A 72,089-nucleotide genomic window follows, 5' to 3' on the forward strand; every position below is an offset into this window, starting at 1 on the left:
TCATCCGCCCTCAAATAGGATCTGTTGGGTTCATCCGCCCTCAAATAGGATATGTCGGGTTCATCCGCCCTCAAATAGGATATGTTGGGTTCATCCGCCCTCAAATAGGATATGTTGGTTCCAGTCTTTATATTTCCAGAGTTGAAGTTGGGAGCCCGCCCAGATAACAGAGGCATACATTCAATCTTTTTATTTCAAGTGTTGAAATTGGGAGCCCGCCCATAATAACAGAGGAATACATTCAGTCTTTACTTTTAAGTGTTGAAGTTGGGAGCCCGCCCAGATAACAGAGGCATACATTCAGTCTTTTTATTTCAAGTGTTGAAATTAGGCGCCCACCTGTATAACAAGGGAATACATTCCACGTCTTTACCCAAAGGAGATGCATTTCCTCCTAAGTTTGTTTTAGTTTCATTCATAGGAGATGCATTTCCTCCTAAGTTTGTTTTAGTTGCACTCATAGGAGATGCATTTCCTCCTAAGTTTGTTTTGGTTTCATTCATAGGAGATGCATTTCCTCCTAAGTTTGTTTTAGTTGCACTCATAGGAGAAGCATTTCCTCCTAAGTTTGTTGTAGTTTCACCAATAGGAGATGCATTTCCTCCTAAGTTTGTTTTAGTTTCATCCATAGGAGATGCATTTCCTCCTAAGTTTGTTGTAGTTTCACCAATAGGAGACGCACTTCCTAAGGAGACGCACATCCTAAGATAAGTTTCACCAATAGGAGACGCACTTCCTAAGTCCATTGTACCAATAGGAGATGCACTTCCTAAGTTTAGTTTCACCAATAGGAGACGCACTTCCTAAGTTCAGTTTTACCCTAGGAGACGCACTTCCTGAGGAGACGCACTTCCTAAGACAAGTTTTACCAGTAGGAGACGCACTTCCTAAGACAAGTTTCACCAGTAGGAGACGCACTTCCTAAAAAGTTTTACAATAGGAGACGCACTTCCTGAGGAGACGCACTTCCTAAGCAAGTTTTACCAGTAGGAGACGCACTTCCTAAGACAAGTTTCACCAGTCGGAGACGCACTTCCTAAGTTGATTTCACCGATAGGAGACGCACATCCTAAGTTAAGTTCACCAATAGGAGACGCACTTCCTAAGAATAGTTTCACCCAGTAGGAGACGCACTTCCTAAGAACAGTTATCCCCAATAGGAGACACACTTCCTAAGTTTATTGTACCCATAGGAGACGCACTTCCTAAGTTTATTGTACCCACAGGAGACGCACTTCCTCAAAGTTAAGTTTTACCCATAGGAGATGCATTTCCTCCTAAGTTGTTTTTGAAGAAAAAAAAACAAGAAAAGACCTAGTCTGATGAACCTTCTCCTAGGATCAAAATCTTAGTCCGACGAATTTTTCTTCTAAGATAGAGACCTAGTCTGAAGAATCTTCTCCTAGGATCAAAATATTAGTCTGATGAATCTTTCTCCTAAGATACCAAAAAGAAAAGCCCTAGTCTGATGAATCTTCTCCTAGGATCCAAATCTTAGTCTGACGAATTTTTCTCCTAAGATAGAGACCTAGTCTGACGAAGCTTCTCCTAGGATCAAAATCTTAGTCTGATGAATCTTTCTCCTAAGATACCAAAAAGAAAAGACCTAGTCTGATGAACCTTCTCCTAGGATCAAAATCTTAGTCTGACGAATTTTTCTCCTAAGATAGAGACCTAGTCTGACGAACCTTCTCCTAGGATCAAAATCTTAGTCTGATGAATCTTTCTCCTAAGATACCAAAAAAAAAATCAAAATCTTAGTCTGATGAATCTTTCTCCTAAGATACCAAAAAACAAAAATGACCTAGTCTGATGAACTTTCTCCTAGGATCAAAATCTTAGTCTGACGAATTTTTCTCCTAAGATAGAGACCTAGTCTGACGAACCTTCTCCTAGGATCAAAATCTTAGTCTGATGAATCTTTCTCCTAAGATACCAAAAAGAAAAGACCTAGTCTGATGAATCTTCTCCTAGGATCCAAATCTTAGTCTGACGAATTTTTCTCCTAAGATAGAGACCTAGTCTGACGAACCTTCTCCTAGGATCAAAATCTTAGTCTGATGAATCTTTCTCCTAAGATACCAAAAAGAAAAGACCTAGTCTGATGAACCTTCTCCTAGGATCCAAATCTTAGTCTGACGAATTTTTCTCCTAAGATAGAGACCTAGTCTGACGAACCTTCTCCTAGGATCAAAATCTTAGTCTGATGAATCTTTCTCCTAAGATACCAAAAAAAAATCAAAATCTTAGTCTGATGAATCTTTCTCCTAAGATACCAAAAAACAAAAATGACCTAGTCTGATGAACTTTCTCCTAGGATCCAAATCTTAGTCTGACGAATTTTTCTCCTAAGATAGAGACCTAGTCTGACGAACCTTCTCCTAGGATCAAAATCTTAGTCTGATGAATCTTTCTCCTAAGATACCAAAAAGAAAAGACCTAGTCTGATGAACCTTCTCCTAGGATCCAAATCTTAGTCTGACGAATTTTTCTCCTAAGATAGAGACCTAGTCTGACGAACCTTCTCCTAGGATCAAAATCTTAGTCTGATGAATCTTTCTCCTAAGATACCAAAAAAAAAATCAAAATCTTAGTCTGATGAATCTTTCTCCTAAGATACCAAAAAACAAAAATGACCTAGTCTGATGAACCTTCTCCTAGGATCAAAATCTTAGTCTGACGAATTTTTCTCCTAAGATAGAGACCTAGTCTGACGAACCTTCTCCTAGGATCAAAATCTTAGTCTGATGAATCTTTCTCCTAAGATACCAAAAAGAAAAGACCTAGTCTGATGAACCTTCTCCTAGGATCCAAATCTTAGTCTGACGAATTTTTCTCCTAAGATAGAGACCTAGTCTGACGAACCTTCTCCTAGGATCAAAATCTTAGTCTGATGAATCTTTCTCCTAAGATACCAAAAAAAAAAAATCAAAATCTTAGTCTGATGAATCTTTCTCCTAAGATACCAAAAAACAAAAATGACCTAGTCTGATGAACCTTCTCCTAGGATCAAAATCTTAGTCTGACGAATTTTTCTCCTAAGATAGAGACCTAGTCTGACGAACCTTCTCCTAGGATCAAAATCTTAGTCCGATGAATCTTTCTCCTAAGATGCTAAAAAAAACATTTTGAAAAAGAGTCATTTTCCTAAAACCAGGCGCCCACCGGTATAACGAAAGGAATACATTTTAGTCTTTTTCATTTCAAGTGTTGAACCCAGGCGCCCACCTGTATAATGAGTGGAATACTTTTCAGTCTTTAAATTTCAAACCAGGCGCCCACCTGTATAACGAGAGGAATACATTTTGGTTTTACTTTCAAGTGTTGAAATTGGGAGCCCGCCCATAATAACAGAGGCATACATTCAGTTTTTACTTTCAAGTGTTGAAGTTGGGAGCCCGCCCAGATAACAGAGGCATACATTTCAGTCTTTACTTTTCAAGTGTTGAAGTTGGGAGCCCGCCCATAAAACAGAGGAATACATTTCAGTCCTTACATTTCAAGCATTGAAGTTAGGCGCCCACATGTATAACAAGGGAATACATCCTAATCTAGTGTTTAGTTCACTCTCAGCACTGCATCAGTAGTATCAGTGGGCTACGATTTTGCTAACGACTCACAAACCTCCCTAGTGCAAACTGGGTTAGGAAATTTTGTTTGTTTTGTTTGTTTTGATTGTCAGGGACCCGCCTGTAGAACGGAGTTTGTGGTATGTCAAAGATTGAAGAAGTTAGGAGTCCGCCTGTCAAAGATCAAGCAGTGACCCACTAGAAAGCAGAAGGATTACAACAGAAATCCCCAGCATTCAATCCAAGTTAGAAGCTCGCCTCAAGAACGCGAATCAATAGTCTGGGATGATCAACAGAAGCTGGTCACAAAAAAAACAAGAAAAAAGAAGAAGAACAAGAAAAGAGAAAAACAAAAAAGAGAAAAATACGGAAGTGGAGAACAGATGTGGTCTGCTCAAGAACTAATACCTACAACTAGCAAGTATCAAGGTTCAAATCCAAAGTCTGTATGAAGCACCATTCAAGACTCAAGACCAAGTTTCAGAAGACTTAAGAGATATGAATCCTTGTAACTAGTAGCTGATAGGCTTAGTTAGTCTTTTTCAGTTTTCATTTTTGTTGTAATGACAGGACCGCGGACCGGAACCTCAACGGAACGGCACCTCGATCGGCTCTTCACCTCGGTACACTTCACTATCTCTCTCATCCCGAACTACACGTGACCTGATTCCTGTATAACCAAGGATATGTAGGCAGTTCAGATACCAGGGCTCGGTCACATTCCCTCCCTTTCCTTAAGTGTAGTCCGTCCAAGTAATGGTCGGGTCAAAAACACGCCTAGTCGTTCTTTGTCGGAAAACTCTTCGTGTTTCCAGTCAAAGAGGGGCAGCTGTAAGCACGTGATTTTTGACCCTCCCCGAGAATTTTCACATTTTTAGCATGAATATGTGAAATTGGGTCTAGTATAGCTATTTTAACTATTTTTACTTTATTTCGTTGCAAAAAGAAAATTTCAAAAAAATATATATAAATTTTAGTTTATGTAGCTCTCATAAACTTGAAAAATACAAAAATTGTACTTTATTTTGGTACTTTATATAAATTCAAAAATTACAAAAAAATAGTTTTATTAATATTCTATAGTCATTTTAACTTTGAAAAATACAAAAAAAACATTACTTCATATTTTATCTTAATATTTAAAAAACGAAAATTACAAAAATAGTTTTATTAATATTTTGTAGCTATTTTAACTCTTGAAAAAATATTTAAAAAATATATAGTTTTGTTTGAATACTAGTCTTATTTTTGGTAGTTATTTTGCTTACATAGGACTAGTTAAGCAACGTTTTCCTATTTCTCGGGTCCGGGCAAAAGAATAATATTCGGGTTCAAATTACCCGGTTTTAGGCCTAATTTTCGGACCTAGCCCATAATAAACCGTGTCCAGGACACATGGGGAACCCCACCACGCGCCACGCGTGGGGCTCATTTTTATGGGCATTGTGTATCAAATACACGGACAAAAGGCCAAAGGAACAGGAGGACTTGGGAGGATTTTTGGAAAAGAGACTGTTCATCTTCTTCTTTGAGAAGAAGAAGCAGAAGCCCTAAACCATCGTGAAAACCACCTTCACCACCGGCAACCACCTTCTCCGCCTCACCACCATCATCACTACCCAGTCCGACGAGTAGCAGCAGCGTCGTCACCTCCACTGTCCAAACACCACCCCGTCACCTTCCCCCAGCTCCCTCTCCGCCTCACGACCACCACCAAACGTCACCTTCCCGGTCGAAACCCCTACTCCATCGTCGACCACGTCCAAACACCAAGCAAAACCCAGCAGCCATCGTCGACCACTACCCACAACGACCCCCGTTGTCATTGCACTCCAAAACCACTGCCCAAACAGCCCGTCGCACCCCCCCGTCGCCATAACCACCACCCCTCGACGAAAAAAACAGTCGCTACCAGCCCCTTCACGTCCATCGTCCACTCCCTCACGTCCGGTGACCACAGCCAGTCTCCCTCGCTGTTCCCTCGTCGCCCAGTCCTGGTCGATCAAACAGTCCCCCCTCGTCGTCATTTCCCATCGTCAACGGCCACTGCCCAAACGACCCTCCATAGCCTCTTTCCTCACATCCAAACGACCCCTTTGTTGCATTTTCTCGCACCAACCTGCTGCGTCGAGAAAAATCCAGCAGCAGGCAACATCTCGTGCGTTGGCAGTTTGAGCCGAGCTTTCTATTTCCATCGAGGTCGTCTTTAGTTCATCAAGGTTCGGTACGTCGAGGCGTTTGTCCGAGGTTCCGTCATTGTTCAGTGAGATCCGGTTTGAGTTCCGTCGGGGGCGCTATTTGTCGTTCTAGGTTTGTCGAGGTTCGAAGGTTAGTGTTCTTCGTCCTTTGTTTCATTTCGTTCGATTCGCATATTATGGTTTAAGATGAATGTCAACAATGCAATTTTCGTTGTTTTTTTTTGTTAAAAATGTTCATCTTATGATTAGTTACTGCATATGCTTAAAGTAAATGTGAGAACATATTGTGAACTTAAGTTTTTTTGTACGAGAATGTCTACTTCTATGCATATATTTGTGTTTATTAAGGGAACAATTTGACATCCGGTGATTTGTTGCGAACATATGTGCTCGCATATATTATGTACTCTCATTGTAATGGGTATGTGAACGTCTGAATGAAAAAAAATCATGACTACTAGCGTTTAAACCTTATTTCTCATTTGTTAGTAATGGAAGTTGGGTTTAATAACAATAACAATACGTTAGCAAAGTTAGGAATAATAGGAACCCTATTAAAATTCTTAGAATTCGGGACAGGCCGCTTAGCGAATTTCACGGCCTTTCCCAAAATAACAATACGTTAGTTGCTTTAAGCGCGTATTTAATAAGGTTACCTTCTTAACTCGGGTGCACATTTATGTGACCCAAATCCAAGTCTCAACGGAGTCGAAATGTGTTTCTAATCACGGGTACATTAATTGTGACGTGGTCTGAGACGCATTTCCATAACGTTGTAAATTCTTAAAAAAAAAATAATAATAATAAAAATGAGGCGAGCCTCACCAAATAAAAGGGACAAATTGCGGGGCCCTCACAAAATATATGTATTAAATACTTAGATTCCGGGACGGGCCATTTAGCAAATTTCACGGCCCTACCCCAAAATAATAATGCGCTAGTTGCTTTAGGCACGACTTTAATAATGATATCTCCCTAAATTCGGGTGCACATTTATGTGACCCAAATCCAAATCTCAACGAAATCGAAATGTGTCTCTAATCACGGGTACATTGACTGTGACGTGGTATAAGATGCATTTCCATGACGTTGCAAATTCCCTTTTTAATAATGAATGAGACGAGCCTCGCCAAATAAAAATGCAAATTGGGGGGCCCTCAATAATTAGTCATAATAAATACTTAGAATTTGGGATGGACCGTTTAGTGAATTTCACTGCCTTCCCTAAAGATAATAACGCGTTAGCCTCTTTAGACGCGATTTAATTAAATTACCTTCTTAAACTCGGGTGTGCATTTCATGCGACCCAAATCCAAATCCTAAAACATCAAATAAAATATGTTTCGGATTGTGGGTGCATTTCATGTGACACAGTCCAAAGATATGTTTTTAAGCGATGTTCACATTCCTAAAAAATAATGATAATAAAGCGGTAAAAGATAAAATTTGCACATGGTTCATACTTGTATAAAATCAGATAATCAAGCCGAATATAACAATTGAGCGACCGTGCTAGAACCACGGAACTCGGGAATGCCTAACACCTTCTCCCGGGTTAACAGAATTCCTTATCCGGATTTCTGGTACGCAGACTGTAATATGGAGTCATTCTTTTCCTCGATTCGGGATTAAAATTGGTGACTTGGGACACCCTAAATCTCCCAAGTGGCGACTCTGAAATAATTAAACCAATCCCGTTTCGATTGTCCTTTAATTGGAAAAAACTCCCCTCGCGCCCCTGCGGGTGCGGAAAAAGGAGGTGTGACAAGGACGCACAAGAAAATTGTGGACTCGGAATATTTTTGATTCTTTATTGTTTTCTACATTTCTTTATTCTTCTAACAGTTTTGTTTTTCTGATTTTCTGTTTTAACACAGTAACGCCCACAGGTTAAGCTATCATAGACTAATTCTATTATTAATGAACAAAAATAAAAAATTGACGGATGGAAACACCATGCTTTTATAATATCTATTGACACCATTCAAGCATTCTCAATCCATAAAGAGTAAAGAAAACCCTAAATTAGATTTGACAACTGATACTATTTCAATCTGTAAAGGAAATAAATAAATTAGTAGCGCGCGACAACATAAGTTGTGGTTTAAACGCAAATATTATGATTCAAAAACAACTTAACTTCATGGCCAACTGATACTACTTCAATTCGATTTGAAATAAAGTTGCTTTTTTTTATTAATGCAATAACCTTCACTTAGTAGTCCTGAGCAGAGAATAGTTATTAGCATTGTGGGCTTCCTAAATTTTAGATTTGACAAAAGGACTCTTAGATGTAGTCCACTTTTGACTGGTAGAGCTGAAAGCATCATCATAATTCAAATGATCGTTTTACCATTTCATAATGAGAAGTAAGCTGGTGTAGCAGAAGAAGTTTTAAGCTCGAACAGGGCGTCAAAACGAATACTCAATAAGCTCTTGTTGCACTGGATCAACAACGTACCCTATTGTTTTGCTGTTTGCGGATGATGACCTTGAAACCAGAGCTTCCCGACATTCCATCTAATTCTTCCCTGACGGCCTCGGCTGACTTGACAAGTTCTTCATTGCACGATATTATCTCAACTGATTTCAGAGACGAGGCATCCTCAAAACGAGAAGGGAACTCCTTAAGATAGAGGCATTTTTTCAATACCAAGTGTTCAAGGAATGGAAAGGCATAATCTGAAGCATCCCATTTCGAAAAAGAAGGATTTTCTAATTTCAAGAATTTGAGTTGAGGGAACTGCTCATCATTCACTTCCCATACTTTGGAACTAATGGTAACTCCTAGTAGCTTGAGTGTTGCGGAAGCCAAATGTATATAGTGTGAATAGGTCCAAAAACGGTTGATTGTGTGTTTATTGGATATGTAACAAATAACAAGGCATATCGTTTTATGGTTCATAAATCAGAAAATCCTGATATTCACATTAATACGATAATAGAATCAGATAATGCTGAATTCTTTGAAACTATTTATCCGTATAAAAAGGAAAGTGAAATGACCTGCCAAAAGTCAAAACGACCTCGAGAGGGAATAACAGATGGTATGCCTAATGAAGAAAATCCAAGAAGAAGTAAACGTCAAAGGATATCTACTTCATTCGGTCCAGATTTTCTAACTTTTCTGTTAGAAAATGAGCCTCGTACCTTCAAGGAAGCAATGTTTTCCTCAGAAGAACAATATTGGAAAGAAGCTGTCAATAGTGAAATAGAATCCATATTGAGCAACCATACCTGGGAATTGGTTGATCTTCCTCCAGGTAACAAAACGTTGGGCTCTAAATGGATTTTCAAGAAGAAAATGAAGGACGATGGTACTATTGACAAATACAAGGCAAGACTTGTTGTCAAAGGATTTAGACAACGAGAAAGTCTTGACTATTTTGACACATACTCGCCGGTAACAAGAATTACATCCATTCAGATGCTAATAGCGTTAGCCGCCTTGTATGGTCTTCAAATCCATCAAATGGATGTAAAAACAACATTTTTAAATGGTGATCTTGAGGAAGAAATTTACATGAACCAACCTGAAGGGTTTGTGGTTCCGGGAAAAGAAAAGAAGGTGTATAGACTTGTCAAGTCCCTTTAAGAACTAAAACAAGCACCCAAGCAATGTCATGCAAAATTTGACCAAACAATGTTGTCAAATGGTTTTAAGATTAATGAATGTGATAAATGTGTTTACATTAAGAACGTTCCAAATCATATAGTTATTGTTTGCTTATATGTTGATGATATGCTAATAATGAGCAAAGACAGTGCCGACATTCAAGCTACTAAACGTATGCTTGCTAGTAAGTTTGATATGAAAGACTTAGGAGTTGCTGATGTAATTCTAGGAATTAAAATCCAGAGGACTCCTCAAGGTCTAGTTTTGTCTCAGTCACATTACGTGAAAATGGTACTGGAAAAATTCAAACACTTGGAATTTAGAAGTGCAAGAACTCCAATTGACTTAAACCATCATCTTATAAAGAATAAAGGTGAAAGTACGTCTCAATTGGAGTATGCTCGTGTGTTGGGAAACTTAATGTACATCATGAACTGTACACGACCTGATATAGCTTGTGCAATAAGTAAACTTAGTCGATTCACAAATAATCCCAACAAACATCACTGGGTGGCAATGAAACGAGTTATGGGATACTTGGAGTATACCCAAGACTATGCTTTGCACTACAATAAAAATCTTGCGGTTATCGAAGGATATAGTGATGCAAATTGGATAACCGGCTCAACAGAAACAAAGTCCACAAGTGGATATGTTTTTACTATTGGTGGAGGAGCAGTATCTTGGAAATCTTCCAAACAGACGTGTATCGCTCATTCTACAATGGAATCAGAGTTTATAGCTTTGGATAAAGCCGGTGAAGAAGCTGAATGGCTTCGAAATTTCTTAGAAGACATTCCGTTCTAGCCAAAGCCTTTGGCTCCTATTTGCATACATTGTAATAGTGAGGCTGCCATAGGACGGGCAGGGAGCGTTATGTACAACGGAAAGTCTCGTCATATACTACGAAGACATAACACCGTTAGACAACTACTTTCTAGTGGAATCATCACCATTGATTATGTAAGATCAAAGGATAATGTGGCGGATCCGCTTACAAAAGGCTTATCTAGAGATGGAGTTGAGAAATCATCTAAGGGAATGGGACTATGGCCGAGGACAAGTCAACATGGCGGTAACTCTACCTAGAATTTTGGATGTTCCGAGATCTAGGTTCAAGGAGCTCAAACAAAGTTGTGATTGACCGGTTCAACATTATCAAAATAAAATCTTTAGTCCATTCTCGTGATGAAGACAATGTTCAGTAACAAGGATAGAACTTAACACGTTCTTTAATGATTACCAAAGTTTGATGAGTTATCTATCAAATAGTGTCAATCTAAAGGATTGCACGTTTAGGAATCACCTACGTAAGTGTGAAGTGTAAGCCGCTTCAAGGAGAATTCTATAAGGCCAATTCTCTACACAATTATGAGACCAGGCGGTGTTCATGCCTAAAATGAACACAACAATGAGAACCAAAAGACGGTTAAGGGTTGGTTGTGTGACATATGGTTGTCTAGGTATACACTAAAGTTCGACGGTTCAAAGATATCAAATTTACCGATTGACCGAGTATATCCGACATATGTTCACTATAGAAAGTTCAAAGGGAAACCTACTTATCAAGATGCAATTAATCCTTACTTGCAAAATCACATAACTTTCATCTATGATCTTTCTTGATACAGCCGTTCCCATTCATGTGGGGGATTGTTGGACTTTAAGCCATTGGGATTTAAAGTAGAAGAAGTGTGAATTGGAAATAGAGGGAAATAAAATGGAGGGAAGATGAAAATTTGAAGAAGTGAACTTTTGTCTTGCACTTTGTCCCTCATTGGTGAGGGACAATCACATTTGTGTGCTTATATATAGATTCACTTCTTAAAGCTCTTAAAAGGAGTTTAAGAGAATGAACCCTCGCGCCGTCGTCGTCGCTCGCTCGGCTTCGGCTTTGGATTTGGATTTGGAAAATGATCGATCGATGAGATTATTTTTTGGACAAAATTTATTTAATTATTTAATAATTAATTAAATGCCAAGTCACTGCTGAAAATACGCCAGAATCTTGCTGATGCTTCAGAGAGCCTCTCTGACCGCGGTTCTACCGCGGTCGCGGTAGAACCGCGGCAAGCCGCAGATTTTCTGAAAAGGCACCTTTCCAGACACCTCTTCTGATATTTGCCTATAAATTCTGAGGCAAGGCTGCATCTTCTATACACGAAAAACACTCCAGAACTTCTTTCTTTCTAAATACACTGCATCCTAATTCGCAGTCTCTCTCTCTCTCAAATTCGTAAGTGTGATTTTGCTCCGTTCTTTAAGTTCGTTGGTATCCTGCAGTTTGTATTGCCACTGTTGCAGGAAGGTTTATTCCGCTTTATCCTGGGAGGATTTTATCCATTACCTTGGCAACATGCGAGGGGGTTAAAATTCCTTAAGGACGCACAAGAAAATTGTGGACTCGGAATATTTCTGATTCTTTATTGTTTTCTACATTTCTTTTTTCTTCTAACAGTTTTGTTTTTCTGATTTTCTGTTTTAACACAGTAACGCCCACAAGCTTAAGGAATTTTAAATTTCTAATGTTTCTGTATTGATTATTAAACTGTTTTCTATATACTTTGTTGGAGACTAAAGCCTTGTTGCTTTCTACTCCTATAATTGTTTCTGTCCGGTTTAAAGTACATAAAAACTATGCCAGAATAATAACTGTACGGGTTTGAAGTATATAAAAACTTCACCATTGTTACGTGTTGTATGGTTGGTTTGGTATTCAGTTTGATGATATCAAAACTTCACTGATTTAACAAGTTCTGTATTGTTTTCAACTTTACAAAAATATGACGAATGAAAACCAAACTACTGGAAGTATTGCGGGAATGGTTGCTATTGTTACGAGTGTTGCTGCCTCGTCAAGCCGTTCTACTCCTGCTCATGCTATGGCACCGGCAAAAAAAACTCGAAAAGTTTACCGGTATTAACTTCAAACTCTGGCAAATGAAGATGCTCTTCTATTTTACTACGTTGAGTTTGCAACGTTTCATCAAGGAGGATCCTCCGGTCATGGCTGAAAATACTCCGGATGATGAACGACTTGTTGTAACTGAAGCATGGAAACATTGTGATTTCTTGTGCAAAAACTACATATTGAGTTGTTTGGAAGATGGCTTGTACAATGTCTATAGTGTCATGGAAACTTCAAAAGCGTTATGGAATGCGCTTGAGAAGAAGTACAAGACTGAAGATGTCGGACTTAAGAAGTTCGTGGCTGCAAGGTTTTTGGATTTCAAGATGATTGACACTAGGTCAGTCATAACTCAAGTATTACAAGTCATTGTGCATGACCTCCTTGCTGAAGGTATGACCCGAATCAATAATTTTATTAATAAGATTTATCTTATTATTAATTATGAATTTGTTATTGAAGGTATGGTCATAAATGAGGCCTTTCAAGTCGCTGCTTTCATTGAAAAGTTACCTCCGTTGTGGAAGGATTTTAAGAACTATCTTAAACACAAGCGGAAGGAGATGACACTAGAAGACTTGATTGTTCGTTTGAGGATAGAAGAAGGCAACGAAAATTGAATTCAAATGTATTCAAATTGAAGGAGTTGGCAAAATTGCGTTGAAGATGACGTCGGGAAAAATAGTGACTCTAAATCAAGTCCTCCATGTTCCAGAAATTTGCAAGAATCTTGTGTCTACCTCACTTCTTGTCAAGAATGGATTCAAATGTATTTTTGTTTCTAATAGTGTTGTACTTAGTAAGAACGATGTATATGTAGGAAAAGGTTACCTAAATGAGGGCCTTTTTAAGCTAAATGTAATAGCAGTTCCTATCAATAAAGTGAATGTTTCTTCTTACTTACTTGAGTCAAACACTTTATGGCATTCGCGTTTAGGTCACGTAAACTTCAAAACATTGCGGAAGATGATAAATCTAGAAGTATTGCCAAAATTTGATTGCATTAATTCCAAATGTCAAATATGTGTGGAATCAAAGTATGCTAAGCATTCTTATAAGCCCGTTGAAAGGAATTCAAGTCTTTTAGACTTAATTCACACAGATATTTGCGACATGAAGTCAACACCATCTCGCGGTGGGAAACAGTATTTTATTACTTTTATTGACGATAGCACGAGATACTGCTTTGTTTATTTACTTAATAGTAAAGATGAGGCAATTGATGCTTTCAAGCAATACAAGAGTGAAGTTGAAATGCAACTAAACAAAAAGATCAAAATGATAAGAAGTGATAGGGGTGGCGAATATGAATCTCCTTTTGAAAAAAATTTGTTTGGAAAATGGCATTATTCACCAAACAACTGCCCCTTACTCTCCACAATCTAATGGAATTACGGATAGGAAGAATCGAACATTGAAGGAGATGATGAATGCATTGCTAATAAGTTCTGGCTTACCATAGAACTTGTGGGGGAAGCTATACTTACAGCTAACCGGATAATCAATCGTGTACCTCATAGTAAAACACAGTCCATTCCTTATGAAAAGTGGAAAGGAAGGAAGCCTAGCTTGAAATACTTCAAAGTGTGGGGGTGTTTAGCTAAGGTACAAGTTCCTAAACCTAAAAGGGTTAAGATAGGTCCAAAAACGGTTGATTGTGTGTTTATTGGATATGTAACCAATAGCAAGGCATATCGTTTTCTGGTTCATAAATCAGAAAATCCTGAGATTCACATTAATACGATAATAGAATCAGATAATGCTGAATTCTTTGAAACTATTTATCCGTATAAAAAGAAAAGTGAAGTGACCTGCCGAAAGTCAAAATGACCTCGGGAGGAAATAAGAGATGGTATGCCTAATGAAGAAAATCCAAGAAGAAGTAAACGTCAAAGGATATCTACTTCATTCGGTCCAGATTTTCTAGCTTTTCTGTTAGAAAATGAGCCTCGTACCTTCAAGGAAGCAATGTCTTCCTCAGAAGCACAATATCGGAAAGAAGATGTCAATAGTGAAATAGAATCCATATTGAGCAACCATACCTAGGAATTGGTTGATCTTCCTCCAGGTAACAAAACGTTGGGCTCTAAATGGATTTTCAAGAAGAAAATGAAGGACAATGGTAATATTGACAAATACAAGGCAAGACTTGTTGTCAAAGGATTTAGACAACGAGAAGGTCTTGACTATTTTGACACATACTCGCCGGTAACAAGAATTGCATCCATTCGGATGCTAATAGCGTTAGCCGTCTTGTATGGTCTTCAAATCCATCAAATGGATGTAAAACCAGCATTCTTAAATGGTGATCTTGAGGAAGAAATTTACATGAACCAACCTGAAGGGTTTGTGGTTCCGGGAAAAGAAAAGAAGGTGTGTAGACTTGTCAAGTCCCTTTATGGACTAAAACAAGCACCCAAGCAATGACATGCGAAATTTGACCAAACAATGTTGTCAAATGGTTTTAAGATTAATGAATGTGATAAATGTATTTACATTAAGAACGTTCCAAATCATATAGTCATTGTTTGCTTATATGTTGATGATATGCTAATAATGAGCAAAGACAGTGCCGACATTCAAGCTACTAAACGTATGCTTGCTAGTAAGTTTGATATGAAAGACTTAGGAGTTGCCGATGTAATTCTAGGAATTAAAATCCAGAGGACTCCTCAAGGTCTAGCTTTGTCTCAGTCACATTACGTGAAAATGGTACTGGAAAAATTCAAACACTTGGAATTTAGAAGTGCAAGAACTCCAATTGACTTAAACCATCATCTTATAAAGAATAAAGGTGAAAGTACGTCTCAATTGGAGTATGCTCGTGTGTTGGGAAGCTTAATGTACATCATGAACTGTACACGACATGATATAGCTTGTACAATAAGTAAACTTAGTTGATTCACAAGTAATCCCAACAAACATCACTGGGTGGCAATGAAACGAGTTATGAGATACTTGGAGTATACCCAAGACTACGTTTTGCAGTACAATAAATATCATGCGGTTATCGAAGGATATAGTGATGCAAATTGGATAACCGGCTCAACAGAAACAAAGTCCACAAGTGGATATGTTTTTACTGTTGGTGGAGGAGCAGTATCTTGAAAATCTTCCAAACAGACGTGTATCGCTCGTTCTACAATGGAATCAGAGTTTGTAGCTTTGGATAAAGCCGGTGAAGAAGCTGAATGGCTTTGAAATTTCTTAGAAGACATTCCGTTCTGGCCAAAGCCTTTGGCTCCTATTTGCATACATTGTGATAGTGAGGCTGCCATAGGATGGGCAGGGAGCGTTATGTACAACGGAAAGTCTCGTCATATACTACGAAGACATAACACCGTTAGACAACTACTTTCTAGTGGAATCATCACCATTGATTATGTAAGATCAAAGGATAATGTGGCGGATCCGCTTACAAAAGGCTTATCTAGAGAGGGAATTGAGAAATCATCTAAGGGAATGGAACTATGGCCGAGGACAAGTCAACATGGCGGTAACTCTACCTAGAATTTTGGATGTTCTGAGATCTAGGTTCAAGGAGCTCAAACAAAGTTGTGATTGACCGGTTCAACATTGTCAAAATAAAATCTTTGGTCCATTCTCGTGATGAAGACAATGTTCAGTAACAAGGATAGAACTTTACACGTTCTTTAATGATTACCAAAGTTTGATGAGTTATCTATCAAATAGTGTCAATCTAAAGGATTGCACGTTTAGGAATCACCTACGTAAGTGTGAAGTGTAAGCCGCTTCAAGGAGAATTCTATAAGGCCAATTCTCTACACAATTATGAGACCAGGCGGTGTTCATGCCTAAAACGAACACAACAATGAGAACCAAAAGACGGTTAAGGGTTGGTTGTGTGACATATGGTTGTCTAGGTATACACTAAAGTTCGACGGTTCAAAGATATCAAATTTACCGATTGACCGAGTATATCCGACATATGTTCACTATAGAAAGTTCAAAGGGAAACCTACTTATCCAGATGCAATTAATCCTTACTTGCAAAATCACATAGCTTTCATCTATGATCTTTCTTGATACAGTCATTCCCATTCATGTGGGGGATTGTTGGACTTTAAGCCATTGGGATTTAAAGTAGAAGAAGTATGAATTGGAAATGGAGGGAAATAAAATGAAGGGAAAATGAAAATTTGAAGAAGTGAACTTTTGCCTTGCACTTTGTCCCTCATTGGTGAGGGACAATCACATTTGTGTGCCTATATATAGATTCACTTCTTAAAGCTCTTAAGGAGTTGAATAGAATGAACCCTCGCGCCGTCGTCGTCGCTCGCTCGGCTTCGGTTTGGGCTTTGGCTTGGGATTTGGATTTGGATTTGGAAAATGATCGATCGATGAGATTATTTTTTGGACAAAATTTATTTAATTATTTAACAATTAATTAAATGCCAAGTCACTGATGAAAATACGCCAGAATCTTCCTGAAGTTTTAGAGAGCCTCTCTGACCGCGATTCTGCCGTGGTCGCGGTGGAACCATGACAGGTTTATTCAGAGAGCCTCTCTAACCGCGCGGTCACGGTAGAACCGCGGCAGGCCGTAGATTTTCTGAAAAGGCACCTTTCCAGATACCTCTTCTGATATTTGCCTATCAATTCTGAGGCAAGGCTGCATCTTCTACACACGAAAAACACTCTAGAACTTCTTTCTTTCTGAATACACAATATCCTAATTCGCAGTCTCTCTCTCTCAAATTCGTAAGTGTGATTTTGCTCCCGTAAGTGTGATTTTGCTCCGTTCTTTGAGTTCGTTGGTATCCTGCAGTTTGTATTGCCACTGTTGCAGGAAGATTTATTTCGCTTTATCCTGGGAGGATTTAATCCATTACCTTGGAAATGTGTGAGGGGGTTAAAATTCCTTAAGGACGCACAAGAAAATTGTTGACTCGGAATATTTCTGATTCTTTATTGTTTTCTACATTTCTTTATTCTTCTAACAGTTTTGTTTTTCTGATTTTCTGTTTTAACACAGTAACGCCCACAGGTTAAGCTATCATAGACTAATTCTATTATTAACGAACAAAAATAAAAAATTGACGGATGGAAACACCATGCTTTTATAATATCTATTGACACCATTCAAGCATTCTCAATCCATAAAGAGTAAAGAAAACCCTAAATTAGATTTGACAACTGATACTATTTCAATCTGTAAAGGAAATAAATAAATTAGTAGCGCACGACAGCATAAGCTGTGGTTTAAACGCAAATATGATGATTCAAAAACAACTTAACTTCATGGCCAACTGATACTACTTCAATTCGATTTGAAAGAAAGTTACTTATTTTTTATTAATGCAATAACATTCACTTAGTAGTCATGAGCAGAGAATAGTTATTAGCAATGTGGGCTTGTTAAATTTTAGATTTGACAAAAGGACTCTTAGATGTAGTCCACCTTTGACTGGTAGAGCTGAAAGCATCATCATAATTTGAATGTTCGTTCTACCAATTAATAATGAGAAGTAAGTTAGTGTAGCAGAAGAAGTTTTAAGCTCGAACAGGGCGTCAAAATGAATACTCAATAAGCTCATGTTGCACTGGATCAACAACGTACCCTATTGTTTTGCTGCTTGCGTATGATGACCTTGAAACCAGAGCTTCCCGGCATTCCATCTAATTCTTCCCTGACGGCCTCGACTGACTTGACAAGTTCTTCATTGCACGATATTATCTCAATTGATTCCAGAGACGAGGCATCCTCAAAACGAGAAGGGAACTCCTTAAGATAGCGGCATTTTTTCAATACCAAGTGTTCAAGGAATGGAAAGGCATAATCTGAGGCATCCCATTTTGAAAAAGAAGGATTTTCTAATTTCAAGAATTTGAGTTGAGGGAACTGCTCATCATTCACTTCCCATACATTGGAACTAATGGTAACTCCTAGTAGCTTGAGTGTTGCGGAAGCTAAATGTATATAGTGTGAATAAGTCACAACTACTATACCAAAAATTTTGACAGCCACCAAATAATAAATAAGATAATAAAGCAATAATAAATGGAACACCAGAATTTATGAGGTTCGGCCAACTTTGCCTACTCCTCGGACACAACCAATATTTTATTCCACTCCAAAAATACAAGTGAAATAATACTAAAGAGAGAAGATACAAATTCCTTACACAGATGAGAAGGCAAATGAGAGGTGTGTTTAAATCCTAAACATTAGGCCTCCTTTTATTGGAAAAAATTCCCACCAAGTTTACTTCCCAACTGATGTGGGATATTGTCATATTCAACAAATCTCCACCTTGGCAAAATTACACATCTTCAATTCTCTCTCAATAACAAATTTTGGTTGTGTCTTCATCTTCAATCTCTAGTGTTCAACAATGTCGATCAAATCCAAACAATGTTGAAACTTGACCGCAGTCACCACTTTTGTCAGCATATCAGTAGGATTCTCCGTAGTATGAATTTTCTTCACTGTGACTCCACCTTCTTCTATAATTTCTCATATGAAATGATACCGAACATCAATGTACTTCGTCCTTGCATGATAAACTTGGTTCTTCCCCAACTGAATAGCACTTTGACTATCACAAAAGATTGTGATACTTTTTTGTTCAACACCAAGCTCCTTTAGCAATTCCTGAAGCCAAATTGCTTCCTTCACAGCCTCTATAATAGCCATATATTCTACCTCTATTGTAGATAAAGCAACTGTTGACTGTAAAGTAGACTTCCAACTAACTGGTGCCTTTGCAAAAGTAAACACATAACCAGTAGTTGATCTTCGTTTGTCCAGATCACCCGCAAAATCCGAGTCACAATATCCAACTACAGACTGATTGTCTTCCTTCTCAAAACCTAACCCAACATCTACAGTATTGTGAATATACCGTAGAATCCAATTCACAGCTTGTCAATGCTCCTTTCCTGTATTATGCATATATCTGCTAATAACTCCAACAGCTTGTGAAATGTCAGGTCTCGTACAGACCATTGCATACATCAAGCTACCAACAACATTTGCATATGGTACCCTTGACATATACTCATGTTCAGCTTCATCATTTGGCGACATAGTAGTACTTAGCTTAAAATGGGGAGCAAGTGGAGTACTAACTAGCTTAGTCTTTTCATCTATGCCAAAACGTTGTAGTACTCTTTTCAAATATTCTTTATGAGATAAACAGAGTTTATTTGAACGTCTATCTCTTATTGTCTCCATGCCAAGGATTTTATTTGCCTCACCCAGATCCTTCATCTCAAACTCCTTCTTCAGTTGAAGCTTCAACTTATCAATTTCTTCCGAATTCTTGGAAGCTATCAACATATCATCAACATATAAGAGAAGATATACAAAAGAACCATCTTTAAGCTTGCGCAAATACACACAATGATCGTATTTGCTCCTCTTGTACCCTTGCCGCAACATAAACTCGTCAAATTGATTGTACCATTATCTAGAAGATTGTTTTAATTTGTACAACGATTTTTCAAGTTTGCACACCATATTTTCTTTTTCAGCAACTTTGAATCCTTCTGGCTGAGTCATGTAGATTTCCTCCTCCAAGTTTCCATGTAAAAACGCAGTTTTTACATCCATCTGAACTAGTTCCAAATCCAATTGTGCTACCAAAGCCAACATAATTCTAATGGAGGAATGTTTTACAACTGGAGAAAACACTTCATTGTAATCAATTCCCTCCTTTTGAGCATATCCTTTGGCCACTAATCTTGCTTTGTAGCGAACATCTACTTGGTTAGGAAATCCTTCCTTCTTTGCAAATACCCATTTGCACCCAATTGCTTTCTTTCCCTTCGAGAGATTTGCCAATCTCCATGTATGATTCTAATGAAGGGACTGTATTTTATCATTCATTGCAATCCTCCACTTATCTTCTTCTGAACTTTGGACTGCGTCTTTATAAGTGGTAGGAACATCATCAGCTACAATTAAGGTTGCACAAGCAACCGTCTCTATGAGACGAACAAGTTTCGTTATTGTTCTTTTTGGTCTGCTGGTTGCTATTGATTCAAGTTGTTGTTGAGGTTCCTGAGTTGGAATCTCCTCTACTGGCTCTCCTTCCAGAGGGTAATCTTCATTTGTTTCCTCCTATGCTTCTTGTGTAGAAAAAATAAATTTTCCCTCAAACTTCACCTGCCTAGAAGCACCTTCATTTTGTTTGGTATCTTATGTTACCTTATTTACCATAGCAGATTTATCAAAGGTAACATCCCTGCTGAATATTACTTTCTTTGTCATAGGACACCATAAGCGATATCCTTTGACTCCAGAAGTAATTCCCATAAAAATAGCCTTCTATGCCCTTGGATCCAATTTTGACTCTGTCACATGATAATATACAGTTAAGCCAAACACGTGCAAAGAGTCATAATCTATAGCAGGCTTTTCGTACCATTTTTCAAATGGTGTCTTGCCATCAACAGCAGCAGATGGTAAGCGATTAATGAGGTGGCATGCATATGTAACTGCCTCAGCCCAAAATTCTTTGCCCAAGCCAGCATTAGACAACATACACCGTACCTTCTCCAGCAAGGTCCGGTTCATACGTTCTGCCACTCCATTCTGTTGTGGTATATGTCTGACAGTGAAGTGTCGGACGATACCATCATTTTCACAGACCTTATTGAAATGATCATTTTTGTATTCACCTCTATTGTCTGTGCGAATACACTTGATCTTCTTGCCTGTTTGATTCTCCACCATCATTTTCCATTTGAGAAAAATTCCCAACACTTCATCTTTGCTCTTCATTGTATAAACCCACACTCTTCGGGAAAAATCATCAACAAAGGTTACAAAATAGTGTTTCCCACCCAATGAAGATGTTTTGGAAGGACCCCAAACATCAGAGTGTACATAATCCAATATGCCTTTAGTATTATAGATCGATGTACCAAATTTAACCCTTGTCTATTTCCCTTTGACACAATGCTCACAAAACTCCAAGTTTCAAGTCTTTACTCCTTTTAACAATCCTTGATCTGATAGAGTTTTCTAGGATTTTCCTCCAGCATGTCCCAAGCGTATGTGCCATAGCTTGGTTGCTTCTGCCTCTTTGTCGTCACTGGATGTCACTGTCCCAATAACTGTACTACCACGGTAGCGGTACATATTATTGTTCTTCCGATTAGCCTTCATTACCACTAGTGCACCTGAGCATACTCTCATCACTCCATTTTCTGCAATGATTTTGAACCCTTTTGATTCTAGGGCTCCCACATAGATGAGTTCTTCTTCAAGTCCGGTACATATCAAACATCTGTTAATGTTCTGATTATTCCATCATGGTTCCTTAATCGTATTGAACCAATTCCATATGAGGTAATAGGGCTATTGTCCGCTGTGTGGATGACTCTATATTTTCCTTCTTGAAAATCCATGAACCAGTCCCTGTTGGGACACATATGATAGCTACAAGCCGAGTCCATCAACCATATGTCTGATGATGTTGATGACTCTATTGTAACTAATGAGAAGTCTGAATCGTCACAATCAGCTACATTTGAATCCATAATGGCCTTTCCATTGTTATGTTTGGCCTTATTCTTCAACTTCGGACAATCTTTCTTCCAGTGCCCCTTTTCTCGACAAAAGGAACATTCATCTTTGCTGGGTTTGGATATTCACTTGGATCTTCCCTTCTTTGTCCTCGTTTGATTTTGAGGACGACCCTTCACAAATAGTGTTTCTCCTTCTCCACCCTTCTGTTTTCTCGCTTTCTTTGTTCATAGCTGTACAAAGCCGAACAAACTTCTTTGAGAGAAACTTCATCATTTCCATGGAGTAGAGTAGTTTCAAGGTGCTCATACTCATCAGGAAGTGACGCCAACAACATCAAGGCCAAGTCACCATCATCATAAGTTGTATCCATATTTTGCAAATTTGTGACCAACTTATTGAAACTGGTGATATGTTCATTCATCGTGGTACCAGGAACATAGGTGAAGTGAAACAGTCTCTTCTTCATGTACAATCTATTTTGACTGTTTTTCTTCAAAAATTTATCCTCCAATGCTTTCCATAATTTACTTGCAGAAGTTTCCTTTGTGTATGGATATTTCTGCTCTCTAGCAAGGTAGGATTGAATGGTACCTCAAGCAACACGGTTGAGAATCTTCCAATCTTCTTCTCCAATAACATCTGGTTTCTTTTCTTCAATGGCCAGATCTAGCCCTTGTTGAAAAAGGACATCTAGAACCTCGCCTTGCCACATCCCAAAATGTCCGGACCCGTCAAATATTTCTACCGCAAATTTCGCATTTGACACAATTCTTGTCATAAGCGAAGATGCCAATGATGACGTATTGTTGACACTTGATGTAGATTCTTCTTGTTTATTGTCTCTCATCTTTGACACAAATATTATTTAACAGCTGACGACACAAATCAAGATTATTTCCTTTCTGGTGTGGAAGATCAGACTAAGCTGCAACCACAGAGCATACTCAGACAGAACCTTGACTCAGTTACCAAGATAAATCTTTTCTGATGTGGAAGATTAGACTATGCTGCAACCACAGAGCATACTTAGACAGTACCTTGGCTCTGATACCAATTGTTGCGGAAGCCAAATGTATATAGTCGGGCAAAGAGGGGCAGCTGTAAGCACGTGATTTTTGCCCTATGAAAGAATTACTCCCAAAAAATTCAAAATAAAATGATTTTTATTTTGGTGTGCAATTTTTTGAATTTTTGTGGTATTTTTGTGTAATTATTTGTATATTTGTCTGTGCATGTTTATTTGTTAAATTAATAAAAAATACAAAAATATGTCGCATTTTGCATGTAGGATTTAATTCTACAATTGTTAGTAATTAAGTTTGTTTTACAAAAATTAAAAATTACAAAAATAGACATCTTTTGCATTCTTAGCATTTAATGTCCAATTGTACAATTTCATGCTTAATTATTACTTAATTGTGTGTTAATTGTTATTGGGAGTTAATTTGCGCTTTTATAAATTAATTTAGTTCTATATGATAGTTTAAGGATTTTTAGAATTTAGTTTTAGAAAAATAAAAGAAGAAAAGAGAGAAAAAAAAAATATATAAAGAAACTCGGAATTGGGCTCTTCTTCAAATTCAAGCCACAGGCCCAAAAAATACCCAACCTTCCCCATGACCCGGTCCATCTCGACACGGGTCGACCCAGTCTGCTCCATAACCCAAAGACCCAACACCCCCTATCTTACATTTTCACAAAAACAAACTAAAAAAAAACCCTAAAAACCAAAACCTAAAACATAAACCACCCGCCCCCCCTCTCTACTTCATCCTCTCCAAACCACACCCCAAGCTCCCCTCCAATGGCTGCCCTCACCCCTCACACCCCTTCCCCATCACGCCTCACCCTCAACACACACACACACACACACACACATCGTTCTTCATCGCCCTCACGACCCCACTGCCACTGTTTCATCTTCTTCGTCAAACTCGAGCTTGAGCTCGACACCCATGGCTGCCGCGTCCAACATGGCTGCTGCCTGTTGCTCCTTCCTCGTCGGCCTTCGTCGCTCATCGCTGCTCCTGCTTCACTGCCACTGCTGGTTGCTTCTTCTTCACGTCAGCTGAACCCACCACCATTCCCGGCGCTGCTGCTGCTCCGCCGCTGCTGCGTTACTGCCTGCTCCGACGTGCTGCTGCTGCTACTCCGACGTGCTGCTGCTGCTACTCCATCGTGCTGCTGCTGTTGTTCCATCGTGTTGCTGCTACTTCTCCTTTGTTGCTGCTGCTAGCTGCTTCTTCTCCATGGCAGCTCTGTTGCTTTTGCTTCAGTTCTCGTCGTCGCCAAGCACCCCTCCATCGAGCTTCGTCTATTGTTTAAGTTTCCGGGCAGATTCGAGTGATTTTGGTGCGATAATCGCTTCCGAACGGATTTGTTTTCGTTCGAGTTCGTCGTCCCTTCGATCCGGTTAGTGGGTTTGAGTTTCATTTTGTCCGTATTTTTATTTTGATGTTCTCGAATTCTAAAATTGGTAAATGTTCGATTCTTGCTTTGTTCATGTTTATCGTTGAATTAATTTTTTAGTTTGTTCATATGTTTTGTTGATTTAATTTTCAGATTCAAATGGAACCTTGATTAATTAGTTTTTCAGTTTATTTCATGTGCTTTTATTTATTTTTGTAAAAGAAATTGTTAGTTTAATTTTAATATGGTTAGATTTAGTTTAAATCGCTTGAATCCGTTGTTTGTTGTTTAATATAGATTTAATTCGTGTTCATTTTGTTTGAAGTTCGTTTTTAATTCAGTGATTTAATGTGAAGTTATGTTTTGGTTTAAATTTTTTTTTTAATTTTTGTTTATTTAGTTTGAATCATGTATCTTTGTTGTATTTTGTTGGATTTAATTTAAAAAGATCAGTTGATTATTTGAAGTTTAGTGATTTGAATATGTTTATTTGTTTTGTTTAAGCTTAATTCGAGTTTAATTCGAATTTGAATAAAACTTGCTTGTTGTTGTTGTTGAATCTTTTCATTTATGTCCATACTTTGTTTGATTGTTCTTGAATCCGAAATTAGTATAAGTTTGATTTTCTTGTTTGTTGTTTATCGTTTTTGATTTTTTTTTTCTAGTTTGTTTCATGATCTTTTTTTAGTTTAATATAAAAATTGTTGGTTGAAATGTTGTTAGATTTAATTTAAGTGCAAATGATTATTGAATTTAGAAATCTGAATATACTTGTTTGTTGTTGTTGTTGTTGAATCTGAAAGTAGGTTTGTTTGTTGTTAAAAATATTGTTCAATCAAAATAATTTTAGTTCTTTCTTTATTGTTCATCATTTAGTTTGAATTTGTTGTTGAAAATTGTTTAGAAATTGGTTATATTTGCTGTATTTTGGTTGAAATTGATTAGGTGAATTGGTTATAGCTGATGGGGGTAGTTTGGTAATTTGTAGCACGTTCAGGGGTAAAATGGTAATTTCAGTAAGGTTAGAGGGGTATTTTTGGAATTAAAATTCTGAACAATTATTTATTTTGAGTGCTCTGTCAATTAGGATTAAAATAATATTAAAATAATCAATAATGGGGGACAAGACATAATGGGGAGGATAATGTATTTGTTTAATGTAAGCATGAGGAACAAGACATAGTGGGATTGTGGGGCTCAAGAAAAGTTGTTTAAATAAGTAATAATTGTATTTTTTTATGTAGTAGTGAGTTGGGTAGGAGAAAGTGGTTGTTTTATTAATTGATTAAAGAGATTGGGATGGAATATAAATAAGAGAACTTGATCAGATTTTGAGGGAGGGAATAAAAAGAGAGAATAGAGAATACACAAGAGGAGAGGACAGAATACAGAAGAAAATTTTAAGAGAGAGGAAATTTCGAAAAATACTAAGACTTCAAAAAATAAAAAGAAAAACATTCTGGAAATTCAAAAGAAGAATAGTATACACCTGATTACAATCAAAATATTCTGATATACGGATTCAGAAATTAAGGGTTAAACACTAACTAGTCTTTCAAAATCTGAAAAGATTCCCTTTGCTTCTGTTCGTTGATTGTTGTTGGTGTTTCTGGATTTTTGTCTTGATTTTAAAATCTGTCACTAAGTTTCTCGTTGCTGGTTGTTACTGGTTGCTGGGGTTGCTGTTGTTTTATGCTACTGAATTTCTGCTGATCTCCCTTTTCTTTTGCTTCCAATATCAGGTACACAACTGACACGCTGGTTATTGTAAACCGAAATATGAAGCATGAATACGAAAATGAAGAGTTGAAATTCTAAATTTAATTTAATTATATTCTGAATTTTATTTGTATGTATAAATTATTTAGCTTGCAAAAATCAGAATCATGTAGCTATTTAATATATATAGTGGAACATCCGACGATAACTTAACGGATGAACTATCTATATATTGCCTAAAAATAAATAAATGGTGTAGTAACTCCATCTAGTCAAAAATTCAAACGAATAAGCCATTTAGGAACTTGGTAGGAATATTGTTTAGTTAAATAATATTGGTTAATTTCAGCATGTAAATGGTCTAGGATTAAAATTAGATTGCTAATTTTTTTTTTTAATTTGACAAATTGAGAACATGCTTAGTATAATGTAACTAGGTAGTAACATGTGAATAAGACGGCCCAGGTCTAGTTTTATGTCATACACGTTGGGCCTGGGCCCGCAGTGGCAACGGACTGTCCTGTTTGCATCATTTTCAGATTTTATGAATCATATTCGAAACCCATCTATAACAACTCAAGCATGTAAATAAATTAAGACATTTTCTCTTTTATTTTGTAGAGACAAATTTAATAAGAGAAAAATGTAGGCATTTTAGGACTGTCCTTTAAAAATAAAATGAGATGAGCCTCGCCCAATAAAATGCACCAATTGCGGGGCCCTCAATAAATGTTTAATTGAATATTTAGAATTCGGGATGGACTGTTTAGTGAATTCCACGGTCTTACTCAGAAATAATAATACGCTAATCGCTTTAGGCACGATTTTAATAATAATACATTCCTACACATGGGTGCGCATTTATGCGACCCAAATCCAAATCCCAAAACATTGAATAAAAATACGTTCCGGATCGCGGGTGCATTTTATGTGACGCAATCCAAAGACATGTTTTTAAACGATGTTCACATTCTTTTAAAAATATAATAATAAAAACGGTAAAGAGTTAAAAATTTGCATGAGCATAATTGTATAAAAATCAGATATTTAAGCCGAATATGACAGTTGAGCGACCCACGGAACTCGGGAATGCCTAACACCTTCTCCCGGGTTAACAGAATTCCTTATCCGGATTTCTGGTTCGCGGACTGTAATACAGAGTCATTCTTTTCCTCGATTCGGGATTAAATTGGTGACTTGGGACACCCTAAATCTCCCAAGTGGCGACTCTGAAATAAATAAACAAATCCCGTTTCGATTGTCCTTTAATTGGAAAAAACTCCCTTGTACCCTCGCGGGGGGCGGAAAAAGGAGGTGTGACACAACTATACCAAAAATTATGACAGCCACCAAATAATAAATAAGACAATAAAGCAACAATAAAAGGATCACCAAAATTTACGAGGTTCGGCCAACTTTGCCTACTCCTCGGACACAACCAATATTTTATTTCACTCCAAAAATACAAGTGAAATAATACTAAGATAGAAGATACAAATGCCTTAAACATATGAGAAGGCAAATGAGAGGTGTGTTTAAATCCTAAACATTAGGCCTCCTTTTATAGGAAAAAATTCCCACCAAGTTTACTTCCCAACCGATGTGGGATATTGTCATATTTAACATTGAGTACCTCAAGTTTTGGATGGGTTGCAACTTCAGTAAGATGTATGCGAAAATTGGACAGTGTCAACTTCTTTAAGCTTGATGGTAACTTCAACTGATTGATCCAAGTCAATGTAGTACCGGAAGAAACCTTGAGCATTTCAAGCTTTGTAAGATTGCTAAATGCAGGAAACGAGCCATCAAATTTGGAAACTTCACATCTCAGTTTCCGAAGATTTGGTGTCTTCTCTAGGATCTTATCAGCATTGTCCACACAAGAAAAACATGCTGAGGAAAATGATTGCTAATCATCCATTTTCGAGGGGCTTTCTAATTCTTTTGCACCACCTAAAGTGAAAGATGCTTTATGGTATATGTGTAGATGTCGCAACTTAACACTCTCCCAAATGGTATCTGGTACCGATACTCGTCCTCCAATTCCTTGAACTATCAATGTTTCAAGGTTACAAAGATTGACCGGGAGTGGTAATGCATCTTCTGCAGTCCGAAAAGCAAGATACTTCAAAAGGGTTAATTCTTGTGGGATAGAATCAATCATGGTGAATTCAAAATCTAACACCCTTAGAAACTTGAACCTTTTAAAAGTGTTTGAAACACAGTCTATCGAAGAGAATGCAATATTTCTAGCCTCTCTGAACTGAAAAGATTTCACATGGGAGAAAAACAAACACCATTTTGGAAGATTTTCACTTTGAGAATAAAGGTATAAGCGGCGTGAAGTATTGCACTTTGGAAGGAAAAATTGAGAAGGACGTGAACCTCTGTCCCTGTTATGGATAAATAGGTATAATTATAAGAAGCCTTAAAGATTGAAAAGGTAAAATTAATTAATGTTTTTATTACCTTATCCTTTCTAAAAAGTTCTCCAACTTCGCTTTCTTCCTGCAAAATTCAACCACCAGGTCATGAATGCGACATGTCTTGATCCTTCCATCAGAGCTCTTTTTAGCAACCATCACTAGGTTTCTCCCAATAATATTTTCCAAGAAAATTTTGCTATGTCCTTATAAAGCCTCTCCGTGTGCGTGTTAATCAAACCCTCGGCTATCCACAACCATGTTAATTTTGAGACTTGAATTTCTCTGTCCTCTGGAAATACTCCCATGTATAAAAAACACGGTTTCAAATAATGTGGTAGATTCTGATAACTCTGATCTAGCGTGCCCTCCAATTGAGCCTGAATATTTGGACCTAAGTTTGTTTATACATGTTCCCAGCAATGTTTTTCCTTCTTCATTCTTGTGAGGATACCTACTACCAGAACCATTGAAAGAGGAAGCCCTCCACACTTTTGTGCTATGCTTTTGCCGACAGCCTCTAAGACTAGGGGACATCTTTCTTTGTTGAACACCTTATTCTGTAATAAGGTCCAACTTTCATCAATACTGAAAAATCGAAGCTTATGGGGATCACTAACGTGTTTAGCATAAGATGCAACTTCATAATGCCGAGTTGTTAGAATAATTCTACTTCCTTTGTTATTTTCAGGGAAGCATGACTGTAAATCATCCCATGCACTTCTTTTCCAGACATCATCAATGAGGACAAGGTATCTATTGCGCTTTAAAAGTTTCTGAAGCCTGTCTGCTAATTCATTTTCAGCCTCTCTATCAAGTTTAGCTGTATCATCAATAACATCATGTAGAAGGGCCAGTAGCAAGTCCTTCCGTTTATATTCTTGAGAGACACAACAGTGAACACAGATATCAAAATAAGAGACAACTAACTCATCAAAATATAGTTCGTTTTTTTTCGTTTAGATAATTCACATCAGTGTTTTCCTCCTCCTTCTCTCTAGGAAGAAGGTGAATAGTAATTCTGTCACTATTCATTGGGCCACAACTTTGGCATCCGGCAGTGGATTGTCGTAATCTTAGTGTCAAAAGAAGCATCTACTCTTTGCGTACAATCTCCAATTGGTTTCATCCTCAAATTCGTAACCAATTTTTCCAGATCTTAAATTCTATCTCGCGAGTTACTGTAGCAAGCAGCTTTTTTCCAGATTTTGTCTTGAATTCTGCTCTTCACGTCAATAATATGGTAGTTTTGTGAGAAGCCATGGATGTTGTCGTCTCTCCCCAGCCTGTGGCTATGGGAGAGGCAATTCCAAACCAAAATACAAAACAATCCTATGCGGAACAACTAAAACAAAAACAGTCTGCTCAAATTTCGTCAAAAATCGAGTTGTTTCCTGTTAAACTCTATCATGGAGAACCAGTGATAGAATTCACCATGGATGAAGTTAATGACTTCATAAGGGAAGAAGGTTTGCATCAAGCAGTTGTGGTCAAATTTTCTTATGGAAAACCTGATATACAGGAAGTTCGAAAAATTTTCTCGTCGCAATATGAAGTTCAAGGCTACTGTAATGTTGGGCAATTAGAATTCCGTCACCTGTTGGTCAGGTTTGATCTATATACTGATTATGTTAACTTCCTTTCAAGATCGACTGGATATCTTAAATCCAAAGGCGACGAATTCTTCTTTAGAACTTTTCCATGGACGTTGGGATTCAATCCAAGGGAGGAGACATCTATGGCAGCCGTGTGGATTTCACTACCAGGTTTGCCACCTAATTTCTTTGCTAAGAGGTCGTTAATGTCTATAGCATCAATTGTTGAAAAAGCCATTGTTGTTGACAAGGCGACACAAGAATGAACGAGACCTAGTGCTGCTCGAGTTGGGCAAGCATCCTAAAAAGGTCAAGCTGCATATTGTTGATCGAATTACTGGAAAATATGTCGTGCACTATCAAGAAATAGTGTATGACAACCTCCCTAAATATTGCACTTACTGTAAGCATCAAGGGCACGATGAAAAGATGTGTAGAATTATGAAGGAAAAAGATGGAACAGAGGTGGGGATAGAGGAGGAATCTGTAGATAGAAATCTGCCTGTTAAGGAGATGGTTAATGTTGACAAATTACAAGGTGATGCAAGGGACTATCTAAATGCAAAAAGAACTGGACAAGGAGCTAAGGATTTACAAGAAAAAGATGGCTTGAAGGATGTTGTTGGTCGAATTGATTCAGCTGAAAAACCTGGTTTTAAAAAGGATGTTATGACAAAGGCTGGTGATTTGAAGGTTGCAGTTAATCAAACAAAGGCCAATACACAATTTGAAAAGGCATCAACTGTAGCAAAGCAATATGATACAGATCAAGCTACAGTTTGTGAAGGAATTGAGAGTAATGCTGCAATTACAGCAACTGCTATAGCTCCAGTTATACCTATAGAGGAGGCTCTAAAATTGGACAAGGAACCTCCCAAACCTTCAAGAGATGTCCCTGCTTCTACTGTGTTTGCAAGGATGTATCTAGCTATTGCTGGTGCTTTAAAAACTGCTACTGATCGAGCTAGTTTTAATGCACAGCTGGAATTGATAGAATAAATAGGGCTGCTGGTGGTCACAATAATGTAAGCAATGATAGGGTAAATGTTAGAACTGTCTCTTCAGGTGGCAAATCTGGTTTTGAGGCCAATATTTCTCTAAAGGCAATTGAAGGTGAACAACAGAAAATTACAAGGCAAGGCTCTGACGGAGAAGTTGTTGCCCAAACTTCTGAGATTGAAAAAGCTGTGAATACGAGCAAGCTGGTGGAAAATAGAACAAGGGAGACAATTGAGGATGTTAAGGTTAAAGAAACAAACACAAAGGAGGGGGTTTGGAAGGTGGTAACATCTACAAAATCTCCTACAAATAAGAGGGGTTCACCAAAACATCAGAACCAAATATTTCGACGAAAGGACAGTAACATTGATGCCAGCGCAAACAGCTTTAATCTTCTTGATGTTGCTGGGATTTCGGAAGTCGTTACAACAGGTTTGAAGGGTAATGAGATGTCCAAATAATTAATTCCAATGCCCAGCAATGAAAGAGGAGGGCAAGGCAGTTATGATTGGGGGAAAAATGTGGACGTTCGACGAAGTGACTCTAAGAGCAAATTGGGAATGGAATTAATGGGCAGCCAAGCTCATAGTTCCAATGCGCCTAGGTTGCAATTTTCCAATCCTCATGTTGAGCAAATCATCAAAAACGTCCAGAATGAAATGATGATGAATAATACTTTGGTGAAACAACCATTGGTCACTTTAAACACTTTCGTTTTTGACATCCCTTCACAATCGGTGGAGTCTTTTGGGGAGTTTGAGGGTGAATTTGGGCAGCATGTTCTGTCAAATGGGAACAACTATGAGGTTATTCAAGCAAAAATGAGGGAAGTGGCTATTAACTCCAAATTGTGGCGTGACCAAAGGGAGGAGGATGATGAAGAAAATTGGGGTGATGGTTTTGAAAGCTACTCTTCTGAAGAAGGTGATCAGGCAGTCGATCAGGAGAGTGCAGGTGAGGAGATTGATCCTCCAGTAAAGCCAAAACATCATGGAGCAAATTCATCCAGTCCCACGACTAAGTTGAACCTTCATGCTCCTGCATTTTTCCCCAGAATTTCACCAACTGCTGCTATTCGAAATGCAGAAGCTGGAAACTTGATTCATAGTGCAGCAACAACATCCAAGCAAATAGTTCCAGTTGATGTTACAAACAAAAATGCAGCAGCACCTATATCTATTCTTCAGCAGCAGAAATCTAATGCAAATACTTTAGATACCAATCATGCTGATGATCGAAAAGCAGCAGCAACATTAGAAGCTGGGCAGCAGCAAATCGTCCCAACAGTTCCAGTTATTTCAGCAGAGGAACGCAAGTTATTGGATGCAATGGTAAGTACAAAACCTGTGAATTCTTTAAATGTTGTTACTGGCAGCACTGGTCGTGATAGTAGGAGCAGGAACAAATTGAAAAATGTAGAACAACTATCACATAATGCAATTTTGGCTAGAAGGCATGAAGGAAACACTCTGATGACACAAGATGTTCACCAAGACATGCCAAATCCGCTACTGGTAGGCATATATATATATATGAAGAAGGGAAGGAAGATGATATCTTAAATCAATGTCGGGCAGAGGCATCAAGAAAATGGGACCTATCACCTATGCATAGTGGAAAAATAAAGAAGGCACATACAAGGAAAAATAGTTGGGACGACAAGGTCATTGATTTTTTAAATGTTAGGCGACCTCCAATGAGAGTTGCCAAACAAAAGAAATCTGCCCCAACTACCTCAACGAGGTCCAACCGTTCAAAAAAGAAAGGATGATTTTTGAATACTTTTTGAACATGGTTGAGGAAAACAACAAGAATTACAAATTGAAGATTTTACATGTTTCGAAAAGAAGGGACAGGAACCAAATTGGTACTTTATTCTATTATTCCACTTTATTAGTATTCTCATTTGTAATATCATCACAGAGTATCTTATAAACTCTGTGATGATCATTAAATATTTGGTACTTTCCAGTTCTTTCTTTTTACATGCTTGTTAGTAAGCGAGACTTTTTATTTGCCTCAATAGGATTAGTAAGGTAAGGTTTAGCCCGGTTTGTGTTGCTTTGGTCCTATGCCTTTGGAAAATATCCACACGGCTATGAGATTATATGCCCTCGTGAGACGTTGCCGACAGCTACACCATGAATCCTCTACATGAGGCTGTCATCATAAGGCAGTGTAAGGCGTCGAGGAGTGATTATATTGCCAAGGCATATGGGTAACAATACCGGTGTTATTGTCCCCCTTATTTGTACTTTTCCTAATTGTTGTATTTTTCTTTTCTTAAAAAAAAAAATATAGTTCGTTTGCCAGAGTTGTCTTGCCTAATCCAGGCATTCCAACAATTGAAACGAGGTAAAGATTTACTGATCCTTTGATTAGTTTGGCTCTTAGTTCGTTTATCACATCCTTGAAGCCCACCATCTCTTCATTCGTGCTTGGATAGCTGGCAAATTGTGAAGAAGTACGTGTAGGGGCAGCAGCTGTGATGTTATGCAATACCAAGTCAAATGCAGTATTTTCTTGAACCTCTGCTGCCTCTGCCATGAGCACTCTAATATCCTCTCCAATGTTCAAGATCCAGAGAAAAAGACACCAATCAGGAACATCTTTTTTCTTACAAGCATCAAATACATATTCTACCTCATACACCAAACCATTTGTATGTGTTACAAAATGTTGAAGTCCGACTTGTGTTTCTACAACAGCTTGAAAGCACTTGAGTTCTTTCTGAATTGTCTGAAGTTGGCTCTTGACAGAAACAACTGAATTTGGATAGACGCTTAGAAACTTCTCCATGTTGTCTAAAATGAAATCAGCAGAGCCCACTCTGTCAATTCCAGACAAGTTGGACTGAAGGAGAAATGTCTTTCTTGTGATGAGATAGATCATTGCTTGCAGATTCTGAATTTTGACTCGGAAATCAAGATCACCCTTCTCTTTTTTGTTTAATGAGTAAACAAGAATTCCTGCATCAACAATCACTGAATCTATATCTTGAATATAACATTCAGAGACCTGTATTAGTAGATGGGCTCTCAAAAAGTTGAGCATCTTCTTTATCTCTAGTCCACTTAAAATGAATGGTAACTCTTCCAAATTGTGTAGGAGAGTCTCCACAAATCCAACTTCACAATCTACCACATACTTAATTTGGATAACGGGATACCATTGTGACTGATGTAACTTTATAGCTTTCAGGACATCGATATAGATCTTGGAGATGCTTGGCTCAATAGGCTGAATTTTGCTTCGTAGTAGATCAGAAAACAAAGGATACCCTTCAGCTGGAGCAGAGTCTGGATCTGGAGATCCGCCGGCATGGCTTGGAAGATACAACCAGGTAACCATTATTGTGTGCCAGGCCACTTCTAAAACATGAGTGAAGAAAGTATGCTGGACCTCAGGCTCTACGCATCTGTCTGAAACAAAGTTGACAAAACTAAAAAGGAACTTCAACTCCTTCAAAACCTTTTCAACTTGATCCACGAGTCCCTCGACATGAAGGAGTGAACTTGGATCATCAAGTTTCAGTGGATCAATGAGATTCTCTATCACGGTATCAATGAATTCCATAACAGAATTTGGAGTAACAGTACCTTCATTTAACAGTACCATCATTTGTCCAGTTATATAATAAAAAAAATCAATTTGTTTTTACTCTTTTACCCTTATGTGCATCCCTAAAAAGTTTTCTTACTCCTCACCATAAGTATAAGTATGTGACCAATATTTAATAAGGATACTAAATATTTTTGTATGGGATTTAAATATTCTTAATGGACGTGCTAAAAGGAAACTAGTACACCGGAAAGAGTAAACAACTACCAAAATTAAGATAGGTCTCCACTGTTCCTTCATTATTTTATGGACCAATTAATGACACGATCATGCATGATTCCCAATGAGATATTTGACTTTTCCAAGTTATAGAGACCAACAACAAACCTGAGCGAGGTCTGGAAAGATAGTTTAAGCGCAGATCTTAATGTAGAGAGACTGATATTGTTTCCGATTGATACAACAAACAAAAGTTACAGAGACCCTAAATGAATTTATGTATATGATTTATTTTAGTTCAAATCTGATCAAGTTATTGAGACCCTCATTGAATGTGTGACCAAGTGAGTGAGACTTAAGCTCAGAGGAAGAATCTGCGGTTTTTCCAGATTCATCAGAAAAAGAGGGGGTTTGGGGGGTGGGGGGTTGACTTGACTTGTAATGACATATGGAGTGATTACTTTTTCTAGACAAATGGCCAAATACTTACATTCTTTTACTATATTCTTATAGGGTCATTAATATTCTTGCCTTCTAGTAACTCGTTTTGTATTTATTGGCCAAATACATCTCAAACTTAGGCTTCATTTTTCTTTTCGGCACTCCAACAACTTATGCATATTGAACACTACAACTTTATACCAAATGCGTCTATTGAACACAAAATATTCAGTCCCCGTAAAACATGACCGCGTGAAACTCAAGCGCGTCTTACATGGCAATGTAACCAGTGAAAAAAAGCCACATCAGTAAAAATGAACATGGGTTCTTCCGACCGAACCCACCACACCTTCCCTTCTCTTACCTCCCTCATCACCTCCACAACCACCTTGACCTGCCACCTCTGCCTCCGCTACCTGCTTCCCTTGACCTGTCACAACTACGCGCCGGTGGCTGGCAGAGCCGACTGGAGCCTAAGGTCACTAAAGCAATCACCTTTGGCCCCCAAAATACTTACGGCCCTAAAATTTATAAATATTATGTATAATATTTAATAATATGCACTATTGATAGAATTTTCAAATCATTTGGTTAATATAATTATAGCTAAAAATTTTACACATTTTAAATTGTAGTTACTAGTTGTTTCTTGTCTTTAATTTGTCCCAACTTAAATCGATCTTTTACAATGTTAGTTTAGAATAATTTTTCTTAATTCTTTGAGTGCCTTTGTAGATATTTTTCAAACTAATTTGATAAGTAACTATTAAAATTTGTCTTTAACATTGAATGACTCTTGAAACGTAGTAGTTATTATCGTATTATTTGTTTCAACTTATATTTAGAATTAAAAGTGTTAATAGAAATTATATAAGTAGAAGAATACTCTAATTGGCAAACTTAATCAAGTAAAAAGTATTAATTCAATTACCGTTAATAATTTTTATATCAGTTGTCTTGGTTGATTATTTTTTAAAATTAAATCAATAAAGTTCAACATGATAGCACAAGAGAGATTAAACAAATTGGTTAGATATTTACAATAATTAAAATTAATTATATCTTATTTAGAATTCAATAAATTATAAGAGTAAAAAATAATTAATTTAAGGCCTCACTTTTTATTTTCGTCTTAGACCCCATATTATGTTGAGCCGCTACTGGTGGCTGGTGGCAGATTTCCCGTTATCAAATTCAATTGAGCCCATAAAGTAGTCGGACCACATCCCCCTACAGTTCTCGTGCTCCAACTCCCTACGTACCCTGGGACTGACGTCGTCGCACCCCCAACAACCACTTCTGTTTTCTAAGTCAATTAATAACTTATCAAATGCAGCAAATAGACATGCAGAGAGAGATGAGATCGTAAGAGAAGGAAGAGAGAAATGGAGATTTGCCGAAGCTTTTCATTATAACTACTAACTAATACAAATGAGTGTTGTATTCATTTTATACTCCTCTAACCGACTAACTATAACCCAACTCTAACCAACAACTAACTTTAGTTACATATGCTAAACTATGATTAAGTTAGTACATCCTTTATACTGTCGCGCCGCCTTTTTTTCTCGCGAAAATCGGGTTCATGATATTTGGGAGGACAACTCGTTCCCTTTCGGGAATTGGGTTTGAATTGAAGAGTTGCCACCTAATGATTTAAGTGCATTAGGACACTAAGGAAGGTTTGATTTGAACAACCAGAGATTGGGTAAGGGCTTGAAATTATCTCAAGGGGAAGATGTTAGGCACCCCTCAAAATCAACTAGTATGGTTCCCGGCCAAACTATTGATGTGACTTTAGGTACAAATAACACATAGGCAAATAAAGGCTCCAAACAATAGAGGATTTTTCACGTAATGGTTACAAATAAACAAAAGTAAGAAAAAGGAACTAAAAAGAGTTGATTTTCTTAAAAGAAATAGTTTAAAAAGATTTAAAAGAAACGAAGAAAACAAAGGGAGGGGGGGATCCTAGGTTTATTAGTAATATGGATCACCCCACACAGCACCCGATAATCACTCTTCAATGAGGGGCTACACGAAATGTTATCGCATCGTCATCATATCCATATCTACCCTTTCCCATCCCGTTGAGGTATTAAAGCGCGGAATGGTCTCGTTTACTTATTGCATGCTATTACCCGCTCCAATCCTATCAGTCCCGGAGGCATTTGGGACTACTAATCCTAAAGGGGAGGGATATTGGGCTTATTTGTGGTTTCAAAAGGTAAAAATACTAAGGCGACAAACAAAACATATATGGCAAGTATGGGGAAGCATATAAACAAATGAAAAGGCTCAAACAGACCTCCCTTAAGCAGAGAAAAGCAAGTAGTTAGCATGACTTACACGTACTATTTAGGGTCTGATTAAACTTAAAGGATCGAGGCAGACTGTTTTATTACATAGTTTAGATAAGAAGTCTGAGTCAGGCCTGCCTGCTGGTTGTAGCATATAAAATTTGATTCAGTTTATAAACTTTCACCCTATGGCTTGCCTAAGTGTTAGACGAAGACCCTATAGGCATGATAGCTACTGATTCCAGAAACAATGAAACAAACGTGAATACATACTGATTTAAGAAAATCGTATGTTATTAAAGAAAGACGAGTTTTAGCAAAAGAGCATGTGTCATTGTTTCTAATTTTAGACTTATAAGCGAGTGAAACGATTCAGATTCGATCAAAGCTCCTATAGGCATGCTTTCTATGTGTTGCCGATTTTGGACACTTTTATAAACGTAGTAAAAATGCAGAAATCCTACAGGCATGACATCTAGATGCTGAATTTCGTTTAAAGCTTTTGAACATAATATTTAATTGCAGTTGATTATTTAAGACCTACAAACATGTTTGCCTGATGAGGAATGCATATGCAAGATTTAGAAAGAACCTATAGGCAGGATATCTACATGATATGCAGATATTCAGAAATAACCTATAGGCATGGTACCTATATGAGAATGTAGGAATTCATAAACTCTTACAGGCAGGTAATCTATATGATATGCAGAAATTCAGAAATTCCTATAGGCAGGATATCTACATGATATGCAAAAATTCAGAAATAACCTATAGACATGGTATCTAGATGCTGAATGTGAGATTCCTATAGACATGGTATCTATACAAGAAAATGCAGAAATTCTTATAGACATGGTATCTATATGAGAATGCAGAAATTTTTATAGACATGGTATTTATATATGAAAATGCATAAATTCTTATAGACATGGTATCTATATGAGAATGGAGAAATTTTTATAGACATGGTATCTATATGAGAATGCAGAATTCATAAACTCCTATAGGCAGGTTATCTACCTCTTTTGCATACATAGTTACCCCTTCCTTTTCACTATCCATCCCCGAGAGTTTTATTACAAATTATTACAGCCCAGAAAGAGTAAAGTAAAGGGAAAATATATCAGAAATTAAAAAGTACTACCAAAGTGTCACGACCCAAACCGAAGGGCCGCGACGGGCACCCGGTGCCTTACTCAACTGAGTACCAACATAACATATCTTTCTTATTATACTATCTTGAGTAAATGAGCCAGAAATCCGTCATGAGATCACAAGAATAAAACATAAGGGAATACTCAACATATGACGACCCAACATGATATACAAACTTATACATGTGACATACGGGCCTATAAGGCCGACATGACCATTTGTAAACTTAACACATAGGCTAACAAGGCCATACACGTATCCATAAACCTGACATCTGTCTACAAGCCTCTAAGAGTACATAAAATCATAAAGGCCATAACAGGGCCCCGCCATACTAATCAATATATATCCAAAGAATACTGACCAAATATGCAACTCCGGAGCAAGTGGAGTGCACCAACACCCCCGCTGAGCTGATAGCCTACTTGGAGGAATATCAACTTATCAATTGGGACCTGCGGGCATGAAACGCAGCGTCCCAAGGCAAAAGAGACGTCAGTACAAATAAAGTATCGGGTATGTAAGGCAGAAAAGCATAAACAAGAACAATAATATAAAGAGAGATAGATGAGATATAACTTGTAACATCTGCGTGCCTCTGGGTGCTACTGATATGAAATGCATAATACATATATATACATAAACTCTTAAAAACATATGCCTTTGTAGGCATCATCATCATCATCATATCGTACCCGGCCTTAAAGAGGACTCGGTAAAAACGTACCCGACCATCATAAGGCTCGGTAGAATCGTACCTGGTCACATGGAGCTCGGTAAACCCAACTGATCAGTGGTTGCACAATAGGTGTCGAACCCGGCCTACTATAGCGTGACTCGGTAGAGTAAAATAGATACTATATATAATGCATGGTAGACTCATGGAATCACGTTCTAAACCTTTTGGAGTGACTTAAGGTCGTTGCACCTTCGATTAACATTATGGACATCATACCATCAATATGATCTTCTATAGGATTTAAGGATCATACATAGTTGCTTAAAATAACTTTATAAGGAAAGAACAACATGGACAACCTTAGTTTCTAGGAGTAAATCCGTTATGAAATAGCTTATTCATTTCACTTTATATCATGCCAAAAGAAAGAGGGAAGTGACTTAACATACCTTAACCATGCTGAGTCCTTAGTACCTCCCAAGCTACTCTTCAAACAACTCAACTCAATCTACAATTGCATAAGGAGATTCAAAATCAGTGTTGAATAAAGGCTAAGTCTGCAACTTAAATTTGTAGCCCGTTTATATAAATTCGGGCAGCATCTCCCCTGTAACAAGAGCCTCCTCCAATATCATATACCAACAACAATTACCAAAAAAATCCAGAAATACATAATTATCAATAACAAGACACCATAAAGCAACAACAAGTCATAACTATTTTACGACGAGCGACAAGCTTCAATTAGAATTCGTATATCCCATATCATCCCTTATAGACTTTTTACTTTAACTTAATAGTATCATTAACATGATAATGAACTCATTCATCAATAATTCCAGCCTTTACCATATATCCATAACAAAGAAAATGATCCACAACTCCAATTATTCTTATTTTGCAACTTTATTCACTAGTTCATGTCTAGTTCATCCATTTAACTTAACCAATGCTAAGATAACCTTAAGCGCCTGTAGGAACACAATATAATTACCTGTTACAGTGGATGCAAGTCTAAATCCATGTTATATTTAGATTACAACATCCCAACACACCCCAATCAATTCATACCAGAAACGACGACTATAGTAGTGTCCAACACCCCGAAAATATTACAAAGAATGACTAATCCATCATTTCGTCATTAAGTGGTGTTTCTACACACCATTTATCTTCCAAAAACTCCATTAAATAGCAGCAAATATACAGCCCAAAAGCTACACGAAGCAGCCCACAAAACTGTCCATTACAAATCAAATAACTCGAACTCACGGCTTTCGATCATCGTCCCATGATTTCTAACTATTATGAAATAAATTAATCAATCTTCCTTAATGTTTACGATCTTGAAACCAAATATTAAGAATTTTTATTAACTTCAAAATACCTTCCAAAACTCAAACTACAAAGAAAAAGAGAGGCTATATAGCGATACATACGTCGTGGGGATCGTTCTAGTGCTATTGCTTCGTAATTTCATGCCTCGGACGATAATCTTGTTGGATAACCCTGTGGACAGATTAAGGGTGAGATTAGGGGTCTTATTTGGTCGAGCTCTCTGGAATTATGAAGAAAGAGACGACATAGGAAGATAAATATCCATTTTGGTTGAAAAGTCAAAAGGTGCTACTTGGCACCATCTCATTGGCCCTTTTTCAAATACTTATATCTTTTTATCCGAATGTCGTATGAGCAAACAGTTAAGATCGTTGGAAACTAAATTCCAAGATCTTCAATTTGGTATCTAATATATACCAAAAAGACCTCATATAGCACACGAAATTTATTACTCAAAAAGATTCATTACAAGACAAATCCTTAGTCGGTTTTTCTGCAACTTAAATCCGATTTTTCTCAAACTTTATACTTTATATACAAATATCATATATAGTCATATCATGGCTTTAAAATCATTTAAATCATGATTAACAAGTCTCATATTCATCTTAACTTGCTTAACACTTCGGCAAACCTTTCTTGTCCTTGTAGAAGGATTTAATCCTTTTTTAGCTTACATAAATTGACTCACGACGTACTTTCAGGTACAAAAACATGGGTTGTAACATTATTCCCCCATTTTGAACATTCGTCCTCGAATGTTGACTGATGCGCTTCTCATTCTCATACTATATGGCTCTTATAAATACTTTAATATTGTCCTTTGTCATCTAGGTAATTGTTCTGTGAATAAATTTAAAAACTAGGCCATTCCCCTCTTTAGGCTTATTCTCACCTCTCGAATTATGGCCGGAGTTCTTCCAATCTCATAACTTTGACTACCTTCTATGATGTATCTTATATGACTATGTCCTTTTATGCACGACTCTTCTCTCCTTTTTTTCCTCCAGCTTTTTGCCAATCTCTTGGCTTCACTTTGTGAATACATATATAGAACTATGACATGATGTCCCTCTGGGCATATATAGGTATACTTAAGTTATTAGCTTGGTACTTTGCTGAATGTACGACTATTGCTATATTTCATTTTATAGCCTTGGTATTATTACTGAGGTGTACTGCACAACTCTAGGTTACTTTCTCATTGCTCGTCCCATAACCTGCCGGCGCAACCCTGCCACATTAGGAACATATAATCGACCTCAATATCTGAGTACTCCATCTCACCCTGCCACATTAGGAACATATAATCGACCTCGATATCTGAGGACTCCATCTCCTGTAATCTCAAATAGTGTCTTCTCCTTTTGAGGAGTTGTATCTCTTTAATAATCTAGCACATGATCTTCATACTAGCATTCCTTCACTCCAGTTACTAAAGATGAGGTTTCCATGTCCTAAGTAGTAACTCTGGTACCACCTGCATTTAGTAATCGAATTCTAAGATTAGCTAGCAGATGAATCTCACAAGCTATCTCACTCTTCTATGCCTGTAAATATGATAGGCTACACATAGATCTACGATTGAGGGCGTTGACTACTACATTTGCCTTCCCTTGATGATATAAAATATAAACATCATAGTCTTTCACTAAGTTCAACCATCGCCTCAGATGTAATACATTGTCACTAAGGCTCGTGTCTCATCGGGGAACATCTGAAGTGATTTTCTTGATGCACCTAGGGACGATACTGTACTTCAATAACTGCATTTTCATAACATCCCAACGTATTCATCTTACAGAGGCATTCTAATACCGTTCCATCCATGAAATCCCTTTTCTTTAAATCATTACTCAATCGAAGGCCCAAACATCATTCTCTTAACTATCACAATTACACCTTTATTCTAATACCAGGGCAGTATTCCATCACTTCTAATTGCTCCTATTCTTAGACTCCTCTGAGTTCATTTAGAGTGTACCGAGCTTTCTATAGCTCATGGAAAGCATCAGCTCTCTTGTTTTGACGGGTTTAATCCTGAGACCTTGCATATTATTATCACCTTCTCACTCATATTTACCATACTTACCTTTAAATCTCGCACCGTATCTTCTATCGATTTCATAACCTCCCTTATACATTGGTGGAATTCACATCCATACCTCAAAGCTCTACTATAATACTTGCAACCTTGGTGCATACACAATCTGGTAAGAGCTTCGTATTAACGTCTTATGAGCCTGGTACTCTTCTAATTACTTTGTCGTAGAGCTTTTATAGAATATGATTGTTGTACTATCTCTCTTATACCTCTGCTATTAAAAGTGCTTCTGCTATGTTTTGAGTCACGATTTCTATAATCATCCGGGTCTAACAATCGGACTCATGATGTAACTTTCGAGCTTCCTCTTCCTTCTCAGCCTTTAATTAAGCTTAGGCTATCTTCCAATCTTCAGCTTAGGGTATTAGCTATTACATTAGCCTTTCATGGACTCTATGTAGCATCCATGATATAATCTTCTAACAATTCAAGCCTTTATAGGTGACGTGGACTTAATTCTTTCTTTTAACTTATACCAGAGTCTCCTATAGCTGTATGAATGTCAACATATATGCTGCATGGATATAACCCTAAAGTCTTAAATGCATCCACAACGTAATTAACTCTGGATCATTGATTGAATAATTCCTTTCGTGCCTTCTCAACGTTCTTTAAATGTAAGGAATCACTTTTCCTGGTCGTTATGCCACTTGTTGCATGAATACTTGGCTTATCTTGTTGCCCACCAATACTTGAATTTCCTATAACTCATATGATATCAAATATCACTTTTGACTTCCTGTTCATGAGTCACGATAGGTGCGACTTTCATATGGAGTGTATACCATATTGTAGTGAGACTGTTGTTACAAGACCATTTCTTCTTTATATCGTTATACTTAAGTTGAAGCCTTCTTCTTTATTTCCTCAGCTAGTCTTTCTTTGTAGTACTTAAGGAGACCTTCTGGATCTTGTAAAGTTACGATCTTGTTATACTGTATACCCGAAAGAATTTTCGATGTTCTTACTCACCTAAAACATCCTTAGTTACATACCTCCATGCCCTTGTGCTCGTAGGGTTACTTCTAAACTCAGATTTTGATTGTCTCCTTAGTGTCACTCTCCATTATTTCTGTAACACTTATACAGTACCTTTAGTAACCCAACTCCTAGCTGAATATTTCTCAAGGTTACGACATCATATCTACGGGACTAAATTTACTAGATTAGGATTCACTACGCTTATCTCTGCTGATTTGCATATAACCTCTTGTATAGCCATAACTTGGCTATTCCTGAATCAACTACAAACCACGCGTTGATCCATTCTCATATCTATATTCTGTGTAATCTCTCTTTAGTTAATTACTTTGTCTTAAGTTACCTCTCGTATTGGCTCCCTATGTATCAAGTGTTCATTTGCACTTATTTATCAATATCATCGGGTGCGCAACCCTTACCTCTTCTCTCCGGCGTCATGCTTGCATAATGTTCTGGAGTCATATCATATCTATAGGATCTAAATAGATGCTATCTCACTCCTTTCACCCTTTTACCGCATTCTTCCTTTACTATTCCATAGTTATCTCTTCATCTTGACATTTTTTTTCACATCTTCACTAACATCTTACTCGCCTTGCGGTAACCTCTCAATACCGAGGATAATTGAATTTATTAAGCACAAGGGTGACACTTAGTGTAACTGGCACACTTACTCCCTTAAGCTTAACTCTGCTCCACGTGTTTGCTTTAGGGAAGCATCTTCCTGAATGAACCTTAAAAGTTATTATTTTTTTGTCCATTCTATTATTGTCGGAATGTTATCTCTAAAATTCTCATGATATCAACCATTATAAAATCCTTCAATCCCTAATTCATGTTCAGTTTATCTTGTTCACCAGCCCATACTGATTTTTATTACTCTGGGGTCTAACCTTTTCTCCTGGCAATCACGTTGAAGTCACCAACTCATTTCTCGAAATAAGGATGTGACTTTATGGCTTATACTCTTTTATTGCCTCAAGGCCTGTCACCTCTTGTATTTTCCTTCACTTGAATATAGACTCTCTCATCATGTCATATTTTGATTTAATGTTATCACCCATATATTACATCTTACTCAGGATGCTTCATTTACTCTCTTCTTATTCTCCGGATAATATCTTTATTCTGAAAACTCTGACAAAATGTTCATTCCCTTTTAGCTCCCCTTGCTTCATCTTACTGGCTCTTCGGAATGCCTAACATTCTCCTTTTTTTTTACTCGGGGCTAGAATCATACTAAGGTAAATATTTGTCCCTTCTAGGATCCCATTGCCTATCTTCTGAAATTTCTGAATATTCTAGTATTCATATCTGATTGTAATATTCTAAAGTTCACCATCTAGGTGTCTCACAAGGAGATCTATTACCACATTTGCACTATCCTTCGGATACATTAGTTAATGATAATCTATCCATAATTTTTGGTTACTCTAACCCGAATTGAATCTTGATATCACCTTCTTCTTTTAAACTATATTTGTTAGATCCCATAGGGCACAACTGAGATGGGTGTGGTCAATTGTATATATCACCGCTAATATTGAAAGTAACACCAATACTTACATTTCTCTGGCTAAATTGTAAATACTGATAATCTTCATTAACTAGGTACCTTGTACCCTTCGTCATCTTACTTGTTTTACTTGGTGAAACTTGTGTCTACTTTCCGATTTACTTATTCCTTTTTACCATACGAGTGGATAGATATTCTTGTCTTTGGGCTCCTTATCAAGAAGCTTACACATCTTAGTACACAATTGATCTGGTGAAGACTCCACATTTGCTTATCACAAGCAAGATGCAAAATCGAGTTCCTCTGACTCAACTCTTCCACAACCACATTCAATCTCATACCAACTATTTATTTGGATGAGGTATCGTTGTATTACGAACACAATAAAATTTAGAAGTTTGAATTCTTACAATTGAGCTTTACAACACGATCTAGAGTAAGAAGAAAGAGTGACAGTCCTAAATGCCTTGTAGCCTCCTGCTTATAAGTGTGGTGCACAACATACCCATAAACAAGACTCTACTAGACACGGCTTGTAGACTCCCTAGGACAGAACTGCTCTGATACCACTTCTGTCACGACCCAAACCGAAGGGCCGCGACGGGCACCTACTACCTTACTCAACCGAGTACTAATATAACATATCTTTCTTATTATACTATCTTGAGTAAATGAGCCAGAAACCCGTCATGAGATAACAAGAATAAAACATAAGGGAATACTCAACATATGATGACCCAACATGATATACAAACTTATACATGTGACATACGGGCCTATAAGGCCGACATGACCATTTGTAAACTCAACACATAGGCCAATAAGGCCATACAAGTATCCATAAACCTGACATCTGTCTACAAGCCTCTAAGAGTACATAAAATCATAAAGGCCAGGATAGGGCCCTGCCATACTAATCAATATATATCCAAAGCATACTGACCAAATAGGCAACTCCGGAGCAAGTGGAATGCACCAACACCTCCGCTGAGCTGATAGCCTACTCGGAGAAATGCCAACCTATCAATTGGGACTTTCGGGCATGAAACACAGCATCCCCAGGCAAAAGGGACGTCAGTACAAATAAAGTACCGAGTATGTAAGGCAGGAAAGCATAAACAAGAACAATAATATAAATAGAGATAGAGGAGATACAACCTGTAACATCTGCGTGCCTCTAGGGGCTACTGACATGAAATGCATAATACATATATATACGTAAACTTTTAAAAACACGCCTCTGTAGGCATCATCATCATCATCATCATATCTTACCCGGCCTCAAAGAGGACTCGGTAAAAACGTACCCGGCCATCATAAGGCTCGGTAGAATCGTACCCGACCACGTGAAGCTCGGTAAACCCAACTGATCAGTGGTTGCACAATAGGTGTCGTACCCGACCTACTATAGCGCAGCTCGGTAGAGTAAAATAGATACTATATATAATGTATGCTAGACTCATGGAATCACGTTCTAAACCTTTTGGAGTGACTTAAGGTCGTTGCACCTTTGATTAACATTATGGACATCATACCATCAATATGAGCTTCTATAGGATTTAAGGATCATACATAGTTGCTTAAAATAACTTTATAAGAAAAGAACAACATGGGCAACCTTAGTTTCTAGGAGTAGATCCGTTATGAAATAGCGTATTCATTTCACTTTATATCATGCTAAAAGAAAGAGGGAAGTGCCTTAACATACCTTAACCATGGTGAGTCCTTAATACCTCCCAAGCTATTCTTCAAACAACTCAACTCAATCTACCATTGCATAAGGAGATTCAAAATCAGTGTTGAATAAAAGCTAAGTCTGCAACTTAAACTTGTAGCCCGTTTATATAAATTCGGGCAGCATCTCCCCTGTAACAAGAGCCTTCTCCAATATCATATACCAACAACAATTACCAGAAAAATCCAGCAATACATAATTATCAATAACAAGACACCATAAAACAACAACAAGTCATAACTATTTTACGACGAGCGACAAGCTTCAATTAGAATTCGTATATCCCATATCATCCCTTATAGACTTTTTACTTTAACTTAATAGTATCATTAACATGATAATGAACTCATTAATCAATAATTCCAGCCTTATACCATATATCCATAACAATGAAAATGATCCACAACTCCAATTATTCTTATTTTGCAACTTTATTCACTAGTTCATGACTAGTTCATCCATTTAACTTAACCAATGCCAAGATAACCTTAAGCGCCTGTAGGAACACAATATAATTACCTGTTACAGTGGATGCAAGTCTAAATCCATGTTATATTTAGATTACAACAGCCCAACACACCCCAATCAATTCATACAAAAAACGACGACTATAGTAGTGTCCAACACCCCGAAAATATTACAAAGAATGACTAATCCATCATTTTGTCATTAATTGGTGTTTCTCCACACAATTTATCTTCCAAAAACTCCATTAAATATCAGAAAAATATACAGCCCAAAAGCTACATGAAACAACCCACAAAACAGTCCATTACAAATCAAATAACTCGAACTCACGGCTTTCGATCACCGTCCCGTGAGTTCTAACTATTATGAAATAAATTAATCAATCATCTTTGATGTTTAAGTACTTGAATCCAGATATTAGGCATTTTTATTAACCTCAAAATACCTTCCAAAACTCAAACTACAAAGAAAAAGAGAGGCTATATAGTGATACTTACGTCATGGGGATCGTTCTAGTGCTATTGCTTCGTGATTTCGTGCCTCGGACGATAATCTTGTTAGATAACCTTGTGGACAACTATCGGTGAGGTTAGGGGTCTTATTTGGTTGAGCTCTCTGGAATTATGAAGAAAGAGACAACATAGGAAGATAAATATCCATTTTGGTTGAAAAGTCAAAAGGTGCTACATGACACCATCTCATTGGCCCTTTTTCAAATACTTATATCTTTTTATCTGGATGTCGTATGAGCAAACGGTTAAGAGCGTTGAAAACTAAATTCCAAGACCTTCAATTTTGTATATATAATTTCCCAAAAAGACCTCATATAGCACACGAAAATTATTACTCAAAAAACTTCATTACAAGGCAAATCCTTAGTCGGTTTTTCCGCAACTTATATCCGATTTTTCTTAAACTTGATACTTCATATACAAACATCATATATAGTCATATAATGTCTTTAAACTCATTTAAATCATTATTAATATGTCTCATATTCATCTTAACTTGCTTAACACTTCGGCAAACCTTTCTTGTCCTTGTAGAAGGATTTCATCCTTTTTGAGCTTACATCAATTGACTCACGACGTACATTCAGGTACAAAAACATGGGTTTTAACACAAAGAGAGCCTGATTCAGACTTCCTGTCTGAAGTATGAAGTAAACAAACTCCAAGAGATCATATTTCGAAGCATTTCTCCCATTTGGGGTGTGTTAGAGTTCTCTAAGAGTATCATATGAACTCTGGGCAGTGCTTACACCCAAAAGTATCGTAGATTAAGACATATTGCAGTGTGGAAGGGCCACCCCTAAGGTTTCCAAGTTCAAAGGGAACTCAAGGTCCCAAGGCAAGGCTCACAAGTAGGGCAGAACTTAAAGACTAAGAGAGGGTGCAAGTGCAGAATTCTGAAAAGGGGAAAGGGGAAGGGAAAAAGTTTGCATTAATACACATAGGGGTATAGGGAATGGGGAGGTGGTAAGGAGGAAAGGAAAATAGGCTGAAGGGCATACCCAACAATGGGAGATGCTGGCACACCCTCTGGCTTGTTTGCTTAGAGGTCAAGACCCCAGTGGTTGAAGCTTAATTCATGGGCAACAACTTACATTTCCATGCCTTAAGTCACAACTCAAAACACATAGGGGTGGTAGGGGAATGAGATTCATAACAAAACACACATAGGGAAATCAACATGCCAATTTAAGTGCTGAGATATACAGAAACAACAGGTGAATATGGATACAAAAGCAGTAAATACACATTGTTGTGGTGCTAAGAGTTAAATCCGTACATACCAGTTTTCAGGGAAACACGTAAAGAAAAGCAGTAGGTCTTGTAAAACAGGTCACAGTGCATACAAGAAGAGAATATTATTATGAGAGAGTATGAGTTCAGAAGAATTCTGATGTTGTAGTGTGTGAATAGGGTCGTGCCTTTTTATAATGTAAAAATCAGGCAAATATAAGGTAAGAAAAACAGTTAAGGAACTGATTGTCAATCAATTACACAAGACTTCCCTTAATTAAGAGATTCAGATTCAAACGGGTAAAAACCATTTAAGGAAAGAAATTGAGTAAGCACTTTGTGCACAACATGCAATCAGGAGCAAATACATAAAAGGTTATTTAAGGACAAGGTTTTGAAATACACGGTTTGTGCAAATAAAGCAAGCAAATCAATTAACAAACAGTAAATCAAAAGGGTCTGAGATTTTACATGAATGAACCGAGTCAGAAAAGATGAAGAATGGTTTTAACTTAGGCCGAGTCACAGAGAAAATCAGCAAACAATGGAAAGAAATCAATCAAACCATATTCAAAAGGAAGTTTGAACTAGTTGCAAATTTGAAAACCATTTTAGAGTGAACTTTATCATATATAAGGAGTATACGAACGTTAAACATGAAAAATACTGTGGTGTCATTGTAAAATCAGTAAAAGATCCAGTGCATAAGAGTATATCAAGAGCTGGAATCATATGAAGAAAAAATGTTTTGAAACTCTTTTCAGAGATTCAAAATAGGTTCAGAGGTCTCAAAAAGAATTGAAACCTCTACCATGTTCCTCTCATCAATTGAAACTCGTGAGAATATGATAGGAAAGTAACATGCAGAGCATAGCGGAAGAATTCAAAGAGAATAGAGTAGAAGAAGCTAACACGAAACGTAATGGAAAAGACTCATAAGATCAGTAGCAGAAACATGTTGAGAAGTTTTTTTAGAAGAAACTTAAACAGAACTTAATAGAAGAAAAAAAGTAAAACACTTAAGAACACAGTAGAAAAATATAGTAGGAGAAACATATCAGAACATGGTAGAAGAAAGTAAAAGCATACGAGAACATAGTATATGAAAACACAGTAAGAGATGCATACAAGAACATGGTAAAAGAAAAATACAAGATCACAATAGAGGAAAAATACACACAAAGGAAAAAGAAAGAAAGTCAGAGAAACATTTAAATATTTTTTCAGAAAACCCTAGATCGGAAAAGAAATGGTTCTGAAAGTAATTTTGAAAGAAAAGCCAGTGAAATCATTTGAAAACTTAGGGAAATCATAGATACATAACAAATCTAAAAGAATCGGAGAAAACCTCGAAGAGTTAGGGTTTCAGAAGAATCCTAGAAGTAAGAAAGGCTTTGAAAAGTCACTGATCTGAGTCGGAGAGGTCAAAATCAGGCTCAAACAATCATGGTACGCCGGAGCAAGGCCGGAGATGACCGTGGAACCTCGAATCGACAGAGGTCTAGATATGACCTTTCATGGTCAGGCCTTGAATCTTCAGAGATCAGGCGTATGGGAGTCATAGGAGGCCGGTGTAGGACTTTCATTGCCTTAGAAGCCATAGATTCCGGTGGCTTTCAGGGCAGAGATGGTATGAGGTGGCTAGGGTTTGAGAAAGTTCGAGAGTGTTTGAGAGAATAGGGGGTTTCAGAGGCGGTTGGTAGGTGGAAATGAATAGGGTTGGGGGGTGTTGATGAATTAAAAAAGGAAAGGAGAGAATGTGGTCATTGATCATTTCGATCAATGGCCTGGATTAAACGGGGAGCCGGGAGGGTTGGATTTAATTAGGTCAGGGGTGGGTAATTTTAGGAATTGGGTTGGGGTTCAATTGAGTTTGATTGGGGTAGAATTTGGGCTACAATTGAAATAAAATCTGGCTAGATTTTAAATAGCCATTTTCCCATTTTTTTTATAAAAAATAGCAAATTAAATTCTGGATATAAATTGAAAGTACTAAAATAATTTATAACATATAATTATCAATTAAAAAATGCTGGACTTAATTTTTATAAATATAAATGCAATCAAATTATAAATGAGGCTAATATTGCAATTACATGCAGTTGAGCTTTAAAAATACTAAATAAATTTTTAAAAATATGCAAAAATTATTAGAGCTGTAGTTTAGCAAAAAAATAAGGCACTTATTGGACACTTATTGAATTTTTCTTGATAAAATAAGGCAATAAAATTGATTTTAAAAGCCTTTAAAAATAAAGAAAAATAATAAAATATTTGTAAATACTTATATATGCATACATATGCTATTTTTGAAAGTATTTTGCATGTAAAAATATATAGGAAAAATTGGGTATATCCTTTACACCCCCCCCTCAAGCTAGGAGGTATGAAGATATTCTTCATTCCTAGCTTGGAGATCAGATAGTCGTGTTGCACTTTTCCAAGTCCTTTGGTAAGGACATCCTCTTGTTGTTCTGTTGAAGAAAAATAGATGGTTCTGACGAGGCCTAACTTGATCTTTTCGCAGATAAAATGGCAGTCGATGTTAATATGTTTGGTCCGCTCATGAAACACAGAATTAGCAGCAATTTGGATAGCTAATTTGCTATCACAATATAGTGGAACAGAAGTGTGTGTTGCAACCCCCAACTCCTTAAACAGTCCCAGAAGCCAAATGACATCTGGCACATAGATGCTAAGATGCGATACTCTGCTTCAGTAGAACTCCTAGAGATGGTCGATTGCTTCTTAGAATTCCAAATAGTCATTGATAGGGCCTTGGATCAACCAAAATCTTGTCTGTAGTATCCCCTATATGTGCATCAAACTCAACAATGGTGAACTTTAGATTGGTCTCCAATAGGAAACCCACAGGCTTAGAGCCTGATAGACCTTTATTTGCAATCAGGTCAAGAGTGTATTTACTCTGATGCATGAGGATCCCTTCCTTGTTCCTGTAAAATTCGATGCCCAAGAAGAAATGGAGTTCACCATGATCCTTAATTTTAAATCTCTGCTGAAGAGTAGATTTAGTATCCTGAATCAACTGAATGTCATCACCTGTGATGAAAATATATAATCCACATACACCAATACAACCACTATCCTTCCTCCAATTCTTTTAGTAAAGAGAGAGTAGTCTAGGTAACTTTGTGTGAACCCAAAATCAACTAGATTAGTAGACATTTTAAGATTCCATTGTCCAGAGGCCTGTTTAAGGCCATAAAGTGATTTGTGCAGCTTGCAAACTAGAGACCTATCCCCTGTTCTACTGAACCCATATGGTATTTGCATGTAGACTTCCCCATCCAAATCCTCTCTTAGGAACACATTATAAACATCCATTTGAAATATTTTTCACTGTCTAGAAGCAGCCAAGGAAAGTACACTTCCTATAGTGACCATCTTGACCATTGGGGAGAAAGTCTCCTGATAATCCAAGTCTTCTTGTTGATTAAACCCCTTAGCTACAAGCCTAGACTTGAACCTTTCTATTCCACCATTTGCCTTATATTAATCTTGTAAACCCACTTGCAGCCGATAGCTTTCTTTCCTTCGGGCAGGATCATTATCTCCCAAGTTTCATTGTCTTTCAATGCCTTGATTTCATCCTTCATTGCAGTTACCCATCTGTAATCTTTAGCTGCCTTAGTGTATGATCTTGGCTCCTCCTCTATGGAAATCTTTGATAAGAAACTGTGGTATTTAGAAGAAACAGTAGAGTAGCTGATGAAATCAGATGCCTGCAGCTATGAGCTCCAATTCCCCTTCCTTTGGTGACATAGTCTTGAAGCCAAACAGGTGGTTTTAATGTCTTAGTGGACTTTCGAACATCCGCTTGTTGAGAATGAATAACTGGCAGTTATATTGAGGAATCAACAACTGGCCAAGCATGTGAATCTGTAGTAGAACTCCCATGTGAAAGTTCAACCTGCTCCTACATCATTTCCTCATTTCCAAGATCAGTATGCAATTGAACATGAGGATTGTTGAGGCTTTCTTGCAACCCTTCTGCACTGCTGTGATCTGTGGGAGTGTGGACAGAAAGAGTGCTTGAAATTACAAATATTGTAGGTACTTCCTCCACTATGTCTTGCCTAGGAACAATAGGTATATCAAGGAATAATTGCTCAAATGTGTAAGAAGATTCTTTAAAGGGAAAGACATCTTCGTGAAATGTCACATCTCTACTCACAAAGGGAACCCATGTTCAAGATCTAATAGTTTGTAACTATTCTGCAATGGTGCATAACCAAGTAGCACTGACCTTACAGCTCTAGGACTGAACTTATCTATAGTAGTCAAATTAGTAGCAAAGCATACACATCCTATGACTCGCAAATGACTAGCTCAAAGAAGCTTGTTTATGATAAATCATCTCATGAGGACTCTTGTTGTGCAACATTGTAGATGGCACCATATTAATTATGTATACTGCAACTTGAACACAATGACCCCAAAATATTATTGGTAAATGTCCCTGAAGTATGATAGCTCGAGCAGTCTCTAAAATATGTCGATGCCTCTTTTCAACCACTCCATTCTGTTATGGAGTGTAAGGGCAAGAGCTTTGATGTAGAATCCTCTGTGATTGAAAAAGATCTTTGCAAGTGCTATTAAAGAATTCACCGCCATTGTCGGATCTGAACATTTTAATTATTTTATTAAATTAAGTATGAATCATGGTTATAAAATATCCGAGTAGCACAGAAACATCAGATTTGAACTTCATTAAGAATATCCAAGTTCATCTAGTACAACCATACCTCATTTAATTCACAGTAGTTGTCCTATAAGGACTCTACACATCCATATGGATCAAATTAAAGCTTTTTAGACATCTAGTAGAATTACTAGGAAAGGAAAGTCTCGTTTGTCTAGCAAGAGGGCAAATTACACACTTATGTTGCAAGTCTATGTGAGAACTAACAGTATTTCTAAGACTTGTTATTTTCTTCAACGCTGCTACAAGAACATATCCCATTCTCTTATGCCAAAATGCTGCATATTCTCCTCTGTTATTCCCTGTTGAGACTGTAAAAGATTGTGGAATCCCTCGTCTCTTATTCTGTGACATAGAATGCAAATGATATAGTCCATCTAGTTCTCTACCAATCTCATTCACCTTCCCATATAAGAGATCCTGAAACGCAAAAAATGTTGGAAAGAATGTTGCACTACAATTCAGCTCTTTTGTCAATTGTGAAACTGATAAGAGATTAAATCTGAATACAGGCACACACAGAACATTCTTAAGCACATCACCTCATGTGAGTTGATGGCTGCCCAAATGAGTGACTGCCGTAGAATCCATAGTTGGCAAGTGAACTTGCCCTGCATTATCTATTGACATATTATTATTCAATAAATTCTTATCTCTAGTCATATGATTAGTAGCACTAGTGTCTACAATTCACTTAGAACTATTTGTGTCAGTGCAAGTATAATTACCTGCCATATTTACAAATGCATCATAGTTACCTGCCATGTTTGCACTAACATTGGTGTCACCAACACTATTTTTTTTTTTGCAGCAAATGGAGAAGTTGTGCATACTATTCTTGAGTAAATATTGGAGAGGAGATGCCTGAACTATTCCCCTGCCAAGGACTCCCCTGTGCACTGGTCATACCATATGCATCATGCTGAGGAAATTGTGGTCTACCTCCTTCCATTTCCATTTGTATTGCATTAGCTCTACGTTTCCCTTTAAAATCAGAGGGATACCATAATCTTGTAACAAGTTTCTCGTTCATGCCCTGGCTTATTGCAAAAATCACACTTCATCCATTTGTAACATTGATCTTTAGTGTGACCCTATAGATGACAATAGTCACATTGTAAATTATAATTGTTCTTTGGTTTTTGACTAGATTGAGCAATGAACATTGTTGTGGGATCTATGTTGTTCCCACCCGCATAGTTATTGCTAGATATAATCTTCCTACTCTTAGCTTGCACTACCATAGCGTACGCTTGGTTAATACTGGGCATCTTTGGAAACATCAATAATTTTCCCCTAGCTTGCTCAAATGTATCGTTAATCCTCTTAAAAATTGCAACAATCACTGAAACTCAATTTGTTCTACATAATCTTTTACAGGCAGGGGTGAAAATATAGAGTCATACTCTGCCCATAAATCCTTGAGTTTAGTAAAATAAACAGATATCGAGGAGATACTTTGAGTTAATGTGAATATCTCCTTATGTAGGTAATATAGTTGTGAGACATTCACCCTGTCAAAATATTCTCTGAGCTCTGCCCAGACAGTTTGTGCATTAGACGAGAAGAGGACTTTGGTTACTAAGTCCTTACTGACATTTCTCGTTAGCCAGGAAGTGACTATCGCATTGCAGCGATCCCATTGCTTAGCCAAATCTGCACCAAAATCACTCTTGGTTGTTGTACCATCGACAAGGTGTCACACCTCCTTTTTCCGCACCCGCGAGGGGGTGCAAGGGAGTTTTTCCAATTAAAGGACAATCGAAACGGGATTGGTTTATTTATTTCAGAGTCGCCACTTGGGAGATTTAGGGTGTCCCAAGTCACCAATTTTAATCCCGAATCGAGGAAAAGAATGACTCCATATTACAGTCTGCGTACCAGAAATCCGGATGCGGAATTCTGTTAACCCGGGAGAAGGTGTTAGGCATTCCCGAGTTCCGTGGTTCTAGCACGGTCGGTCAACTGCTATATTCGGCTTGGTTTTCTAATTTTACACAATTATGAACCATGTGCAAATTTTAACTTTTAACCGTTTTATTATTATTGTTTTTAAAAGAATGTGAACATCGCTTAAAACATATCTTTGGACTGCGTCACATGAAATACACCCATAATCCGGAACGCATTTTATTTGATGTTTTGAGATTTGGATTTGGGTCGCATGAAATGCACACCCAAGCTTAAGAAAGTAGATTATTAAACACGCGCCTAAAGAGACTATCGCGTTATTATTTTGGGGAGGTCGTGGAATTCGCTAAGCGGCACATCCCGAATTCTAAATATTTTGATATATACATACATTTGGAGGGCCCCGCAGCTTTGTACATTTTGTTTGTCGAGGCTCGTCTCATTCTTATTTTTTAAAAGGATATCCTATAGCAACTACGTTTCTTGTCGCGTTTGTCTCTACTAATTGAATATAGAGATAGTCCTAGTTAATTACATGCTTGCAGGTTATTTACAGCAGGATTCAAAATGCTTTTATAGAATAAGAAAACATGACTACGCACATGGACAGCTGATGGAACATTATTGGCCCAAATCCAGCTCATGCGGGATGGGCCAGACCTGGGCCACTGTTTGTTCGATGCGGGTCTGCTTGGTCTGTTTCGACCTGGGCTCGACCCCTGTGAGGTTGAGGCCGTGAACTTGTTCTTTGTTCTACAGGCGTGGTTTATCAGTTATAAAGGGACCGTTTATTAAAGGGAAAAACAGTTAACTAATGATGAATAGTTTTCGTGCGCTACTGGACATGCTAATCACAAACACAATTAATTTCTAAGTTGCAGCCTACTACATGGTCGAAAATTTTTATCCAACAGCCTACACACACAATTGGATGTCAAATTACCCTACATTTACAGTTGCTATGTGTTAAAGCTAACCCAGTATCCGAACAAAAATATAAGCTATCATACATCACAGATCATTCAGTGTACAGGCTATACATAAAATAAACGATCTTCAACTCTTCTCTTTGTATTCATACTCAACTTCAAATTACATTGACAGTATTAGTCGTGTACCTGGATGTTTGAACAATAGACAGGAGAAGAAGAAAGATGTCAGCAACGGGCAACCAAACAGCAAACACAAGAACAACAACCAACAGCCCACAAACGACCCAACAACAATTTCAAACGATGAAACCCACAGTGGTCGAATACCCACCAATCGATCCCAGAAACAGAATAACAAGACAGTCGAGAAAACCAGACTATTTTGATGCAATAGCAAAAGAAATTCAATAGTCACACAAGCTCAGCAAATAGCCAACACAGCTTCGATAATCAGTAAGATCAAAACTCAATCTACAGCATATAGAAAATCAGAATAGTGGTAATCCCGACAGAAAAACAAACAGGATCTCCTAATGGAATAGTAACAGCCCCAGTTAAGATAACCGACTTGATTTCTTGTGCAGTTTTTGGACAGTGTTCAGTTACAGTATTTCTGGAAAATTTCTTTCTGTTTTTTTTCAGTTTTCTTCAACTCACAAAACCTCTCTCAAGACTAAAATTCCCCCCCCCCCCTTTTAAGTTCTGAAACAGCTTATTTATAAGCCAACAACCCAGTGCAGCTAAGCTGCCTGGAATCTGCCAACTACAGTCTGCCCATACCCCTTAGTTTCCCATGCCTAAAGGCATTTCCTTGGAATCCTTAATCAGCCCCCCATGCTCTGTCTCATTACTCTAATCAAGGGTTATGGGCTTAGTTAAGTATTCATTTAATTCCCATGCCCTTGTATTTTATTCCCCATTAATAGTATTTTAATTGGCACTTGACAGCTTTATTCAATCTTGAACACTTGGTCAGATTTCCTAGTTCGAATCCCCCCTCCCACAGCTAACAAACCAAACCTTCACAAAAATTAGCCAGTAATTGGATGTGACACTAACTTAAATCAGCCAGCTAGGTCGTTTGTTATTTAACACTGTGAAACTAACGTCAAACATGTGACGAGTCGACTTCGCGAGTTATAACGTATGCTAATTAGTCGCTAATCAACTAAACTTAAAGCAAAAACAAGCTGAGTGTTTCAAGCCTTGTTCGGACAACAATGGAACTTTACAAACATAATTAGTTGACGACGTTACTCAGGTCGACTACACAAGCTATCATACGTAACAATCAAACGACTTAACAAACATAGACTAAACAGGGTAACAACTTATTTCAAAACTCGGGACATTTAATTATACAGTTATGGGACTTAACTAACCGACCATATCAATCAAAGCGATTAAGCATCTTATAACATTCAAGAAAAGAAATCGACCAAACAAAGGGGTCTTTGAAGACGGACAGAGAATAATCAACACAAACTAAACAAAACCATAAACATATACATAACACCTAAACAAAACACAAGACAGGGCGATTGCATCGGAAACTTACCTCAAACGAAAACAGGTTTGGGTTTTTTAGGGTCCTTGAACTCAGATTTAGGATTCGACAAGTTAGGCCTGTATTTGACCGGAACCAAAGCTAGTTAAGGCCTGAGGGATGTTAGGGGAGTGACCAGGGTGAATATGGGGTGGTTTGGTGTAGATCTAGGTTTGTCTCGAATCTTCAAATGAAGATTCGAGAAGGTGGGAGAGGATTCGAGGCTAGGGGGTAGCAGATTTGGGTTGGCGTTCATGCCGCCGGGTTCTGGTGAAAGGGAAATCAGGGCGGCTGCTAGGGTTTCGGGGGGCTCAGTGTTTGGTGAAGAAGATGAGTGGAGGGGGGTTCGGATAGGGGGCGTGGGGTACGACATAAGGCTTATATACGATCTAGGGGTTTAGATCCTGGCCGTTGGATCAAATGAGATCTATGGCCAGGATCTATTCACTTAGGGAAGACGGTATCGTTTGGGTGTGATAGTGGGTGAGACCGGGTAAGGCTGGATCGGGTCAAGATTTGACGGGTTTAGGGGGAAGGCCTGGGTCCGTTGGATCAAAAGGGTTAGACGGCTCAGATCAACTTGCCTGAAACGGCGTCGTTGAGGTGAAATGAGCAACCTGATCAGGACCGTTTGTTTGAGTCCGATCAACGGTTCCAATAAGGACGCTGAAACGGAGTCGTTTGAATCAGTGTTTGGGCAGGCCTGACTTGGACTGGACTTGTGTGCCGGTTTTGGGCCTACTGTTTTTAAAATTTTGGCCCAATCCGAGTATCCTCATTTTCTTTTGCTTTTTCTATTTTAATTTAAACACAAAATTCTTAAATAAGACAAAGTAAATTATATACCCACAGATTAACATTTAATAAAAATCAACCAATGATAAGAAACATTTATGCATATATTTTTGATTTTCTTTTCTTTTGGAGTAATTCCCGTGAAGCAAATCACGTGCTTACAGCTACCCCTCTTTGCCAGAAGACACGAAGGGTTTTCGCGCAAAGATAAAGCGGGCGATTTTTTCTCGTCCGAGTACTCCGTGTGAAGCATTTTTGAAAAAAAAAGATTTGACCGAACCTTTGCTTCCGAGGTTTCCTACATATCCTGGGCTGAACAGAAATTTTGGTAGCTGGGACTACCGTGTGACTGTAGTGTTTGCCGCTGTTGTGTGCTGCTTACATGCTGCTGTAGGATATTACCGCTTACCGATCTCCTTGTTACATTGTTCTAAAAGGAAAAACAAAAGCTAGGCTAGACTGTGGATCATAAGATCTCCTCTTCAACTTGATCTTGTCGCCTTGCTTTCTTGTCGGCATTGCGTTTTCCTCCGATGCTTTTATTTTGTGAACTTGAGGGATGGTACTGGCCTTTTGCCCTTCCGAGTACCAGTTTTCATCATTTTTCTTAGCCCGCTGGGGATATGGCCTTTTTCATTAAGCTTTTCAATGATTCCTTCGGTGGTAAAGCTTTCTTCATCAGATTTGTCCGGCTGGGCATGGTCTAATGTTCACAAGTCGCTTCTTTCAAAACGCGTCCTTTTGACTCGTGCGCCTGAGTGTGCAACCTTCTGCTTCCCGGTGCGGGGGATTTTTGTTGTTTCCTGCTGGATATTTCTGCTGTAACTTTCGGCCTTCCGGTGGGGTTACTGCTCTCAAAATCTGAAATATTAAACTTAAAACATGAAAAGTATTCCTCTCGTTATACAGGTGGGCGCCTATTTAAACTAAGACATGAAAATTATTCCTCTCGTTATACAGGTGGGTGCCTATTTAAACTAAGACATGAAAATTTATTCCTCTCATTATACAGGTGGGCGCCTATTTAAACTAAGACATGAAAATTTATTCCTCTCGTTATACAGGTGGGCGCCTATTTAAACTAAGACATGAAAATTTATTCCTCTCGTTATACAGGTGGGCGCCTATTTAAACTAAGACATGAAAATTATTCCTCTCGTTATAAAGATTTGCGCCTATTTAAACTAAGACATGAAAATTATTCCTCTCGTTATACAGGTGGGCGCCTATTTAAACTAAGACATGAAAATTTATTCCTCTCGTTATACAGGTGGGAGCCTATTTAAACTAAGACATGAAAAATTTATTCCTCTCGTTATACAGGTGGGCGCCTATTTACTAAGACATTAAAATTATTCCTCTCGTTATACAGGTGGGCGCCTATTTACTAAGACATTAAAATTATTCCTCTCGTTATACAGGTAGGCGCCTATTTATACTAAGACATGAAAATTTATTCCTCTCGTTATACAGGTGGGCGCCTATTTACTAAGACATGAAAATTATTCCTCTCGTTATACAGGTGGACGCCTATTTAAACTAAGACATGAAAAATTTATTCCTCTCGTTATACATGTGGGCGCCTATTTAAACTAAGACATGAAAATTATTCCTCTCGTTATACAGGTGGGCGCCTATTTAAACTAAGACATGAAAATTTATTCCTCTCGTTATACAGGTGGGCGCCTATTTAAACTAAGACATGAAAATTTATTCCTCTCGTTATACAGGTGGGCGCCTATTTAAACTAAGACATGAAAATTTATTCCTCTCGTTATACAGGTGGGAGCCTATTTAAACTAAGACATGAAAATTATTCCTCTCGTTATACAGGTGGGCGCCTATTTAAACTAAGACATGAAAATTTATTCCTCTCGTTATACAGGTGGGCGCCTATTTAAACTAAGACATGAAAATTATTCCTCTCATTATACAGGTGGGCGCCTATTTAAACTAAGACATGAAAATTATTCCTCTTATTATACAGGTGGGCGCCTATTTAAACTAAGACATGAAAATTTATTCCTCTCGTTATACAGGTGGGCGCCTATTTACTAAGACATGAAAATTATTCCTCTCGTTATATAGGTGGGCGCCTATTTAAACTAAGACATGAAAAATTTATTCCTCTCGTTATACAGGTGGGCGCCTATTTACTAAGACATGAAAATTATTCCTCTCATTATACAGGTGGGCGCCTATTTAAACTAAGACATGAAAATTTATTCCTCTCGTTATACAGGTGGGCGCCTATTTAAACTAAGACATGAAAATTTATTCCTCTCGTTATACAGGTGGGCGCCTATTTAAACTAAGACACATTTGATTTTGTTTTCTCGTTCCTCCGAAAAATATTTGGCCACGACAGAAAATTTTCTGCCCCGGTTTTGGTGGCCTTTCTGGTATCGCGTCCGTCTGCCATCATCAACCTTTATTTTCTGCAGCAGACAAAAGGATTTAGTTAGTTTTAATCATGGTGGGGCAATGTGACCTTTCCGATGGGAGATGATTTTTCCCTTTTCTTTTCCTTGCTCTATGCTCCAACAACTGATTGGTGGACGACGCTACTTGCTGGGGGTGATTTTCCCTTTATCCCCCTTTCTGCTTTCTCTTTTCAGGACATGTTGTGGGAGTCTGCTTTTATTTAGGACACGCCGGGGATATCTTGCACCGGAGTGATTTCCCTTTCTTGTGGCGTCTGACCACTTCGGATTTGGGTCCGCGATTTATCAACATTCTGCGGGGAAACCTTTTCGGAACTTGGTCCACAAGTCATTCACCCGTCATTTTCTGCTCTCTTTACGTCACCTTTCTTTCTACACAATTCGTCCTTTGGTTTCACAGCCGATGCCTTTTGTCTTATTGCCTCGGCTCTCTACCCGTTTCGTATTTTGCTTTCGTACCCCTTCAGCCTCTGGTAGTAAACTTTGAAAAATCTTTTCCAAAACGAATTCTTAGAAAGAAAAATGAAAAAGATAGAAAAGGAGGAGAATCTTTCTGAACCAATACTTGGTGGAAAAAGGAAAAGAGAAGAACTTATCTGGATAACATGACTGGTCCTTGTGATCATGACGTGCACCATAGATTTCCGACCCAGTCTATTTGTATCAATCAACTTGCCAGATGACCTTACTTGCTAGGGATGAATGGGCGTCCATTTCTTTGTGAACGTGGATCCCTTTTGTTGATCTGCCTTGTCGCCTCATAGTGCCCTTCGAGGGGTTTTCACTAATGAGACTCTCTTTTCTCTCAGCTCCCGGCACCTTATGGTGCCTGTGAAGGTTTTTACCGATAAGACTCTCTCATTTTATATCTCTCAATCTTTTGTCGCCTTATGGTTCCTGTGAAGGTTTTCACCGATAAGACTCTCTCATTTTATTTCTTCACCGGAGAGTTGGGGTGTTGTCAATATGACCCTCTCTTCTGGAGCTTCCTTTGGACTATCAATTCATTTCCAGTTTTATGATCCTCTTCTTTGCCGGGGATCGGTGTATTATTCTCGGCTTCATTTGCCTGACCTGGCACCTCTTGGATATTGATCGGGAGGTCTTTTGGACGTCGATGTTGGTTTTGGTGTGGGGCTAAAGAAAGGCTATCAAAATGAAATAAATCGATGGGTGATCTGCTACAACTTTTGGAATCAAACCTTTGTTGGAATTTTTAAAACATAACATCTGCCCCAGTTTTCTTGCTTGGGGGATTTTTATTTTTACTATGTGCGTTATGTACACTATGCCTTATTATGCATATTTATGCACACTATGCACACTATGATCGAGCCGTGAGGCGCCTACGTATCCTTTTTGAGGAATCAGGTCAAACGTAGTTCCCACAGTTTGTGGTTTTTATCTTTTTCTTTTCTTTCTTTTCTTTTAAAAATTTTCTCTTCTTCTTCTTTCTCTTTCCATATCTTTTCCGTTAGTGATTCCAAAAGAGGGGTATAAAGAATAACTTAAGGCTCAAAAGGGGAAAACAAGGGTGAAAGTGTTTGGATAGAAGAAAGAATTGCCTCCGTCATTTCATTATCCAATAAGTACCAAGTACAAACAAACGAAACCATAATTGCCATAATCAAAGAAATTACGCATAATATCTCTTGACTGCATCCGAATTGATAGCCATGCCAACACATCTTCCCTCGATATCCGTCAAACACAAAGCTCCATTGGACAATACTCTGGTCACGATATAAGGCCCTTGCCAATTTGGGGCGAACTTGCCTTTTGCCTCGACCTGGTGTGGGAGGATCTTCTTCAATACCTGCTGCCCTACTTCAAACTTCCTGGGGCGTACCTTCTTATTATATGTTCTCGCCATCCTTTTCTGATACAGCTGACCATGGCACACTGTTGCCAATCTTTTCTCATCTATCAAGCTCAACTGTTCCAATCGAGCTCTGACCCATTCATCATCATCAATCTCGGCTTCAGCGACAATCCGGAGGGACGAAATTTTGACCTCCGCCGGTATTACGGCCTCAGTTCCTTACACCAACAAATAAGGAGTTGTACCTATAGAAGTCCGGACGGTAGTGCGGTAACCCAACAAAGCAAAGGGTAATCTCTCGTGCCATTGTCTGGACCCTTCCACCATCTTTCGCAGTATCTTCTTGATGTTCTTATTGGCTGCTTCGACTGCTCCATTCGCCTTGGGACGATATGGGGTGGAATTGCGGTGTGTAATCTTGAATTATTGGCATACCTCTCTCATCAGGCTGCTGTTAAGATTTGCACCGTTATCTGTGATGATCATTTTTGGGATTCCAAATCTGCAGATGATATGGGAGTGAACAAAGTCCACCACTGCCTTTTTGGTTACCGACTTGAAGGTTTTAGCCTCAACCCATTTTGTGAAATAATCAATGGTCACTAGAATGAACCTATGACCGTTGGATGCTTCCAGCTCGATAGGTCCAATGACATCCATGCCCCATGCAATAAATGGCCAGGGTGCTGACATCGTATGTAACTCTGTTGGCGGAGAATGAATCAGATCTCCATGTATCTGGCACTGATGGCATTTCCTCACGAAAGTGATACAGTCATGTTCCATGGTGAGCCAATAAAACCCTGCCCGAAGGATCTTCCTTGCCAATACATATCCGCTCATATGCGGACCGCAAACTCCAGCATGTACCTCTGCCATAACCGTCGTGGCTTGTCCGATATCTATACATCTCAACAATCCCAAATCCGGGGTTCTTTTTTATAGCACTCCTGCGCTGAGGAAAAAGCCATTTGACAAACGCCGAAAGGCTCTTTTTTGGTCTCCAGTGGCCTGTTCCGGATATATCCCCATTCTGAGGTATTCCTTGATATCATGAAACCAGGGCTCGCCATCTGGTTCCTCTTCTACGGCGTTGTAATAAGCGTGCTGATCACGGACCTGTATGTGCAGAGGATCAACATACAGTTTGCCAGGGTGGTGCAGCATTGATGCTAAGGTGGCCAAGGCATCCGCAACCTCGTTATGAACTCTCAGGATATGTTTGAACTTCACCGATCGAAATCGCTTGCTCAGATCATGCAAGCATTGTCGATATGGTATGAGCTTTAGATCCCGCGTTTCCCATTCACCCTGAATTTGATGTACCAAGAGGTCCGAGTCTCCCAAGACCAAAACGTCTTGGACATCCATGTCCGCAGCCAATCGTAGACCAAAAATGCAAGCTTCATACTCGGACATATTGTTGGTGCAATAGAAGCGTAGCTGAGCCGTAACAGGGTGATGGCGTCCTGTTTCAGAAATGAGTACTGCTCCTATTCCAACCCTTTTTGCGTTCGCAGCTCCATCGAAGAAAAGCTTCCAACCCGTTTCCTCGGGTAACTCCAGCTCATTTGTATGCATTACCTCTTTGTCGGGAAAATACGTTCTTAAAGGCTCGTATTTTCCATCAACTGGATTCTCTTCCATATGGTCGGCCAGCGCCTGGGCTTTCATGGCTGTCCTCGTCACATAGACGATATCGAACTCTGTGAGCAGAATTTTCCATTTTACCAACCTCCCTGTGGGCATAGGTTTCTGAAAGATATACTTCAATGGGTCCAAACGAGATATGAGGTAAGTAGTATACGAGGACAGGTAGTGTTTCAACTTCTGAGCTACCCAAGTTAGGGCGCAGCATGATTTCTCGATTTGAATGTACTTGACTTCATATACTGTGAATTTCTTGCTAAGATAGTAGATGGCCTGCTCCTTCCTTCCTATGTCATCATGTTGCCCCAGTACACAACCAAATGAATTTTCCAGGACCGTCAGATAAAGAATTAAGGGCTTCCCTGGCTTAGGCGGGACCAATACGGGTGGATTAGACATATACCTTTTGATTTGGTCAAAAGCCTCTTGACACTCTGCCGTCCAACTTACCGCAGCGTCCTTTTTCAACAGCCGAAATATGGGTTCACAAGTTGCGGTGAGTTGAGCGATGAACCTGCTGATGTAATTGAGTCTACCCAGCAAACTCATTACCTCTGTTTTGTTCTTTGGCGGTGGCAAATCTCGGATGGATTCAATTTTGGATGGGTCTAACTCAATCCCCCGTCGACTGACGATGAATCCTAGCAGCTTTCCTGATGGAACCCCGAATGCGCATTTGGCCGGGTTGAGCTTGATATCATACCTTCGGAGTCTTTGGAAGAATCTCCTTAGGTCTGTTACATGGTCTTCCTGACGCCAAGACTTTATGATCACATCATCTACGTACACCTCAATTTCTTTGTGTATCATATCGTGAAACACAGCAGTCATTGCTCGCATGTACGTTGCCCCGGCGTTCTTCAATCCGAACGGCATTACCCGATAGCAGTAAGTTCCCCATGGCGTAATAAATGCTGTCTTTTCCGTATCTTCCTTGTCCATTAGGATCTGTTGATAACCCGCATAGCAATCCACAAATGATCCGATCTCGCGCCCAGCGCAATTATCGATCAAGATATGGATGTTGGGCAATGGAAAATTGTCCTTGGGACTTGCTTTGTTGAGGTTGAGGTAGTCGACGCACACCCTGGTTTTTCTATCTTTCTTTGGAACTGGTACCACATTGGCCAACCACTTGGGATATCGAGTGACCCGAATGACCTTCGCTTGCAACTGTTTAATCACCTCTTCTTTGATCTTTACACTCATTTCTGTTTTAAATTTCCTTAACTTTTGCTTGACAGGAGGGTATGCCGGGTTAGTGGGCAATTTGTGAACCACTAAATTGGTGCTTAATCCCTACATATCGTCATATGACCATGCAAAAACATCTTTGAATTCCATGAGGGTTTTGATCAATTCTTCCTTGACACTCGGCTCAATATGGATGCTGATCTTGGTTTCTCGGACATTATCAGCGTCTCCTAGATTCACAGCCTTAGTTTCATTTAGGTTAGGTTTAGGTTTTTCTTCAAATTGGCATAGTTCTCGGTTTATCTCTTCGAAGGCCTTATCTTCGTCATATTCAAATTCATCGTCGCAAACGACCTCTTGCATCATCGAGTCGGATTCAGATTGATTTATTAGACTAGGTCGAAGATCCGCTTTGCATGCCATGTCATTAGAACCAGTAAAAAGAGAATTGCTCAGAAAAAGAACAAAAATAAAATTAAAATGGGACAAAAGAAGAGAACTTTATTAAACTTGCGGGATAAAAGGGTTCACACTTTTACAAAACAAAAGTAAAATTTGGATTACACCCTGGAATAATCCGAACAAAACAAAACAAACAAAACATAAAACAAAGCCTACTACCAAGACTCCCCTCGGACAGGAAGAGGAGTAACTGTCCAATTGTTGGTTTTGGCCTCAGGCCCCACAAACTGTATCTCTGTTCTGCTGGAACCTTCTCCAACTTCTACCATACTGACAACAGCGAATAGCCTCTCGAAACTCTGATTCAGGTCCCCATTCATACCAATCAATGGTCCTAGGATCTTCGGGACTGGCGACCCCTTGGCACTTGCTCTGACAAAAGACCTTGAGAGACGTGGCACCGGTTTGGGCAGAAACCAAACCCTCTTCTTCATTTTTCGCGCTTGATTCCTATCTGTTGAGGTTGGTTTGAACCCCAATCCGAAAGTTTCCAGATTTTTAGGCAAGGTGACAGGTTGGACAATCCCCTGAAGCTCGACTCCCAGGCCCTTTCCCGGTACGAATCCATTACCCAGCATTTCCGAGACCATCATGACTGTTGCGGCAGCGACCCTAGGGTGCGGGATGATTTCTCCTTCAGAAATTTTGTTTGCCGACACTGTATCAAAGATCTGGTAGACCCAGGGACCTTTGTCATTATCGGTCTCTATGAAAGGTACAATGGCGTCACCCATGGTGCACGCCGTGTCCTCGCCGTGTAGCACGACCTCTTGTCTTTCCCACTTGAACTTCACCATCTGATGTAGGGTGGAGGGCACTGCTTTGGCTGCATGAATCCACGGCCGTCCTAACAGAAAGTTATAAGATACTATGGCGTCTAGCACCTGGAACTCCATGGTGAATAGGACTGGACCGATGGTCAATTCGAGTACAACATCCCCTACAGTGGCTGTTTCGTTTCCGTCAAATCCACGGACATAGATGCTATTCTTGCGGATCTTTCCATGGTCGATCTTTAACTGGTTTAAAGTGGATAATGGGCAGATATTGGCACTTGAACCGTTATCCACCAATACCCGAGTAACTACCGAGTTTTCACATTTGACCGTTAGGTAGAGAGCTTTATTATGATCCGTACCTTCCACCGGCAGATCATCGTCTGAGAATGTTACCCTGTTCACCTCGAAAATCTTGTTTGCAATGGTTTCCATGTGGTTTACAGAAATCTCGTGGGGCACATGAGCTTCGTTCAATATCTTCATCAGGGCCTGACGATGCTCCTCAGAATGGATCAGTAATGACAGTAGCGAGATCTTGGCCGGTGTTTTCCTCAGCTGTTCGACCACGGAGTAGTCTTGTACCTTCATCTTTCTCAGGAACTCCTCAGCCTCTTCTTCAGATACAGGTTTCTTGGTTGCAGTTGGGTTGGTTCTTCTTAATTCCACCGGAGCAAAACACCGACCTGATCGAGTCAACCCTTGCGCTTCGCAACTAACTTCCTCCACCTGTTTTCCTTTGTACATCACTACTGCCTTCTCGTATTTCCAAGGCACAGCCTTGCTATCAATCATTGGCAGCTGGACTATGGGCTGTATGGTGACCAGATCTCTGTATACCCCCTTCAGCACGACGGCAGGTATGGGCTTAGTCCCCAACTGGTTTGGCTCAGGTTTGCTTGTCTTGGCGGACGGGCTCTTTCCCCATATTACTACTGGCTTGTCGCCTTCTCCCTGCGACTTTACCCCCACTCCTCCACTGGTTGATCCTTCTTTCAGAGCAGCCTGGATCATCATCACTATTTTCGAGGGCTTTCTCAACTCTCCTCCCTCATACGCCAACTCGATCATATGCGTCTCGTGGTGCGCTGGCAGTGGGTTCTGATTGATGTTAGGAGCCTTCGGTGTCTGGACCTCAATTTTTTTAGTGTCAATGAGGTTTTGTATCGCCTGCTTCAGCCTCCAACATTTTTCAGTTTCATGTCCCAGCATCCCTGAGCAATATTCACAGCTTATCGTCCTGTTCACATTTTGAGGCGGGGGGTTTTGCTCCCGGGGTTCGACAGGACTTACCAAACCCAACTGTCTCAATTTGTGGAATACTGCGGTATAGGACTCTCCCAGCTCAGTAAAGGCTCTATGTTTCTGTAGCCTATCATTTTTGGCTGCTTGACTCCCTCGAAAACCTGCCCCTGGAGGATTCCTGTATGCTCTGGCCGGAGGGTAGGTATTTTGTGGTTGTGGGTAGGTATTATGTGGAGTTGGGTATGTGTTGTGGGGAGCCGGTACACGCCATTGGGGGCGAACCAGAGGTTGGGTGTATGTCTGGGCTTGATGGACGGTGAAATGCGGTTCTTGGGGTGGATAGTAGTGATGTGGTGGGTTGTATGGGTAATTTGTCCGGTGAGGTCGGGGTTGGTTGTAATGTGGCCTGCCAGACCCAGACCAACTGCCTGTCTCGATCGTGGCAACTTCTTCTTTCTTTCTTCTCAGCGCACCTCCCGTGCCATTCTGAATAGCCTGGGTTGTTGCCTTGAGTGCCGAGTAGTTCAGGATTTTGTCAGACCTCAGACCTTCTTCTATCATGACCCCTATCTTTACCACCTCGTTGAAGGATTTTCCAACCGTTGTCACCAAGTGACCAAAATAGGTTGGATCCAGTGTTTGTAAGAAATAGTCCACCATCTCTCCCTCTCTTATGGGAGGATCGACTCTAGTTGCTTGCTCTCTCCAGCGGAACCCGAACTCGCGAAAACTTTCCCCGGGTTTTTTCCCAGTTCTCAATAATGTGAGACGGTCAGGAACTATCTCAAGATTGTATTGGAAATGACCCGCGAAAGCCTGCGCCAGATCATCCCAAGTGTACCATCTACTGGAATCCTGCCTGGTATACCATTCTAGTGCAGATCCGCTCAGACTTTGACCGAAATAAGCTATTAGCAGCTCGTCCTTGCCGCCTGCCCCTCTCATTTTACTAATGAATCCCCGAAAATGTGCCATGGGATCACCGTGCCCTTCATATAAATCAAACTTAGGCATCTTGAACCCAGCCGGGAGTTGGACATCTGGGAAAGGGCATAGATCTTTGTATGCTACGCTAACCTGGTTGCCCAAACCGTGCAGGTTCCTGAAGGACTGCTCCAGGCTTTTGAACTTTCTCAATACCTCATCCTGTTCAGGGGCTCTAACTGGCTTTTCAATCTCTGCCGGTACCTCCAAGTGTGGATTGTAAGTATGTGGTTCGGGGGCACGGAATGTAGGCTCAGGGGGACAGTATTGTGTATTGTGAGCCTGAAACAATGGCTCACTGGTTGTTCTTTGCAAGGGGGCTGATGTGGGTCCCACAAAAGTGGGAATATTTGGTGTTGGGAGGGGTTGATGGGGTGGTGGAGCTTGGGAATCCTGCGGGCTTCTTTCCTGATGATAACGGGGATTCGGAAGGCTTGTTGAAGGGCCGGAGTGAGGGTATTCCGGCATGTGCCCCAGTGTCTCAGGGCTCTTTTGTGTTTTGGCTAAGGCTAGCTGCATTGCATTCATCTCTAGTCCCATCCTTTCAATCTTTTCCATCGCTTCTTTTAATAACTGGCTCATCGGCCTTTCTTCCTCATTACTATTCTCTGAACTAGTCATGCTTGTTGCTACCGGTCCTTTGGATCTGGTTTGGTAGGAGTGTGTTGCCAGAGTTCTTTAACAACTAACTTGTCTGGATTCAGACAACAACAAACTTTGTTAGCGTTAGTGCTTAACATATTCGATCATAACACATAGAGGATGCAATGCTCCTAGGCAGTTAATCGTTTCTACATGCTTTGCTTCAAACAACATGCGTCATCCCGGCTTGCTCATTTGTCCCTTTTTTAAAGTACTTTGGGAAACCCTGTGTTTTATTTTATTTTATATTTTCTTTTCTTTCTTTATTAAAAGTGGTCGAATCTTATGGGGATTGCCTACGTATCACGTCCCCGCGCGAATCAGACCAGGCGTAGTTCTACCTTAAAGCAAAGAAACACAAAATTCTTTTGGAATCATTAAATTTATTCTCAAAATTTTGCTATTACAAATTACTTCAAACAAAGAATAGCAATAGTATAGATTCCTATCTGATTAAAAGAAAAGAGAACAACGTATGGGAAAGCGACAAAGCCAAATAAACAAGACATCGACCAAAGATTAATTTTCCAACTTAAGGGCCCACGAGGCATCACTCAGCCTTCTTGCGGCCCTTGGTGTGAGGTCCCTCTGCAAGCTCTTCAACTCGTTCATAATCCGGTGGACGCAGCCCATGATGGAAACAAGGAGGGTCTTCCGAGGTGTTCGCTCACATGCTAAGCATTTCATGTAGATGTAATGCCCAATTTCGTCAATTCTTCCTCGAATGTTGTCCCTTTCAATGAACAATTGCCTGATTTGTCGGTTCTTCAATCCCAGTGCCTGAGCATTGTCGGCAAGTCGATCTTGGAACAACTCCATTTGTCTTTCCATGCAGGCCATTGCATCGTAACAATGTCTTCTGTCGGCCTGAGCATCTCGTGCTTGTTTGACGATCCGATCATGTAGAGTGGAGTTCGTCTCTCTTAGTATCCCGATGCTCATTTCATAATCCCTTATGACCTGTTGCAGACGCTGCTTCTGGGCCATTGTGTATTTTGCCCATCTGACCTTCATCCTTGCTATGCGGGCTTCTGATTGTTTTAATTCTTCTTGGCTTTGGACGACCTGATTTCTCAAACTTGCTATCAATCTTTCGTCAGAGCGACGCTTCTGTCGGTCAACGTTACTCTTACTGGCTTGGCGAAGGCGGGCCTTCAGGGTTTGGTTTTCTTGGGCTAGCTTATTTCTTTCAGCCTGCTCCGAGGCGACTTGCACATTGTTCTCAAATACAAGCCTTTCAACTTGTTGCTTTAGCTTCCTGATTTCAACCCGGTAACATTCCTCCCTTTTTAACCATCCACATTGCTCCTGTGAATCATCTGTGAATTGTTGGACGTGGGCTCTTTTAGCAGGTCTTCACCGAATATGAAACCTTCTTTCGAACCAAGCATCGTACTTTGGGTCTACCTCCCCTTTAGCTAGTTCTTGCACCATGGTCTTGGGTTCCAAGAATCTACATTCGTGCCACAGCTTTCTAATCTTTCCTTTGGGGAATATGACTCCTGGGCTCAGTTCCAAGGCGTGTTTGCTCAGATCTTCATCAGTAGGGATTACTTGAAATCTGCCCAGCTGTCGCAACACCCGATGAGGGGCATATGGCTGGATGCTGCGAAGTCCCATTAAGAGGACATGACATTCTTCAGCCGACATGTAGATCACCTCAGTATCAATCAACCAACCGAATGCCCATTCAATTTTGTCAGCTGTTGTTGACCTTAACCGTGTATACCATGCTTCGACACCTTCAGGAAATCTGGCGCCTGCCATGCGCTTCTCGAATCCG

General features: G+C 38.9%; 1 pseudogene; it reads right to left on the minus strand.

The window, feature by feature from the left end:
* Positions 1 to 17,404: 17,404 nt before the first annotated feature.
* LOC107797812 (putative late blight resistance protein homolog R1B-23) lies at positions 17,405 to 34,553 on the minus strand (annotated as a pseudogene).
* Between the last annotated feature and the right edge of the window lie 37,536 nt (positions 34,554 to 72,089).

The sequence above is a fragment of the Nicotiana tabacum genome, chromosome 20, assembly GCF_000715075.1.
Source record: "Nicotiana tabacum cultivar K326 chromosome 20, ASM71507v2, whole genome shotgun sequence".
Classification (NCBI taxonomy): domain Eukaryota; kingdom Viridiplantae; phylum Streptophyta; class Magnoliopsida; order Solanales; family Solanaceae; genus Nicotiana; species Nicotiana tabacum.